The following is a 70,465-nucleotide window of genomic DNA, read 5'->3' on the forward strand; positions in this document are numbered from 1 at the left end:
AAAGAATTTAAAGCAGATGCTGTACCAAGCATGGAACCCTATGTGGGGCTTAATCCCACGACTCTGAGACCTGAGCCGAAAACAAGAGCCAGATGCTCTACGGCCTGAACCACCCAGGTGCCCCTTGGCTTTCTTTACTGAAAATGAAGCTGATAAATGTCTCCTCTTCCCAGGGCTGCTGGAGGAATTAAATAAGACAGACCACATCAAGGCCCTGGCATAAAGTGCTGGAAATATGTTAAGACTCTCATTGCTTGGTTAGCTCTGAATAACTCATTACACAACTGACTTCATCCCTGGGTCTTTATCTAGAAGACAAAATGCTGGGAGATTGAGAGACAGAGGTGACCGGCCTTGACCTAAGGCATTTCTGTTCTCATTCCCACTATGGGCAAGGTCAGAGGGATGGGCTAATGAATTCAGAAATAGTCCTGAATTCGACAAGAGACTCTGGGGCCAGGGGGTGGACTGCTATCCTCTCTGTTCTGTTTCTTTAGTGACGTCCTTCCAGCTTCGGTCTCCAGAGTCTCCAGGGTACAGAAAAATTCTTCAAGGCAAGACTGAGGGAGAAAAGCCCAGTTGGAGGACGGAGGCACTATTTAGAGACTTGGGGAGTAAACTGTTGCTTGTGTGTGTCTGTGGGCATATTTAAAAGTGGAAGATCTTAGGGGCACCCGTATGGCTCAGTTGGTTAAATATCGGACTCTTGGTTTCAGCTCAGGTCATGATCTCAGGGTCGTGAGATCGAGCACTGAGTCAGGCTCTGTGCTGATTATGAAGCTTGCTTAGGATTCTCTCTTGCAAAAAAAAAAAAAAAGGATTCTCTCTTGCTCCCTCTCTTTTTGCCCCTCCCCCACCCACCTACACCCCACTCCCAACATGTGCTTATGCACACTCACTGTCTGTCTCTAAAATAAAATAAAAATAAAAGTGGAAGCCCTTGTTAAAAAAAAAGCAAAACTGAATGATGGGATTAAGTGACAGAGTCACCCCCTGCTTTCAGGCAATCTGGCCCGACTCCCACCACCTCAATTTCCCTGGGGGAAGGGCTGCCATGAACCCATGCTTTTTGGCCTAGGTGATCTGGAAATACTCTGTGACATTTAACCTAAATCCCTCTCCCCCGGCTGCCCTTCAAAGCCCACTCTCCCTTCTCAGCAAAAATCTTTTCCAAGCCCATGTTTGCAGCCCATCCCAGTGGGAAGCCACTGAAGGCACAAGGTTCCATGGTTCCACCTCACAGATTGGTGTGGGTGGAGGGGGAGTGTAGGACTCGTCAGGACACCCTCCACAGGAACGAGTGAGACAGCTGTTCCAGACATCAAGGCGGCTGAGACATTAAAGACATAAAAGGTCAAAGGAGTCTGTGTCTGGACTCTCCTTTGGGCCACCCCCACCAGCAGGCACCCAAACACACTGTGTTCATGACCCATTACACCACCCGAGGTGGCAACGGCTATGAAATTGCAAAACCTTTTCCATCTCCAGCCCCTGCTCTGGTAACTTCACTGTTCATTGCTAATTCTTCCAATTTTTCCGTATTTGCCTAAGATGAATGAATGACTAGATTCAAGAGGTTTTTTTTTTTTTTTTTTCAGTGAAATGTTTGGAAAGTGGCTGCTAGCACTACAAAGACCCTCTTTCTCTCTCTCTTTCTCTCTCTAAGAGGCACTGGAATAATTTTTCCTTCCTTTAAAAAGTACCTAAATGGCTACATCTGTGGTGAGCATATATAAGGTATAAAGTTGAATCACTGTGTTTTACACCTGAAATTAATGTAACATTGTGTGTCAACCATCCTAAAGTTAAAAATATTTTTTTAGTCATCTAAAGATTCGGATTTATAGCACAGTGATCACTTGCCTTACATCTTCCCAGAAAGTCTCAGTTTTTTTAAAGGCAATTTGTTAATTGTATGTGAATATGCAAATATGTATGTAAATATGAAAAATCTGTATGTAAATATGATTTAAATTTTATGAATTTTTCATGAGGTCATGAGTGTGAGAAGTGTGACTCCCTTGTTTCCTTTAATTTCTATTTTGACTTTTCCTTCAGTTGGGCTAGCAGAATCCTTAGGAGCCGAATGCTTTCCCTGAATGGCAGCCAATGGAGTAGGCCATGTCCTTATTTGTAGAAGCCCCATGGGGACCCCACCACCCCAGCCAGTCTCGATTAGTGGATCTTTCAGATTATGGGTAGAAGCCCTTTTTCCCTGCTCTGTGATCCCTTCAGATTGATGACTCTTTCTGTTACTTCTCTGCCACTCGGTGATGACTCTGAAGCCCAACCCCATGTGGAACATAATAAAAATTTCATAAGGCCTTCCCCTGCCTAGATATCCCATGCAGCCTGTCTTCCCTGAGCTCTTTGCTGCCTGGAGCTATCCCAGTCTATAAGGTTCAGACCCTTGTTTATAGATCCCTTTTATCTCCCTGGTGTTGCCCCATCTCTGGGGCTTCATCCTGACTAAAGAAACAGGTGTCAGGCCATTTTCTCCAAAACTCATCCATGCCTATGCTCTGTCCCCCTCCCCCAACGCCGTACTGCTGAATTTTAGCAAGTGTCACACTAGACAAGGGGAGGGGAATAGTTATCTCCCAAATTTTTAAAATTTTATTTATTTATTCATAAGAGACACAGAGAAAGAGGCAGAGACATAGGCAGAGAGAAAAGCAGGCTCCCTGCAGGGAGCCTGATGCAGGACTTGATCCCAGGACCCCAGGATCAATACCTGAGCCAAAAGCCAACGCTCAACCACTGAGCCACCCAGGTGCCCCTCTCCTGAATTTTTAAATCTAATCTCTACCATCCAGTCCAGGGGACCAAGCCAGGCAGGGGGTGATTTTGCTCTGCTGATACAACCCTGCCCTGCGGCGATGAACAGGGAAAGGCTGTGACTTTGAAAGGAAAGACAAAAGAGAAGGAAACAATGTGGGGACATAAGTTAATATTTCCAAAAGTTTTCCTGCCCAGCCCAAAGCCCAAGCACAGCCGTTTAATATGGTGACCACATGGCCACTATTGTCTATTCCAGTCCCCAATTTGGGTAATTTTGTTCTTTAAAAGGAGATCCGTTAAGTCTGTAGCTAAATTTGTTTAAAGTTGCCTCCTTTGGCAGGGCATTTCCTATAGCTACATTGAAGGGTGCAAGTGGGGAGAGGGGGGGAGGACCCTGAGGTCAGCCTCAGTTCACTCATGTGTAGAATGTTTCATGGCAACGTGGGTGCCGCCAGCAAGTCCATGTGCCAACTGGATTAGAATGAGGCATTTTTCAGAAACCCCTCATGAGCAAGGAGGCAGTTGTCCCTACGCACTTGCAGCTCTTGTGGGACCATGAGTGTGCTCCCGGGTTACCAGAGCCTGCCAGGGGAGCTTCCCCCTCATCCAGAGAGCTGCAAGGACTCTAGCAAAATGACCGCACAAGCCTATCCCACCCAAACTTGAAGTACTGACAAGGACATCTGTCATTCCTCACTTCCTCATTTGTTTTGTCCTTACCTCTAAGGGTAGCATCCCTGACTTTTCTAGTATGCAAATAATCTACAATCAGGGTTTGCTGTACCTAGTGTGATGCTGTGAAAACAGTAAAGGTTATTCTTGTGTGTAAGTCCCACATGAGCCCAGCCTCTCCTGCTTTGCTTCCCCCACTCACTGCCTCTAGGTCACCCCAGCTACTCCTATGGCTTCAGCTAGCACCAGGTCGCAGATGACTCAAATCTCTGTCTCCAGCCTACCTCTTCTCACCTAAACCCCACACCTACCCACCTGCCTGCTAGACATTTCCATGTGGAGGTAATATCTGCAACACCTCAAGTCAACTTGTCCAAAAGTGAGCTCATTAATTCCTTTATATTCATTCCTTGGTATATTTGACTGTGGTTTTCAGCTGTGGATAGGCTTAGATGGGCGAGACTGCCCGTGAACCTCCAGAAATTGCACGCAGGATTTGGTGTGTATACATATTCTCTTTCTGCTTTTTCAGACTCTGCCTGAAGACTAAAGTGACCACTGAGCTACAGAGTTAAGCCCCTGCCTGTTTCTCTGGCTTCATCTCCCAGCAGTTCCCCCCTGATCCCAACCCTGCACCTCCTGAACCTGTGTTCCATGGTATTGACAGGCTCTTACAGTTCCCAGAAGATGCCATCAATGTAACGTATCCGATCCTTTTACCGGAAGAGAGTTAGTTGCCTACCCTCTTTGCCTGCAACCTTCAAGCAGCAGTTTTTCTAGGAAGCCTCCTCTGCCTGACCCCGGCAGAGCTGATCCACCCTTCCTAAGTGATTGTCTGCCTCCATATGACACCCATGGTGCTGCAGAGCAGCCTCTTGCATCTGTGCACCTTTAATAAAATGCAGATGCTCCAGCCCTGCCTTCTCCCCCAGGGAATCAGGGGACTCTGAGGCATACACAGCATGGAGAACCACAATTGTAGGACCCTTCTTTGTGTTCCTATTACTTGGATGCGCCAGACTGTGAACTTCCTGAGAGCCGGAATCGAGTCCTGATCACCTCTAATCACCAGGGCATGCAGAGCAGTGCCAGTACCTAATAGCATCAGCAAACCCAGACACGGTGTTTACTGTGTGCCAGGCACTGTTCTAGGGGCTTTACGTGTACTCGCCCATTCAGTACCTCATCATTTCTCCCATGAGATACTTCATTAATCCCATTCATAGATGACGAAATATTTAATGAATGAATGAATGAGTGAATCATACTTTCTAGAGAGCTGATTGGCCTCAAGAAATCTGAATATGAGTCATTTCATAAACATGACTTTGTCAGGGGCGAGAAGTGTCTCACTCTGTTCTGATCATGTCTAGGGGGGAGAGAAGGAGAGGATCCAGGAACAGATGTGATTGTTTTCTGGGAAAGAGAGCTTCTCATGTGGTGGCAGAACCAAAACGGGGCTTCCAGAAATCCACCCATGAAGCTCCAGGACAGTCCAGACTCAGCCAGTCTCCTCCCAAAGATGAGAAGGTTTGGCACTGGACATACCCAGAGAGTGACACCATGGGAGGGAGGATGTCATTCTAGTTTCCATTGCCTTATTTTCATGGCCACTGGCCCCAAGACCCAGCCTTTGGCTGCCACTTGCTCTCTTGGGTGGAAAGTGACCAGGAGAATAGTTTATATCATAAAGTCATGACAAAGCCCCTGCTTGCAGAGGAGGTAAACCACTGTGCCCATCCAGGGTTACCTGTAAAGTGAACAAAATCCTTGAGACCCCAGAATCCTGTCCCTTACCACAGAATGAATCATGGGACACTCCCAGCCCCAGATTTGTCTGGAAGGGCCAGAAGGAGTCAGAAAATAGTACAGAAAAGTCAGCGAGCAGGACTGCAAGTCACAACACAACCTTGGCACCTGAGTGGCTCCCATCCTCATTCTTCTCCCACTTTTCAAGCCAGCACCTCTTTCAGAAGCCTTCCTGGAAGTTGCATATGGGCCTCTTCTCTTGGGCATCCACCCACAGCTCACCACCGGGGCTCTTCCTCATGCTGGTCCTTCTCTCCCAGCAGGAGCTGGCACCCACACAGAGCTCAAGGTATTGATTAGACAGCCTGTCCATTCCATTTACAATTTCCTCCCAGTGAAGTAAGCCCAGTTGTCAGACTGAACAATTTGCCCTTACATTGCAATGTAAATATTAGGGTGGTCCTAGCACCATTTTCCAAAAAAGAGATACAGCAAGAGGTTAAAAAGGTCCTGAACTCTAGACCCAGACTTCTTGGGTTCAAATCCCACTCTGCCACTTACTAAGTGTAAATTCATAGGCGAGTTCCTTAACCATGCTGCATCTCGGTTTCTCCATCTCAGAAATGGGAATAGCACCTACGTCACAGTGTTTGTGCTGGGCGTGGTGAGTTAGCACGCACTGAGCGCATGGGACAGGGTCTGCCACACAGCAAGAGCTCACCTTGTGAATCTCTCCTTAATTAATTTGATGTGATTCTCACATAGTTTCATGTGATTGTCACGACTGGAAAGTAGGCATGGATACCTCCTCTTCACAGAGAAGGGAACCAGGCTCAAAGAAGTGAAATGATTTGCCTCAGGCGGCACAGCTAATAAGTGATCACATGGTTACTCTAAGCCCGGCTTCTGAGCCACACAGACGTGGCATACCAAAACTCTGAGCTCTGGCATCCCTACCCTCCCTTTATCTCCCCTCCTCTGGCATTCCTGTGGCTTCCCTACATGTTCTTGAAGTCTTCCAGTTAACAGGCAGTGTTCCCACCCCAAAGCCACCATGGTCCCTGGGAATGGTGTCCTCCTTCACCACACTCCTGCCTTTCTGGTCTCGGCTGGGAGCCCCGCAGGAACCACACTGGGCTCTGTGTGGCAGTGCTGGTGGGTGCTGTGGGTGGGCAGGAGCCGTGGCCCTCATATGGCTCTCCCAGGGCCCAGGCTGCACAGGATCCTATAGATTATCTCCTGGCATCAACTTGTCAGGCTTTGCTGGCTGGGCCACCCAGGGCCCAATACAGTGGAGCCTTGTCCAATGGGGACACCACAGACCCTAGGACTTGAGTACTGAGACTGCCTGGTAGACCAAATGTGCCAGGAGGGGGGCTGAATGAGGGTCTGTGGACAGGCTGAGCACCTGCTCTACATGGGAGCCAGATGTCATCTGAGGGGCAGAGGATGTATAGACTATGCGGGTGGGATCTTCAGATGGGAGCAGCCTGGACAGAGATGTGCCAGCTGCCCTGCTCCTTACAAAGTGTTAATGTGAATTGCCATGTTGGAAATGCAGGTCCCTTCAGAGTGTCCTAGGCTTAGCAACCCACACAGTCCATTCACAGATGTTGTCTCACAACGACCTTCTGAGTTGGTACTGATACTACCTCCATTTACAGATAAGGAATTGATTGAAACTCAGAGCTTCTGTCTCCAATTCAGAGGTCTTGCTACTAACCTCACTATCGGACAGCCACCAACCTAAGCCTGGAAGCCAGGAGGTCCTGGACTTGTGAGTGAATAAATCGGGTTAGGACTGTGTGGAGGTTCCTCAAAGAGTTAAAAATAGACCTGCCCTACGACCCAGCAATTGCACTGCTGGGGATTTACTCCAAAGATTCAGATGCAGTGAAACGCCGGGACACCTGCACCCCGATGTTCATAGCAGCAATGTCCACAATAGCCACACTGTGGAAGGAGCCTCGGTGTCCATCGAAAGATGAATGGATAAAGAAGATGTGGTCTGTGTATACAATGGAATATTCCTCAGCCATTAGAAACGACAAATACCCACCATTTGCTTCAACGTGGATGGACCTGGAGGGTATTATGCTGAGTGAAGTAAGTCAATCGGAAAAGGACAAACATTATATGGTCTCATTCATTTGGGGAATATAAATAATAGTGAAAGGGAATAGAGGGGAAGGGAGAAGAAATGAGTGGGAAATATCAGAAAGGGAGACAGAACATGAAAACTCCTAACTCTGGTTAACGATCTAGGGGTGGTGGAAGGGGAGGAGGGCGGGGGGTGGGGGTGACTGGGTGACGGGCACTGAGGGGGGCACTTGACGGGATGAGCACTGGGTGTTATTCTGTATGTTGGTAAATTGAACACCAATAAAAATAAATTTATTATTAAAAAAATAAAATAACTCGGGTTAGGAGCGGGGTGGGGACAGGGTAGGGACTGGGCAGTGTCCACGGATTGCTGCCAGGTGGGAATGTAGCCTCAGGATTTCGAGATCTTTGGATTTTTCCAGAGAAGCTGAAAATCTGGACTTTTTAAGATGTGAGATTTCCCATTTTTTAATGTTGGAAACTCATTTAATTTAGCTTAAAATATCTAGCGGGCTAAACAAAACACATTCTTGGGCTGGACTTGACTCCAGGCTGCCAGTTTGCAGACTCGGGCCCACGCATTTGCCTCCAAGATGCCAGTAAAGCTGGGATTAGCCCCCACCTTCCTCAACTGAATTAAAATATTCGCATGCCCTGGGGTGGGTCATATGTGAATGTCAGATTTCGTTTGGGGGTTATGGAATACAACTTGGCAAAAACACTCTCATGAAGCTTATACTATTCTAAGTGGAGACACATACCATGAAGATAAATTTGTAAAAAAAATTTAGTGTGTTAATAATAACTGCTAAGGAGAAAAAGCAGGAAAGACAGTTAAGAAGTGCCGGTATTGCAATTACAGACAGGGTGACCAGAGACAGCCTCACTGAGGAGAGGAAATGTGATAAAGACCTGAACAAGAGGAGAGGAGGGAGTCATGCACTTATCTGCTGGGGGAATGTCCAGAAAGAGGGAATAGCAAGTACAAAGGCCCTGAGTCCCAAGGGGAGTTCTGGAGTGGTTGAGAGACAGAAAGGGAACACGAATGGCTGGAAGAGGAGTGAGTAGTAGTATTAGAGGTCAGGGAGGTAAGAAGAGTGGGGAAGAGGAGGCTGAAGTGCCCAGGCCCTTGACTTTTACCTTGAATGAGATTGGAAGCCATTGGAGTAACAGGATTATTCTTGCTGCTGTGTTGAGTCTAGAACAAAGAGAAGCAAACAAAGAAGCAAGAAGAGTCTTTCTAAGGCTATTGCAATAATCTGGTGTTTGGAACCAGGATGGTAATATGAAGGTAATGAGAAGCGATTCAGCTCTGGACAGGCTTGCTAGGTAAACTCAGTGGTGTGCTGGTAGAGGCTGACCAACTTGGCTCTGGGAAGGGTGTGTGCAGCTGGTTTCCATGGTGTAAACATCCCTGGCTGATTTCAAGCTACCAACAGGATGTCAACTGGCTCATGGGATTCCTAGCAATTTTATAATTGGCCCTTGGAAACCAATACAGGCCAGCACCTGCATTTCACCCTCATTCTGGAAAAGTATTTTCACTGAAAAAAGAATTTTAGTTGGGCAGCTATTGTCTTTCAGCATACTGAGAAAAAATTTTAAGAGGGTGGTGTGTCTTTCATATTTTTCTTTATGTGTTGATTTACTAAAACTTCACGAGGATGTGTCCGGTTGTGGATATCTGTTTGTCATGCCTTAGACATTTCTCTTCTTAAATTTGTGATTTATTGTTGCTGTTCATCAATGCTGGAGCATTATCAGTTATTATCTATTTACCATGCTGCCTCTGAGACAGTTTAGCAAACTTGTATTTCTGGTACTCCAATTAAACATGTGTTGGTTCTACTCCCTCTGTCCCTCTGCAGCTCTTATTATTCTTTTCTTTTAAGATTTTATTTATTTATTTATTTATTTATTTATTTATTTATTTATTTATTTATGAGACAGGGGGAGAGCACAAGAAGAGCAGATGGAGCAGCAGAAAGAGATGGAGAAGTAGACTCCTCACTCTGCAGGGAACACGATGCGGGACTTGGTCCCAGGACCCTAGGATCAATACCTGAGCTGAAAGCAGTTATAGACAGACTGAGCCACCAGGTGCACCTTAACTTTAATAGTTTCTGTCTTTTTGTTCCTCTGAGCTAAATTTTGGATAATTTTTTCTATCTTCTAGTTTATTAGTTCTCTCCAATTGTATCTTTTGAACTTCTATTTTCATTAATTGAATTTATTATTTCTGGAAATTTGATTTGGTCTTTTTCCATTGTTATAGTTTCTTATTAACTGCAAATATTTTCAAGCATGTCTTTTGTTCATCTAAACACAATAATCATACTTGTTTTGTAATCTGCATCTAAAAAATATCAAATCTGATGCTTTTGCAGTTTGGTTTCTTGTCTGTTGTATCTGTACTTTCTTACTCATAGTGCCCATTCTTCAGTATATTTAATTATTTTGTGTTTACTGCTCACCGTACTCGAAAAATAATTTGGTGAAATAGTTTGATATAAAAGGGATAAGAGTACCTTCCTCCAGAGAAGTGTTATTGCTTAGTGTTATTCAGTTTGGTGTTTTGCTTTTGGCGAGCACCTGTGGGATCTGATTTAGAACCACCTTAAATCAAGTTCAAGTTATTGCAGTTCCCTGAACCAGACAGTAATGAGAACTCTCTGAAATTGCTACCACGTTGATTTAACTTTGGTTTGCCTTTACCCTCAGGGTGTAGTCCTTTGGGGTCCTTGCTTATAGAGGAGAATATCTTCCTATATTCAAAGCTTAAGCTTTGATTTGCATCCTCCTGACCCTTGAAGGAACCAAGACAAAGGTTCAAATGTACCGGGATAAGCGATAGTTTCAGAGTAAATCTTCAGTTTCTGTCTCTGGGGTTTCCTATATTTCCTCTTCAGTTTGTTCATTCTCTATTACTAACTTTCTTCTTGGCTCTTGTTTTTTAGAGAAAAAAAATTTAATATCTTACCAGTTTTACTTTTTTTCAATGATAAGTTTGCTTTAGATAACTTAAGTTCAGCATTACTGGAGATTGGAAATCTCACTGAATGGTTTGGAGGGTGGTGATGATATGACATGGAATTTTTCAGGGTAATGGAAACATTTTACATTTGACTGGGGTGATGGTTACCCCAATGTATATGTACATTTGTGAAAGTTCATCAAACTGTACATTGAAAATGGGTATATTTTACTCTATGCAAATTATAGCTTAAAAAAGAAAATTGATTTAAAAGGCAAGAAAAGGGACATCTGGTGGCTCAGTGGATTGAGTGTCTACCTTTGGCTCAGGTCATGATCCTGGGGTCCTGGGATTAAGTCCTGCATCAGGCTTCCTGTTCAGCAAGGAATCTGCTTCTCCCTCTACCTCTGCCTGCCACTCCCTCTGCTTATGCCCCCGCCCCTCAAATAAAGTCTTTTAAAAAAGTAAATCAAAAGTAAGAAAGAACATCTTTTTTTCCTGATGAAGAATGGATCATACAGTAGCAAGTACAGGATCCTTATGAGAAAATAAAGACTAGGCATGGTTCATCATCCCAGTCATCTGCAAGTCCAGAGTCTGGCTGTGGGTAGGGAGTAAAATTCCCTCATTTATAAATGCAACATTAATGAATTTGTATAGTTGTGAAGATGTAGTTAGCACATGGAGTTGAGAATAAATCCTTAGCTAAGTGGAAATGGTTCTGGAGCACCTGAGGAGCTAGAGATGGGTAGGATAGACCAAAGACAACTATTGAAGAACAAGAAGAGAAGAGTCTAGAATGCCTTATCCCTACTGCTCTTATGGACAGACCTTGATGGAAGGGAGGGTAGGCAGAGAGGCATAGAAGTGAAGATGGTGGAAGGCTCTGGGACATGTGTGGTGAGGTCTGGAGAACAGGGTGGGTTTTCCCAAGCTTCCATGGGTGAGGGCAGGTGCATGAAGACAATCAAGACAGAGCCCACCATCGAGGCAGAACCCTAGTAAGAAGGCTGCCTACTCCCTCTTGCTGGGTCCAGCAGGAGCCTGGGGCAGAGCTGTCCTTCCAGGTCTGTCCATCCCCATCAGCTTGGTTCCCCAGCAACTTTTATGGAATCCTAGGCACCCGTGCCCACGGAATGATAAAGAAATGTAAGACAGAGATCTACTGGAGCTATCTGTGTGACTCTTGACAAGTCATTTAATCTGAACCTTAGTTTTCTTATATTAAAAATGGGGATAAAAACGAAACTGAGGCAATATATTAAGGTTCTTAATGTATTGCCTGGCACACAGTAGCCATTTACCACATGGAAATGATGATTATTGTGATTAATGAGACAAGACTAATAGAAGGCAAACAACTGAGAGACTAATTTAGGACAAGATATTTTTAGGCAGTATAGACGAGACCAGCCTTCAGGCTTGGAAGCAAGTAGGGACAAGAAATAGTAGTTAATTGTAAAAAAAAAAAAATTGTAGTTAATTTGTCATTCATGGATTACATAAATGCGTTAGGCACGTCCTATGTGTTCTTTCCCAACCCTTCAAAGCAGTACCTATGACGTGGCCATTCGTGACATTATATTTATGTGTTTATTTTATTTTTTGCCAGCTCTATTGAAGTATGATTGATAAAAATTATATATATTTAGGTTTTACACTATGATCTTTTTAAAAGTGTTTTATTTTCTGCCTCTCCCACTAGACTAGCTCTCCAGGAGGACAGAAACCGTGTCTGTTTCAACATCTTCAGAGCTTCACATGGTGCCAGACGCACAGTAGGCATCCAGTAAACATCTGTGAATGGCCTGTGCAGGGTGTTGGGATGCACTGCAAGCCTCATAGAGCTGTGAGTCTAAAGGGGAAGCCCAACTGGTTTCAGTTAAATAAATCCTCTGAAGGCAGTTTCAAGGGGTTAGCAAAAGGTATCAGGCAAGAGGCTTCAAGTGAAGAGAGAAGGACCCAGCCAAGGAGGCAGACGGGATGGGGGCTGGCCCAGGAGCGCGGACAGGGAGGCGGCAGGGGCACCAGAAGATGGGTTTAAGACTGTCGGACCATGGGGTGGGAGACCAGAGAAAAGACCCAGCTGAGGGCTTAGAAAGCAGAGTAGGGCCAGGAGGGTGGGGGATGCCCCCAGGAGGGAGGCTGAAAAGTGAGCAGCTGGGGGCCCCCTGCGCCCCACTGTTGGGGGGCTGGTTCAGATGGGGAGGGGACGCAGGGACAGGTCCCAGGGCCCGGGGGCAGGGGGCGGCCACACTGGGCTGAGCCCCGGCAGTGCTGGCAGGCCCACAGGGTCCAGGGGCCGCGGGCCTGACAGAGGGGAGGAGGGAGAGCTCTGCGGAGAGCAGCAGCCCATGACTTCATCCCGCCGCAATGTGGCCACTAATGAATTTCATATCCCCTCCCAGGCGGGGCCGGGGCGCAGGAGGAGCCCCGAGGCAGGAGAGGGGAAAGCCAAAGGGAGCAGCTCCCTGGGCCCGGGAGGAGGACAGGAAGCAGAAGGAGAGGTGGAGGCGGCAGAGGGGGCAGGCGAAGGTGGAGGAGGAAGACGGGGGGGGGGGGGGGGGGGGGGGGGGGGGGGGGGGTGCGGGGTAGGAAGCCGTCTCCCAGCCCTGCGTCCAAGCATGACAGCCTGCATGGGGCCACCCAACCTCTCAGCCGCCCACCTCGGCCCTGACTCAGTGCCACCCCAAGTCAGGCTCCCTTCGGCCAGGCCATCCTCCTCCTCCCCAGGCCCCCTACACCCCCACCTCCAGAAAAGACAGGAGGAGCCTGGCCGCCTGCTTAGAGCTACTGCACTCACAAGGGCTGACAGATGAGTAATGCTAATGGTACACAGCACCCACGACAACAGCGCCTGTCTCCAAGGAGCCCTGAGCTCCCTCAAATCCCAGGCTGGTTAAGGCAGGAGGGGGCTTCCCTGTTCTCCAATGAGGTTCTAAATACAAGAAAGGAGCCTGAGTTCCAGCAGAAGGGAGGCAAGGTAGAGAGAAGGAAGAACTTCCCAACAGGAAGTGCCAGGCTATGGAGCATGAAGGAAGGAAGCATGGTGGGGTGAGTCCCCATCATTTCTGGGGGCCTAGGGGGAAGCAGAGCCACCACTGTCCCGGCCAGCTTCCCCCCGACCCCACCACCACTCTACCAACCCCACAGCCTCTTGTTGAGCCCTGGCCCGTGGAACAGACAGATAGAGTTGCCAACCACCTTCCAAAACATGTTTTGCCTTTTTGCCTTCATTCTGTGGCTTGGCTCCTCAGGGCCCGAAAATTCCCCACACCTGAGGTGGGCCAAGATGGGCCGGTCCATAGCTAGCATCACTGTTTCCAGCCTGAAAGCCCTGCTCTGTCCTCAGAGCTGCCTTACAGGGTGGGACAGCAGGCCTGGGGCCCTTAGATTAGCAAGGGGCAGCTTGCAGGGCCACATGGGGAGAGGGCCGTTAAGAGGCCAGGATTTGGAGCATCGGGGGTCTTGCTGTACTGTCCCTGGCCCCAGCCCCAGAGTGCCTCCCAAGGTAGGGCATCCAGGATGGTTGTCTAAGACCTGGCTGGAGTGGCCATGTTAGCTCACTGCAAGGGTGACTGCATCTATGCCCAGTAAATTACTTCCCTGCTCACAGCCTTCAGGCTGGAGCTCCCTTGGCTAAATCCTCTGTGGATGGATGCCAAGGCCAGTGCAAACATCACTAAAGAAACACAGTGTCTCTTGGCAAAGACACTTTCTAACAGTGCTCTGGATCCTTCCATAATACTGTTTCATGAGCCACAGCCATAAAAAAGTATTTATCCTTTACTGTGTATCTTTGGGGTCAGATGGTTGTTATGGGTCTTGGTGTCCCGATCATCCTGTCTATGTATGTATTTCCCATATTAGTCTGTGAGTCAGCTCTTAGAGTAGAAGAAAGAAAGATTTCCTTGCTTGCTCCATGAAGCACTTGGAATCTGCCCCAAGCCCCCTGCCGTCCTCACAGGGCACTGACTAGGGAGGGAGAACAGGAATGAAGCCAAGCATGCCTGCTCTTTCCCATATCATCACCTGGGAGGAAGCCCTTCTCACTCTGCTTTAGGGAAATGCTAGTCTAATGAGGAGATACAGCGTCTGTCTAGGGACACGTTCAACCTGATAGTCTAAGGGCAGAGCAACATCATCTGAAGAGTGGAATGGGAGATCCAAGTACACAGCATAGGCAAGTGAAGGGGGCAGAAGGCAGGTGAGGAGCAGAGGGGTTCCAGGACCTGCTCAGGGGGTGATGTTACCTGGAGGAGGTGTGTTTGCACACAAGCCGGATGGGGGCTCTGCTGTCTGGAGAGCCAAGCCTGGGATGGGGCAAGCCAGACAGCTACACAAAGGTATGCTCTCCCTCCTTCCTGCTTCAGTCGGCTGCCCTGTGTCACCAGCCCCAGGAGGCTACAGAAGCTCTAGGCTGTGGGCGGGATTAAATACACATATTGCTTGAGACAGCCCACAGGAGCACTTCTTACTCAGCAGGCCAAGAAAGCCAGAAATTGGAGGCAGAGAACATTCTGGCTTCCATATTTGCCTCTGGTAGAGTCCTTTCCCTTTGCAGGGGCTGGAGTCAGGAGGCTCCCAGACTTAGAAGGGAGCCAGGGGTGGGCAGCCCCTGAGCCCTGTCATCTGGCTCTCCTGAAGGCCAGGGCTACACATGAAAGGTACATAGGAGGGGGCCCATGAGGCCAAGAAGGAGATGGGCCACTACTCCTCAAACTGCAGACAGACCATTTTTTTCCAACTTCGCAAAACAGAAGAAAGGAGAAATAAGAAGAAAGGAGGCTGAGGCCTGTGGGGTAATGGCAGGGCTGGATGAACATCCGTGTCAGCTGCTAGAAGAGATGACAGCTCTGTTATTTTAGTAAAAGCCATAGACCAGGCCTCTGGAGATGAGGGCTCCAACCCAGCTTGACACCAGGAATGGTGTGGGCAGAAACAGAGTAATGTCGTGTCTTATTAACTAATACCCTCTCTACGCACACTCACACACACAGTGTGGATTCAGTCTATGAGCACTACCAGTCTGGTATAGACATCCTGGACCTTGAAACCAGGCTGCCTGGGTTCCAATCCTGGCTTCAGCATTTAGTGACTACAATACCCTGTAACATGGTAATGACAATAATAATGATAGTACCCACTCCCACACGAGCTAATGTGAAGTGCACACATGGCACATAAGCTCTGGGTAAATGTTGGTGACTCTGATCATTACAGATATGCCAGAAGTAGTTTTCTGCCTTGGAGACCCTCAGTCATCCAGAGGTGGGGAGGTAGGGAGACATGGAAATGAGCGGTCCCTGAACCTTGAAGTGTGGTCATTAATGCAGCTGGGGCTCAGGGGAGTACAGGCAAGAATACTGTGCCCGCAGAAATCAGGGAAAGCATCAGACAGAAGGTGATATAAGATGTGGGCCTTACACGGTGAACAGGAGCTCCCCAAATGGAGACTAAGGAAAGAAGGACATTTGGACCCAAGTTGGGCAAACACCTAGAGACATGAAAACCAGAGAAACCTGATCTCATGAATCTGGTTCTCAGGTTCTGGAAGCGGCATGGAAAGAAATATGAATGGTGAGAAAGTGGGGCCATGCTGCAGGGGCCACAGGTATGATGTTAAAATGTTTGATTATGGGGGCACCTGGGTGGGGGCACCAACTGAGGTTGGTTAAGTGTCTGCCTTCGGCTCAGGTCATGATCTCAGAGTCCTGGGATCCGGCTCCACGTTGGGCTCCCTGCTCAGCAGTGAGTCTGCTTCTCACTCTCCCTCTGTAATCGCTCTCTTCTCTCTCTCAAATAAATAAATCTTGAAAATCTTTTTTAAAAAATTAAAAAGTAAAACAAAAACATAGGACGTTTGATTCTGTTCTGTACACAGTTGAGAGACACTGCCAAATCCTAAGCAAGGGAAGTGCACGATCAGGTGTGTGTCTTGGGAAAGAACACACTTCATGGGTCCTGGAAAAGAGGTCGGAAAGTGAGCAGGTTGCAGACACACACACACACACACACACACAGAGGAGCATTTTGCCACAACTCGGCAAACACAAAGGAGGAGACACTATTCTAGTGCTTCTAGGCTTGCCGTCCCTGGGTCCTGGGGCTCCAAGGAGGATTCTGGTTTGGCCAGGCCCCTATGGAGCTGGCAAGCCAGGCCAAGAGAACAGAGGAAGGCAGGGATGTGACACAGGACCTGGGATGGACACACAGTAGGGGACAGTCACAGCACACGGACAGAGTGGTCATTCCTCCCTCCGGTTGAAGAAGAGAGCACTGTCAACGGAGCGTTCTAGAAGATGGAATACTTCCGGGAAGGAGTACTTTCTAGACAGAAGTAGCAGTGAGCAAAAATGTGTAGATATGAAATAGCTTGTGGTATCTGGTTGCGGTGAGACCATCTTCGAAGATGAGAAGTGAGGCTAGAGTGGTAAGCAGAAGTCGGAGTATGGAGTTTGGGCTGCATTCTGTATGCCTGTAGCTGTCAGCCAAGGGTGTGGGCCCAAATCACTCATGTTGACAGCCTTTAAAAGTCCAGATCTGCCTGAATTAGCATCTTGGAGGCTGGGCCTTTCAGCATTTTTAAAAGCTGTCAGGTGACTCTGACAGGCACTATGGGGTAAGAACCACAGTGGGGACAGGGAGACACCAAGGGGTGACCTGATCAGATCTGTGCCTTAGCAGGAGCCAGGGAGAACAGAGCGTGGGGCATAGCGGGGAGACCCAGAGGGCAACTCCAGTGGTGGCAGGAAAGGAGTAGCGGGCACCGAAGTCATTAAGGAAACAGACCTGACAGATCTTGGGGAACCCGTAGGAAGGGTCAGGAAGATAGGAACTGAGATGGAACTCAGGAACTCTCTATTTTAGGAATGAGAACCTGAGTCCTGGATCAGTGGTTCTCAACAATTTCACATGTGAGGATTTCTTTTCCACATTAGGAAAAAAAAATTTTGGAGGATTGTTAAACCTGCATGAGTTGAAAACACCGGACACCCAGCTACATGGATCTAGAGATGATCTGAAAGGATTTGCATTTTATCCATCACAACAGCACAGAGGTACACAAACATGAGCTTTGGAGGCAGAACAACCTGGGTTCAAATCCTACCTCCACCATTACCAGACATATGACCTTGGGCCCTACAGCCGTCTATGCCTCAGTGTCCCACCAGTAAAATGGGCATTATAGCAGCGCCTGCCTCATGGAGTTGAATAAGGACCAGAGTTGTACACATAGAAGAATGCCTGGCATCCGTATGTCCCAATAAGCTTTAGCCATTACTGTCACTATCGTTCAGTTTAAGGATGATGCTAGGTGGCCATGTGGATGTGAGGACCCCCAAGGTCATATGTGGTGGCTGCCTTGCTCCTGCCCTCCTAGACCTTGCAACATGGGACATAACTGACCACACACGTCGGCAGACTAGTCATTGTCCTGTGGCTGCCGCGTGTGTTCCTATGTGAGGCGGTGTCACTACTCAACACTCTATGGCATTGGAGCAGGGTGGCCCCGGTGGCTTCTCAGATTATCCCTGGGACCTGAAGTTAGACCCAGGTGTTGTGACTGGTGAAAAGTGATTTTTACAACATAAAAGTAAGTGAGGCCAGAGTTCCAGGATGGTATGATGGCAGGGCAACAGAGGCATCCCAGAACCCAGGAGATGTCACCTTGGAAGGCAGAATGCCATCATTACTCATTTGAGTCTGGCTTCTCCAGCACCTGAGGAGTTCCAGAAGCAATGCTGGATGGACATTCCCAGGTCGGTGTGATTGGGTTACAGCAGCTGACAGTGCAGCGGGACTGCTCGGCTGGCCCATGAGTTGACAACTCATGGACAGGATCTTGGATGATGAGTAGAAAGGGACTTCAGGGTCCTGCTGTTCCAGTGTATCCACCACTTGGCCAATAGATATTCCATTTCTTCTTTCCCTGTCTTTTCTTCTCCTTCCTTCTCATTGAAACAAGTGGACCAGCTCTGTGCTCCCTGCTTCAGGTGATGCAGAAGATGGAAGCAGCCTACAGGTGGCCTTGGCTTCGTATTCTGCAAGCCTTAGCCCTTGGGGTTTCGGAGCATAGATACGGTGTCTTGGCTAGAATTAAGGGGCACAAGGAGGCTTTCTCCATACAGAGAAGAAATGGCCCTGGTTGGGACCAGGTCATGGGGAGAATGTGGGGCCCTGTGGAACCTGAACCACTGCCAGAGAGCCACAGGAGGAAATGACAGGTCCGCAGAAGGTTTCTGTCCTCTATGCACAGCCTTAGAGAGAATCAGAGGGGGACACCTGGGTGGCTCAGTAGGTGGGCATCAGCCTTTGGCTTAGATCAGGGTTCCAGAGTCCTGGGATCAAGCCCACACTGGGCTCCCTGCTCAGCAAGGAGTCTGCTTCTCCCACTCCCTTTGTCCCTCCCCGTACTCATGTGCACATGTGCTCAAGTGACCTCTCTCTTGCTCACTCACTCTCAAATAAATAAATGAAATCTTAAAAAAAAAAAAAAACTGTCAGAGGGCTGCTCACTGAGGAGCTCCCAGGAGGAGGGCGTGCCCTGCAGCATCCCAGGTGGAACTTTATCTGGGAACCATGTGCACATCTCCACCTCAACACCCTCCCACCCAGGCCCTGGCATCTGAGAAACTCACCCTACCATCCGTACAGTCCCGGGGCAGGGATACCAAGAGGACGGAGAGGAAGTTTTCTGCTGTGTGTGAAATGAACGCTCAGATTCAGAAGTGAAACGGTAGAAGGAAGTCAAATGATAGAATAACTGAACTACTGAGCTGATGTCCTGCAGTGGATACCTGTCACACATAGCTGAGAAAGGGGGCTCAGAGAGGGCAAGCCAGAAGGTCAAGACCACCTAGATCACCTGGAAGCAGAGCCAGAACCGACCCAAGCTTGTGAGACTCCAAGCTCGGCATTGCCTACCTTAAAAATTGGGCAGGAGGACCAAATACCCGTTGAGAAGGACTGGTCTGATAAACGCTGGGCAGAGAGAGAGAAAGGGAGAGAGACTTATGGATCAATATGGAGGGATCGTCAAGATACGCCACTACGTAAAAGTAAAGGTGCACAGCTGCTTGTACACATCGCTGGAATGTGCATTAAATAAATCGAGCAAGACACAAGAAACTGCTACGCTGCTTGTCTTCTGGAGGAAACTGGGTAATGGGGAGACAGACGGGAAGAAGACTGTTCCTTATACAACCTTCTGTATCTTTTGGATTTTGAATCAAGAGAATCTATTACCTATTCAGATTCAAAAAATAACATTTTTTTATAAGGTGAGTGACAGAGAATCTCTTTGTTCAACCCTCTTAAATGTGATGAAACAGACTCCCACTGAGCACCCAGGTTGTGCCAAACCCCCAGTGGGTGCTGTGGGTTATACATAATGAGAGGGACGCTGCCTCCAACCACCAGGAGCCCACTTACCCCAGACAACCCCGACCCCCCAGGCTGGGTGGGGGAATAAGCGACCACAGGACTCCCACAGCCTCTCACCATCCCACACTTGCCAGGACCCCCAGTCACCCTATGCTCTGAGCCTCAGTTGGTGAGGGGTGAGGGTCCATCTTAGGGCCAGCCTCTGTGTGCCTGAGGACCACGGGGCAGTCTGAGCCAAAACTCCTCTGGGCCACAAGGCTCCTTCCTGGCAGAGGTTGAGGTAGGGCCGTGGGGAGGCAGGGAGGTAGGGAGTCTGATGGACTTCCTTCTGCATTTCGATGGAAAGGATCAGACACAGTTGTGCCTTTTCTTCTTGGACTGTGAGCATTCACTGCTTGTAATGAGATGGCAGTTACCACACGGGCCAAATAAGCACTGAGTTCTGAGACAGTTTCAACCTGGGTGGGAAGAGTGAGTGTGTCCAGGTCCTCTGTAAAGGTAGCTGTAGTCTGCCACACTGGACAGCTGCCTCCCTCTCCGTCTCTCCCAAATTTTCTGCTTCACACCTTCCCCTGACCAAGCTGCCCCAGCCCCTTCCCTAGGAGCAAGCAACAGCATGTCCCAAGCCAACATGTCCCAACTTTTCACCACTTCCCCCAGTGTTGTCCTCACATCATCCTTGACATGGAAAGAGATAAATGCCTCCCTTGGGGCGAAGCTATACTACTTGGGGTCCCCAAGACTCTAGGAGAGGAAGCTCTTTCTGGAGGAGTCCCAGGATCTGGCTATATGAAGCCAGTAAACCACAAAATGCTCTCCCAGCTGATGTTTCCAATAATCCTTGAGCTATCCTGGGTGTGTCCTGGGCAGGACACAGGTTATTGCCCTAAACCTGCTCACCAACCAGCTAGAGTAGCAGAACTGAGAGGTTAGCCCAGGGTCCTGACCCCAGATCTCAGGTTCTCTTCACACTATTGCTGAAGGAGAACTCAGAGGTCACTTCGGACAACCTCACATTTTCAAATGATGAACTGAGGCCGGAGAGGGAGAGGGACATCTGCAAGGTCACACATCGTGTGAGAGGCAAAGCTAGGTCTGAAGAACCCAGCCACCTGTCTCCCATCTAGAGGTGAACCCTTGTGTCAACAGAATGAAAAAGGCAGGTTGCTTGAGACAACCTGCCACCTTCTCCCCTATAGCATCCCTGATTTGTCCCAACTCACTTCATTTCTCAGTTGCCGCCCCTTAGACCAGTGCTTGTGACCTCAAATATCTTGGAGAACAGGCAGGTATGTAACTGAGTGAGGTTATCTAGGCCATCAACTGAGACAAGATAACACAGAAGGATGGTGATTGTGTCCAACTGGGAAGTACTTTCTCTGCTTCAAATCCAATTTTTAAAAAATATCAATACTTTGAGGCCACTGGGTGGCTCAGTTGGTTGAATGTCAAACTCTTGTTTCAGCTCAAGTCACCATCTCTGGATGTGGGATCAAGCCTGCCACTGCCCCCCTGCACTCATGCTCTCTCCCTCTCTTGAATAAATAAATAAAATCTTTAAAAAAATCAATGCTTAAAAATATTCCAGTGGGTTTTGTGGGAATGAGGGGAACCAATAAAATAAGACGAGCCATGAGTTGGTGATTGCAGAAGCCGGGTGTTGGGTATATTGGGTTATTAATACTATTCTGTGTAAATGTGTATATGTTTTAAATGTGCCATAATAAAAAGGGTTTTTTGTTAATGTGCTATCAAAACACATGTTGGGTCCTCAAGCCATATTAGATCCACAGGCCTACAATTAGCAAACTCTACTCTTGACATTCTAGAATATTCCCCTAGCCATTTGTATGCTTCATTCTGATTCTCTCTGCAGAGCCTAGGATAGAGCAAATGAGGGAGGGTGGAAAGGACAAAGAGACACATTGGCTTGGCAGGGCTTGGAGTTGGCCATCGTCAATGAGCATAGACTCAGGGATGTGGATGGAACCCCATGAAAATAGATACAAGTCACACACACACTCACCCTGCACGATCTAGTGCCTCCCCTCACTCCCTGCCCACCCTCCCTGTGCCTCATGCACCTTGCTCATCTTTCTTGAACTCTGCTTACTACCTGCTACACAAAGGCAAACAAGCAAGTTGAAGGATCCGATGGGCTCCGGCTGCAGGAGGGGACATTATCCCATCTGGATGAAAAATAAAATGTGCAAGTGACCTGGCACATGCAGGCTAATGGGAATCTAGAGTTGTGCTGGCTTCCAGCAAGACCTCCCCAGCAGGGTGTGGAAGGCATGAGTTTTAGGATGGAAAGGGGGTAGGAGAGAAGGAGCGGGTTTTATTTTTCCTTCTCCATTGCTTAGGCTGACTCGCAGGCACCATCATCTCTCTCCTAAACCCAGTCATCTTCCTGGTTTATAAAGTGCCCTCCCATTTATGACATCACTGAACCTTACCAACCCTGTGAGGTTGGTATCATCCCATATTATACATGAGGACATGGAGGTTCCACATTATCGACTGACTTGCCCAAGATAGCACAGCTTATAAGTGGTGGAACCCAGGGATGCTGACCCTAATGTCAGCACTGATTTTTCAAGTAATCACTTGGGGTGCCTGGGGTGACAGGAAGTTTTTCTGGGCACTACTTAATTGCAAATATGTTGCAGCTTTTTAATTAAGGAGGATTGTTGGAGGTGTCTTCTGAGATGACATGGACAAGGGGCATTTGGATTTCCTCATGTACCTTGTGTGAGGACCATATAGCCCCCAAATCTCTCCTGAGTGCAAGATGTTTGGAGAAGTTGAAAGAAGACACTGATTTTGTCCACATGAGCTAGAGACAGAGACTTTGGATCTTACGTCAAACCTGAATTCTGTCTGCCTCTGCTGTGTGACCCTCAGGCCAGACCTTTCCCTCTCTGGTCCTCAGAGCATCCCTCCAGCAACCAAACCAAAGCCATCTCCCTGACAGCTCACTGCACAGCAAGACTCCACTCCCTTGTCACCCTCCTAGAGAAGGCGAGGAAGGGCAGGATGGTCACTGCTCAGAGGAAACATCCCACACCCCTCACTGGCTTAGGAATGTAACACCAGGGAAGTGATGGGCATCAGAAGCCTGGCGACTGTGAGGAGGAGGAATGAAACAGGCTGGGGCTGGACCCAGCTTTGCAGCTCTGGCCTGTACAAAAGCTGCTTTTCACGCCTTTTTCCTCTGTTAATTTGGCTTGTTTTCCAAACAGGTCAAACAATCTCCCCCCAGAAACAGAAGCAGCAGAAGGAAATGTTATTAAAAAACGAGTCCGTTAGTGGGCATGGTGTGTGGACGAAGTCTTTGGGAGTTTTTGGCTGCCAAATAAAGACTTTATTGTTGTCATTCCTCCGTTCCCAAGCTCCCTCTCTCCCTCTCTCTCCCCCTCCTCCCTCCTCCCTCCCTCCCCTCTTCCCTCCTCCTTCCCCTCCCTCCCTACAATCTGCCTGTCCCTCCCCCTAACCTAACCTCCCCACCCTACTAGGATCTGGGAGAAGAAAAGCCAGGCAAATACAAGCACGCAGGCACCACTGGGAGGTTAGAACTTCTAGCCGGCTCTCTGCTGCCACAGCCCCACCGAAGGGTGGGGGAGGAAGAGGGGGAGCCTTGCCCGGGACTAAACCCACAGCTGAGAGGACAGGCAGGTGTGTGCAGGTAAGCCCAGGGGGAGATGGGGGAGACCCCTTCCCCAGAAGGCTTCCTCCTACTCTGTCCAACCAACCTTATTGATCTGGTCTCCATCTCCTTCCTTCCTTCCTTCCTTCCTTCCTTCCTTCCTTCCTTCCTTCCTTCCTTCCTTCCTTCCTTCCTTCCTCCCAGCCTTTCTCCTTTCAAGTGAGCCCCAATGAGCTCTTCCACATTTCTCCTGCACCCTCCTCCTCTACCTTCTCTCTCTCATTCTATGCCCATGTATTTGCTTGATGCAAAAATTAAACTTTCTTGGTTCAGTTGTTTGCTGTGGCACAGGAAGTTATACTGCGCACAGTATTCTACACAGCAGGTGTTTCTATGGAAACCTGACTCTAGAATCCACTTCTTTGCACCCTTCACGTATTGTCACACACCGCCACAAGGGCACCCACACGTCACAGAGGGGCTGCATTTTCGCAAGACATGCACACACACACACACACACACACACACACACACGATATGAGGATGTCCTGTCCGTTTACCTCCACTCTCTGACTGCATACGACAAGCAGAGCTAGAGCACACAGAGACTGGCTGCCAGCAGACAGACAGACAGACAGACACACGCGCGCGCGCGCGCGCGCACACACACACACGATCCATCTTGTCTCTCACACTTTCACATGCCTCCCCAGCTGGAAGAGCAAAAAGAAAGTGAGTCTTCCCACTGAGATGGGAGAGCCAAAAGAAAACCATGTGTCCTGATTTGAGGCTGAGAGGGAGGAGATGAACCCAGCAAGCGCTGGAAGGGTTTTTTCATTCTTTAGAACTTAATTGGGTAGGAGGGAGAAAAAAAGCGCCTTTCTAACCTGCACAGTATCTTCCCATTAGCTCTGAATGTCCCTCTCTGGTCCAAACCACTTGGCTTTTGGGAAGAAAGGGAAAAAAGCATCCCAGCTTCCAAGACTTGGAGGTCCTGATTCCCGGCACTGGGGGCAGCTCATTTATTTTTTTCTACAGGCAGCCAGAAAACTTCTCTTTTTAAACCAATTTCAAAATCATCCCAGGTTGATAAGGTGTCCTTGTGGCAAAAAGATAGTAATTCCTTAGTCAGGGAGGGGGAAGCCAAAGTGGATGATTGAATGGGGCTCCTTTCCAAGTAGCCCCATCATCCCCCCAACTTCTTAAATTCTGCAACAGCAGAGGGAGTGCTGTGCCAGGGCAGGTAGGGGTGGGCAGCTCTCGGTCGCCAAATGTGGTTGATCTTCAAAATCACCTGGGAGCAAGGTGGGGGATAAGGGAAGTTACTAAAAATATAGATTTCTGGACCCCTCACTCTGCTCCTTCCAGATGGAGCCCAGTAATCTATTGTTTAATGCTTGAGGGGCTCCTGATGGTCAGCCAGGGTTTGAGCACCTGAATCAGGGGCTTGAGAGACACCCATGTGGGGACTGAAGAGCCCAGGACTCAAGGCAGTATGAGCTAGGCAGAAGGACTGTATGGTTTCCTGGACAAGAATTGTCTGGTGGAGGAGTTCCAGAGTGTCCTTGGAGTAGGAACAAGCCACCTGAAGGAATAGAGAAGATGTCCAGTAGGCCCTCCTCTACCTTTTCCCCACAAGCACCAGCAACTGCATCATCAGGCATATCTCAGAAAATTCCCCCAAGATAGCTCCAAAGAGCTTCTGTTTCCTCTCACTTGCCAATCTGCCTTACGCTGGGCACTGGACTGGGCTCTTCCCCATTCCCTCTATATCCCCTCTCCCCCTGCCTGATAGCTGTCTGTCCTGATGTGCACAGAGAGAGGTCGGACTAAACTACCAAGCTCTGTGCTCCCCCTTCACCTCCCTGGTGGGCAGCCTCATTTATTGGGCCTGCGAGGGAAGCATGTCAAGACTAGAAGGGGGCAGAAAAGCCAGGTGCAAAAGGTTGGGAAGGGAAGTCATAGATCACAGGGGTCTCCAGAGCCAGCTGAGGAAGTGAGCAAGCATCCCCTTACCTGCTACAGAAAGGCTTCAGGTGGGGTTAGTGAATTGGAAAGACAAAGTGAGCCTTCTCCCAGGTAGCTGGAGGCTCCTATGGTCTCTCCAACTAGTTGGTTCTAAGACCCAAGTGTGGCCTCGCAGGCCCCACAGGGAGGAGGCTGCTTTGTGTGTGGAAGAGCTGGAGGAAATATGGGAGCCAGTACCCACCTACAAGAATCCCTACCTTTGAGTGGAGAGCAGGTCTGCCCTCTGGCCAAGTTAAAGGAAAAGAGACCCCCATTACTTTGAAAATATGTCACCAACAGCTTAACATTCACTAAGCACTCACTTTAACCACATCTACTCATTTAGCCCTCAAAACCATCGGATATGAAGGTGTTAATATGCCTGCTTTACAGATGAGGACACTAGAGCTGAGTAGAGGTAGGTTTGCCCAAGCTCTCCAGCTAAGCAGGGTTGGAACCCTGATCTATGAGTACTCAAGGCATCGGACAGATTCTTCCAGACTTTCTTCAGGGATTGGAGATACTGAGGGATGGAGGCAGAATGAAGGATATGGTGAGGAGACAGGCTGTCAGAGGAGGACAGCCATCTCACCCCATTTCGTCCCTGGGTCCTCAGAATGGAAAACGTGCTCTTCTGGACTAGTGGCCTCAGGCCAGAAAAACTTCATTCTGTTTACACTTTGCCTTGTGGTAGACACTGGGGAGACAGATGGTCTCTCCATAATAGTGTTATATTTATTTTTAGGATTTTTTAAATCTGTGGTTCATTTTAAAGTTGTTTATCACACTTGTTTCTGACAACAACTGAGTGAGGAATATAGGGATGGGGAAGATTTGTTATCCGTTTTACAGGTAAGGAAACTGATGCTGAAGACAGGCTGAGAAACCTCATCCCCTGTCTAGCATGTACCATAAAGCTCTCTTGCCACCACCCCTGTCAGGCTCACCCTTATACTGATTCACCCCACAGGAAAGGGACAGCTCCATCAACAGTGTGTTGAATTCACCATGCCTCCTTATCAGCCCTTTTGTTAGCTGAAGACATGAGGGGCCCCTTGAAAGGAGCTCAGGCAGCCTGGTCGGGGAGAGTGGCTGTCTCAACTCCTCGGCTAACAAATGACCACCTGATTCTCCTGGCTTCCAACCTCCTTCTGGGCTTTAGGAAGAGACAAAGGAAGCAGGACAGCTTTCAGAAGTCTGACTTTAGACAGAAAGAAGGGAACAAAGAAAGAGGGTCATCCTAATGTCCATGGATGTGCCTCTGGGGCCAGGGGCAGCCCCATTCCCCACGACAGGGTCACTGGCTGACTTAAGCTGTGAAGGCTTAGGGGTGACCAAGTAGGCAGGAAATATGACAAGAACAAGACTACCAGTGAGTACAGTTGACCTTTGGAAAAGCACAGGGCTTAGGGGTGCCAACCCTCACAACACAGTCAAAAATCTGCAATATAACTGTTGATTCCCCCAAACCTACTAATAGGCTGCCATTGGCCAGAAGCTTAACCAATAACATCAACAGTGAATTACCACATATTTTGTATGCTCTACATATTATACACCGTATTCTTACAAGAAGTAAGCTAGAGAAACGTGATTTTAAAAATCATAAGGAAAAGAAAACACATTTATAGGACTGTACATGTATTTATTGAAAAATATCTGCATATAAGTGGACCCATGATATTCAGACCCATGTTGTTCCAGGGTCAACTATAGAGTGAAATAATCTTTCTTCAACCCTGGGAGACACACCCAACCTTACTCCCAGCCCAACCCCAACCCCAGACTCTCCATGCCAAGTCAATTAGCCTTAAACTTGCTCATACTGACTTGACAAATCCATGCGAACTTCAGCACAGCCCTGCCCTGAGCCTCAACCTTGCATTAGTCCTGGTGTTCAAGCCTTAATGAGTGAATTCATGAACTAGGTAGGGATGAGGGCTGTCTCACTTTAAAAATCAGTCTCCCTAGAGGATCTGCTCTTTTATAAATACATAGGTGAATAAATGAAACCCCTGCCATTTGTAGAGATTTTATGCTCTACCACACGCCTTCGTGCGTGTGATCTCATTGCATCTTAATAAATGAGGAGCCTGGGATGGAGGGTGAGAGTCAGGATTTAAGCCCAGATCTCCAACACTTGGAACGGAAATTTGAACTGAGAACTCTCATAGGAAATGTTCTGAAGTAGTGAGTGAACATTGGGTTGGGCTTTGCCCTCATGGAGCAGCAGCTCTCAAGAGCCCATGCTGGGGCATGGAGCTGGGTGAGGTTTAGTGGTTGTTGCTGGTCTGCAGGAGCCTGAGGACTGCTAGTGAGCACCACCCAGCAGAAAGCTGGGAGTGGGGTGGGGAGGTATGCCTGCAAAGACATATGAAATGTAAAAATCACACACACTCATGACCCAACCTAAGGGAGTTTATGATTGGATGGAAGGCTCTGGAAGGCAGAAGCATAAGAAAATGTGACTTTGGGCTTTGTGGCGGGGGGTGGGGGGGAGCAGTTGTGACTCCCCTTGGAGTCCAGGGGCCTCCACTTGGTCACACAGATTCTGCTTTCAGGGACTTAGGGCATCGCTGAGTATTGCCAGAGCAATAGCTGTGCTGTCAGGACCTCCCCTCTGGACAGTCAGGCTCCAGCATGAAGAGGCGTTGCCCAGTGAAAAAAGCCTTAGAAATGAACTCTATTTTCTCAAGAAAGAAGCATGGGATCTGGCGTGTGCACACACATACACACACACATACATACCCACAGCAGAGAGTGGTTGAGCCCTGGGGCTCAGATAAGGGGAGCTGAACAGATGCAGTGTTTCTCCATGGACTGAGGGTAGAGAACTTTTCCTCCGAAACCTCCTAGTGGTTCTGAGCGGAGCTTGGCCAGTCTCAGAGGTTTGGAATGTAAAAGGGTCAGGAGGTCAGTGGGGGTTGGGTTTGGAGGGTGGCAGGGAAGATAAGAGGAGTTCCCAAAGGGTCCGGTGCAGGAGCTGGGGATGAGGAGGACTTGTGCTCACTGTGGACAGAAGGAGCAGGAGGCTAGCCTGTGAGCCTGCCCTCCTAACTGTGAGCACCAGGGCTGCCCAGTCCCCCAGCTACCCAGAAATACCGGGGAGCAAAGGCCAGCTGCCCCGTCAGTGAGCCACACAGAGCCACCCTTGCTGTAAGTGCTAGACACGTGTTACTTGCTTAACTCGAGGTCTAATATCTAGGCAGATGCTTTTGATGACAAAGGCAAGGAAGGGAAATGGGGGAGCTCACAGCCAGTGCTGGGGAGCCTCCCTGAAGCAGGGCTTCATATCCTGAGAGATTTTATGTTTACTTCTGGCTCTCAGGTGATCAGAAAATAAAGAAATGCCCAAATAAATAGGGTCGGAAAAATTGGGGCTCTTAAAAATGTTTGCATTCAGTATACTAATGCTTTAACAACCCCTTAAAGTGTATATGTCTGTGCTATTTTCGAGAAAATTACAGGACTTATGAAATACTAATTCATAGTTTCCCAATCCTGAGTGGTGTGGGGCCCGGTAACAAGATGGGAGTTTACAATGAATGTCCGCTCTTTTCAGCCCTTGTGGGACTGTTGGATCCTCAGCTGGAGGTAAAGCCAAGATTCTAACTGCACGGTTCTTCTTTCTGATGAGAGGCCCAAGAAAATGGACCTGGTGGACCCCCTCAGAGAGGCCTGCCTGGGGAGAGACCCCCTTAGAGGGAGGTAGGGAAGCAATAGAGGCTGCAGGGCAATCTCTTCCTTCCTTTCCTCCCATCTTCAGAGTACTATGTGGACATGGGTTTGCTTATGTGCACGCATGTGTGTGTGCATGAAAGAGAGAGCTGGCTAGGTGTCAAGGGTGTGTGTGTATGAAAGGTGCAGGGAGACCCCCTTCTTCCCCTTGGAGTTGAGCTCCGCCCTCTCTCCCGTTTCTTGTCACATTCAATGCCTCCGGAGCATCAGGCCTGGGACTAAGCAGCTGGTGAGAGGCCTCTATCCTCTTCCTTTGAGCAGAGCCAGAAAGAAGCATGCAAGGGAGGAGTGTAAGTGGATGTGGGCTCAAAGGAAAGACAGTGATAGTCCTGGCACAGAGGCAGGCAGGCAGGATCCCAGGGTCCAGAGGCAGCTGGGGACACACTGTGGCCTGCTCTAGGTCAGAGAATCTCAGGAAGCCTGCATCTCTGGGCCCCAGACCACCACCTCATGAGGAAGCAGTAAGGAGGCTAGGGGAAGTGTTGTGGGAACAGAGAACCTGGCTGTAGACCAGAGGGGAGAGTCATAGGACTGGCGAGCCCTGTGGAGGAGACGGTGTGAGGGGAGGAAGCTGGTGGGAGCTGCCACTCTGTCTGCAGCCCTGATCCTATTGCTATTTCTCCAGCTTAATTCAACTCAATCCACATGACCCTATCTGAAGAGTCACCAGAGCCACTGGGGAGCCTGACCCCAATATAGCCTTCAGTGACCTATTCCACTATGTCACAGAGGCAGGCAGGAAATTTTTCTTCATAGCCAGTCTCAACACCAACAACTGCCATGGATATGGGGGCAGTGATACCAAATCAGAAGAAATGAAAGTGATTTCCCCACAGCTTTTGATCCCTTCCCTGTTTATTTTCACAGGAGCCTTCACATCTGGGGAGAAATTCTTGGTATGCCTCTTGCTGGCAAAGACCAGCTTTCCCTGAGCTGAGCACAGAGCTGAGGAGTAAGCAGGGGCAGACACCAGACACAAGTGTGTCCACAGCTCTTTCCTTCCTTTCTAGGACCTCCACAAGCCCTGCTCTGGAAAGCAGGAGGCCTGGGTTTCTGTCCCAGGATTGGTGTTCAACAGCTTCCTGGCCTTGGCAAGCCATTCCACCCCTCCGGGACTCAATTTCTGTAAACAGTAGAATCTGGGCTTGATTGGTGAATTTCAAACCGTTTTTAGCAATGCAGCTCTTCTTTCAAATACATGCTTTGGTCAAACCTCTATATATAACAAATTTAAAAACAGAGCCAAAAAAATAAATTAAATAAAATAAAAATAAAAAAAAAGAAATAAAACAACAACAACAACAACAAAACACAGAGCCACTCAGGTTGGCTCAGGGGTGAGTTGGAGGTGCCCCAGGGCCACCCACTTGTTTTCCCTCCCTCAGGGGGCTCCACATATCAGGGCACAGTCTGAAAACCATTGAATCATAGGATCTCTTAGGATCCTTCCAGATGTACCACTTAGGACTCTATAGTTCACGTATCCTAACATCCCCCTTCTAGGAACAGGGGTGATTTGTTCATGCTGCAAGTTGGGAGACCAAGCACTAGAGAGGTTAATGGTCTTCTCCAGCAAGCCCCAGAGCTCCTGATTTTCAGTCAATGTGCCTTCTGCCAGGATGTCTCACCCTCCCAGAGCTGGCTAGGCATGTAGGCTGGGGGTCCAAACCCTCAAGTCCTTGTTATTTTTACCTCCTGGATATGGGCAGACAAAGAGAGGCTTCAACAGGTCTCTCTCACTGGAGCTCGTCCTGGCCAACACTAGTGCCAAGACAGAGCCTTTAATTATGGAGGCCCAGAAGGTTAATGACTTCGTGTGTCTCCTCCCTGCAGGTGTGTCACCTGGATCATGAGGTCATCCCTCTGCTGGCTCCTCCCACTTCTCCTCATCTTGGCCTCAGTGGCCCAAGGCCAGCTAACAAGACGACCAAGACCCAGACCCAGACCCAGGCCCAGACCCAGGCCTACACCCAGCTTTTCTCAGCCCTATGAGCCACCGGAGCCTACAGACCTGCCCCCTCCCCTCCCACCAGGTCCTCCCTCTATCTTCCCCGACTGCCCCCGGGAATGCTACTGCCCCTCTGATTTCCCGTCTGCCCTCTACTGTGACAGCCGCAACCTCCGAAAGGTCCCTATCATCCCACCCCGCATCCATTACCTCTATCTGCAGAACAACTTCATAACTGAGCTCCCAGTGGAGTCCTTCCAAAATGCCACAGGCCTGAGGTGGATCAACCTGGATAACAACCGAATTCGCAAGATAGACCAGAAGGTACTGGAGAAACTACCCAGTCTAGTATTCCTCTACATGGAGAAGAACCAGCTGGAAGAGGTGCCCTCGGCCTTGCCCCGGAACCTGGAGCAGCTGAGGCTGAGCCAGAACCAGATCTCCAGAATCCCACCCGGCGTCTTCAGCAAGCTGGACAGCCTGCTGCTCCTGGATCTCCAACACAACAAGCTGAGTGATGGTGTCTTCAAGCCTGACACCTTCCAAGGCCTCAAGAACCTCATGCAACTCAACCTGGCTCACAACATCCTGAGAAAGATGCCACCCAAGGTGCCTGCAGCCATTCACCAGCTCTACCTGGACAGCAACAAGATTGAGACCATCCCCAATGGATACTTCAAGGGCTTCCCCAACCTTGCCTTCATTCGCCTTAACTACAACAGGCTGTCAGACAGGGGGCTCCCCAAGAACTCCTTCAACATCTCCAACCTGCTGGTGCTCCATCTGTCCCACAACAAGATCAGCAGTGTGCCTGCCATCAACAACAAGCTGGAACACCTGTATCTCAACAACAACAGCATAGAGAGTGAGTGGGGGCAGGGCAGGGCCATGGCCAGAGAAGTGGAGGCTCTTATTGTCTCAATCCTTTCTAGGAGTTTGGGCCGGGGTGGGGGGTGTAGAACAAAATAGCACCCAGTCTGGCATTGGACTTCAAACCTTGACCTTGCCCCTTACTATCTGTGTGACCTTGAACAGATATTTTACCTCTGCCACATTTTCTCATCTGTAAAATGAGAACGGGAACAATGCCTTCTGTCACAAAGTTGATATGAGGATTTAACAGGGTAATACGGATAAAGTGCCCAGAATACCATGCTTGAAGGATAACGGCTTTTCCTCCTCTGTCCCTTCTTGTCAGCCCCAGCTTCTCTGCCCTCCAGATCTACAGGTAGACATGGAATGTAGTCCTGGACATTCTCACGAAAGCAGAACAGTAACGTGTTCTGACTATCACTACTCTGAGATGTCCTGGGTCTGTCCCTTGCACAAGCTGGCAGCTGTGAGAGGAAGGCTGAGCCTAGGTTTTGGAGAATCTCTAAAAGACGTACACAGAAAGGCAGCTCAGGATAGGCAGCTGGTACAAATGCAGCAGCCAGAGAAACACGCCAGTGTACAGGCGCTTTCTGAACCTAGCTGCAAGGCTGGAATATTCAATCATATAAGATAGTACATTTAAGGCAGAATTTGCCCAAACTACATTTATAGGATCCTGAGCTTGGGGGAAAAATTGCAGCCCAGAAGAAAGGGCTGGAAGTCCCAGTTTGGCTCTGAGCAAAGCATTAACAGAAAACTTGAAAAACAAGAGAGAATATTATCTGGTCCTCAAAAAAAAACCAGGTTCCATCCACAACAGGAATTTACAGCTCTAGGGTTGCAGGGAACCAAGGGGAAAGGGCAGCAACCCTAAGATAATATTAGGAATCCCCAGTTTCCAAACCAAAGAATGAGAAGATTGTTGAGTTTCTACAATCTTGAAACAAATGGATGGGAGAACAGGCTTATTCATTCATCTGGGATAATTACGTGAAGTACGGGAAGGCTTTTTTTTTAAGCTGGCAAAAAGCAAATTCTGGAAAAGGGGAAACTAATTTTATCCTGCAGGTAGTAAACTGATGGAAAGTATTACCCTAAAAGCTAGATGAGCCGAAAATCCAGGCAGAAAGAATACCTTACTCAGAGCACCTGGGTGACTCAGTTGGTTGGGTATCTGCCTTTGGGGTTGGATCCCTGCTCAGTGCAGAGCCTGCTTCTTCCTCACCCTCTGCCTGCCACTCCACCTGCTTGTGCTCTCTCTCTCACTGTCAAATAAATAAATTAAATCCTAAGAATCACGTTACTCAGTGGCCAGCAGGTCTCCATCAGTGTGTGGAAGGGTAGGCTGCTAGGGTACATCCAGCTTTTTAAGGCTGAAGTCAGAAAAATCCCCCCCCCCCCCGTGTATATCCCCTGCGCCCCACCTGTCTCCTGTGTCACCGATGGACAGAGTGGGCAGAGCTGGCCCTAGATCAGCTAACCGTGTTCTCAGCAATGACCTTAATGCTGCCAACTTCCCTGTCCTTTACAGCCTGTAAAATGCCTTTGCCAATATTCTCTCATCTGAAGTGAGGGACAGGTACCCCTCCCACCATTTCACAGATTTGAGAACTGAATGTCAAGGTGGTAAGGTGACAGTCCAAAAAGTCACAGTGGTCATAAGAACAAAATCCACCTAAGTCAGGGCTCTTTCTGCTACTCCAATGATGGACAGAGAGGAAGAAGACCAAGAAGGAGAAGAACATCACTAACAATGCTGATCCCCCAACGCTGATGAAAGAGGCAAGGTTGAGGGGGAATAAGAAATTCATTCAGAAGATGACATCATTTCACGTGACATCATCTCACCAGAGGTGAAGGAGAAAGTGGAATCTCGCTTTCCATTTGAAAGTCTACCACAAATTGGCTCCTGCTGAGCTGCCCGGCTTCTCTCTCCAGTACAGCTCACTGTGCTTTTACTACTCCTGGGTTCTGCCATGAGCTCTGCTGCCCCTACAACTTCCTTCAAATAGGAGGTCACTCTAGCAAACACCAACCCCCACGTCTCCACCCTGCTGTGGCCCCACCTGTCTTTGAAGGTCCAGCTCACAGTTTACTTCCTCTGTGACTCCACAGAGTGAATTTCCAATAGTAATGGTTGATTGGTTCTGACTTAATTCATTCTACAAACAAGTAAAGTAAACCTGGGGGTGGGCAGGCTTGACTCAACCTCGGTGGCACATTCCCAAGGTCAGCCAGTTCCAGAGAAGAGAACTCAAATGCTTATCATCAATTGTCCGCCCCCTTCTCCTTCCTCATCTTTGCCTCCAGCCCCATCTGTCCCAACCCCCACCCACCCTACCTGCTGACCTCTCCCTTCTTTCTCCACAGAAATCAATGGGACCCAGATCTGCCCCAACAACCTAGTTGCCTTCCATGACTTCTCCTCAGATCTGGAGAATGTGCCACACCTCCGCTACCTGCGGCTGGATGGGAACCACCTGAAGCCGCCCATCCCGCTGGACCTCATGATGTGCTTCCGCCTGCTGCAGTCCGTGGTCATTTAGGCCTTACTCTGCCACCCAGATCTCCTCTGACCACACTTGAATGCTGGTGGCCCGGGTGCCTGTGCCCACCATTCGTGTTCTTTATCTTCCTTTCTCATTGCCGGCTTTGTCTTTCTCATCCCATCTTCCCAAGGCAGGAACTAGCCACATACTCTGCTGCACCTGCAGCTTCTAGAGCAAGACGTCTAAGGGCTTGATTTGGTTCAGCCAGCTCAAAGACACCCACTGCACACCCACACTTCTGGCACCAGAAGCATAGATGTGTGTCTAAAGACAACTTCTTCTCTCTCCTCCTCTCACTCCTGGGGTAAGTCGGGGCCATGGGCTGATATCTGGAACTTGGTCCTGGCCAAAACAAGGAGAAGGTGGTCAGGAGCAGCCCAGAGGTGAGGTTTTGGAAAGTCCTGCTGCAGACTCCACCATCATAGGCAGCTATGGCCCAAACGGGCCCCTTAGCCACAGATCACACCTTCTAAAACTGCTGCTCCACCGACCTGTTCACTGGCACCAGACGTTGCACTGGCTCCCTACCAGCCCGGGTTCTCCAGCAAGGAAGTGTAAGAGAGTGGCTGAAGGATGGTGGAGGGTCAGGGTTCCTCACGAGGACCTGCATCTGGCAGTCTCTTCACAGGGATAGCTGAGCCTCTTCTACTCAAGAGTAAGAGCAGGAAGGAGCAGTCCAGGAGAAGAACAGCTCCAGGAACTAGGGATCAGCCAATGGAGGAGGCGTTGGCAGTCAGAGCCCTGGGGATGGGCCCCTGTGGGTGCAGAGAGATCTTGCAGCCCCCTTGCCAGTCTGGACAAGAGGCCTGATGCCCTGAGCAACACAGTGTCCATAGTGAGGGGTACAGAGCCACCAGCCCACCCCACCATCTGTTCTCTATCAATGTGGTGGCCCAATCCTGTCCAAAGCCCGGAAGCAGTTCCTGAGAAAGTGCTCTCAAAGGGGTGGAGCCCCCGGGGTAGAAGCCCGTTGCACCGTGCACAGCCGGGCTTCCCGGTCTAAGGCAGATGCATCAGTGACACCTGGTGGCTGGTACAGGCCACAGCTGGCTCCTGTCTTCTTGCCTGTCTTCAGGATGGTTTTACAAGGTTAAGGAGCTGGCCTCAGGTTCCAGCTTGAAGAGCCATGGGTCATGTGTGTGGTGTCTCCTCTGGGGTGTACAGGGTGCAAAGGTACTGGTGGCCTTGAGGCTGGGGGGTGGGAGGCTGGTTCCCATCACAAGTGAGCACAAATGGGAACCTTCAGGAACCCAGGTGAGGATGTAGTTTCTTCCTGTGTGCTGTCTGACCTTGTGGTCCCTCTAACTTCTGCCCCCACATCTGGATCCCAGATCTCTCCAGCATTCACAGTCTGGTCTGTGGCTCCACTCCTTAAACCACACTCGAATTATCTACTATCCCTGCTGCCACTTGCAGTAAGTTATTCCCTATATGGACCATCCCTCCCCTTGAAGATCCACCACCCCACCCCACCTGGGCCAGGTGAGTGGCTTGGCAGGCCTCCAAGCAGAGCCTGGGTCCCATGAGCCTGGGCTCATTCATCTTCATTCCTCTAGGGAATGTTGCCCCTCTATAGCTCCCTAGAGTATATGTTGGGGAGTGGGGGGGAGGTGGATGCTCTAGAAATAAGTAGGACACAGTGCCCACCCTCGTTAGGCTGAGAAACATTCCAGGGATTTTTAAGAAATTAGGTTAAGCTAGGACCCTAACCTCAAGAAATTCCCACAGAAGTCTCTCTCCTTTCTCTTTTGCTCATTTACAGAAAACAGGGTCCATTTCCCCTTAACGTCTTTCCCCATGCCCCACTCTAGCTGCCCATCCTTCCCAGCTACTGCTGGTTTCTCCAAGGCTCCTGTTGAAAGTCAATATATTATTGTGGCTGTAAGCAACCTGGTGCTAAAGCCTGGATAAGCCCCCACTTCTGCACCAAACTCGCACTTTGCAATCTCTGCCCCTCGGACGAGGCCCTCAGGGGAGCACAGCTCCTGGGGTCCCTTGAGGGCAGGGGGCATTTCTGCTCCTGCAAAATCTAAACTGTTTTGTTTCAGCAGCAAAACAAACACCATCATCCCATTGCCCCATCTAGATGCAGTCTGCTTCCGCGTTGCTCCCTGCGGCTGTAAGCCAGAGGGGATTCAGGGGAAGTTCACTTTACAGCAAATCCCCTGCTCCCCTCTGCCCAGTGCTGACGGAAGCCCCTCCTCCATAAGCAAGTTCATTCTTTCAGTGCCATTGGCATCTACATAGACAGGTGTGAGAGTAGATGTGTAGGTTACTCTACATGTATCTGTTCTTTCTTCAAAACCATGTTAACTTTGTGAAACGACTTTTACACTCCAACACGCTTTACAGCAGAAGAAATAAAGGAATATGAAAAATATCCTGCTTGAACTTGACAGTGTGAACAAGTTGAGAATACCTTGAAGTTATCTTGCTACCCCTCTCCCCCCCACACACCACCCCCCACCTCTTACCTGGCTCCAAGGAGGTGGATGGAGAAAGGCTCTGCTTCCTAAGAAACTCTTAAGAAAACAATTCCAAAGTCTTTCCTTGGCAAATTTACCCTGAATCACAACTGTCATGAAAAATTCTTCCTAAAGTCAGATCAGAGATCTGATAGCTACATTTGAAGCCCAGAGGCTCAGAGTCTTTCAAACCACAGATATCAAATTGTTGAGGGTCTCCAAAACGCTCATCTGGAGCCAGATTCAGAGAGACACAGAATAATTCTCCACCAAGTGGAGCTTACAATCCAGCTCCAGAGCCACAGCAGGAAAGACAAATTAGTGACAGAACCGCAACCAGGGCGAAGAGCAAAGTCCTACAGGCCATGCGGAAGCGCATGAACCAGGTGCCCGGAAGTCTGTCTTCAGGCAGAAGGTCGATTCCAGAAGTGGGTTTATGGGCCCCTCAGTCTACACCATTTTCTTTAGAATGAAAACTGCCCGATGCTGCCCTACTGCTCCCACTGTGCCTCCTTAATACCCTGCTTTAGTTCAACTCAGCAGATTTTCAGTGGACATCGACTGTGTGCAAGGTTGCCAGCTAAGAATTCAAAGAGAGGTAATATCCTTGTCTGTACCCTTGAGGAATTCTTAGCTTGGGAAAGGGGAAAGTCCGTGGAGTAATCCCGCATCCTGAGTGTGTAGTAACGCAGCATACAAAGAGCGTGGTGGAGAGGTCCTCTACCCCCGTGGAGGGACACCAGAATGATTCCTAACATTTGAGCTGGATCTTCAGGTGAGGGAAGGAGAGGGAAAAAAGCATATAACCAGGAGCTGAAACAGCATGAGCCAAAAGGGAGTATACCCTGCAATTGTGTGTGTGTGTGTGTGTGTGTGTGCACACGCCTGAGGAAGACAGAGGAATGTGTTTAGGTTACAGAGTTATGTGGCTACAAGCCCTCAGCAGGGAATATATCCCTGTCGTCCAAAAAGCAGGAGGGTTCCTGAAATTTCCAAGCCTGCCCAAGAAAGGGGCAGCAACAGGGTCAGCTGGCCAGACTCCTGTCCCCACAGCCTGCCACCTCCTTTCCATCAGCAGGCCTTGTGCTTCTCCTAATGAGACACAGGGATTAGAAGGGCACCTGCACCTCAGGCGCCCTTGTGTGTGCTCCCAGGATGCTGAGCTGCATGCCACAATGGCATGATGGTTAGTGGGTTCCCACACAGGTCACACACGCGTGCCATGGACAGTCCCCAGTCTCCATAGGAACTAGAGCATGTGACGGCCAAGCTTGTAAATGTGAGAGTAGAAGCTGGGAGAGGGTCTGAGAAGTGACTTCTGCTTCAAAGGGGCTCTTTCCTAGGGTGCAGGGGAGCCTGTGCATGCACCCTAGAGGAGACTGGCTGTGCCTGTGGCCTGCAGAGCTTGAAAAGGCGTTGGGGGAGGACCATTTGAAGTGCTTGTTGCTGAGAAAGTGGGGAAGAAGAGTGGGAACAGGCAGGGAGAATGAATGAACAGTCGCATTTGCTTTCCTCACAGGGAATAAATGTTGTGGGATGGGAAGGGGAGCTGAGCCCAGCCTGACTGGGGGATGGGGGAAGGCCTGCAAAGCCCAGGCTGTGGAAAGAAAGTCAGAGAGGACAGCGTGCCAAGTGTACCATCTGCTTCCTGGGCACCCTGCTGGCTCCAGGGCTATCTCTCTCTTCACCCAGCAGAGCCTCTGTTGCTGCCTCTCCCCAGATGGTGGGCTGCCAGGGGCACGGGAATGTATGTTCCTGTGGTGACCAGGTCCTTGGGTTGGGGGATGCCACCCCCTCACCAGCTGGTGCCCAGGGACGTTGCAGGCCAAGACTGCACCTCTGGGCTAGTGTGCCAGGGCAGAAAGGAGTCTTGCCAAAGCCATCTGTTCTGAGGGCATCTAGGCACATGATCTTGGAGCTGGGGTGGGTAGGGTTGGGGAGATAAGGGGGAAAGGGCCAGGGTCCTATGAACAAAGGACAACTCTCTCTAGACAAATCTAGGCCCCCGCACTGGCTTTGTGTGACCTTGGGACTCACTGCACTTAGCTGGACCCACATTTCCTGTCTGTTGGATAACACCCTGCTGGTTGGGACTAGATGATCTTCGGGGGCTTCATAGTCAGGATTCAGTATCTGGTCAGCGGGAGGGAATAGGGAGCAAGGGGCAGCATTGAGGAACACCTCTGGCAAACACACAGACCATTCCACTCCTGCCTTCACACAGCAGCCTGACAAACCAAGGAAAAGACAATGTCTCCTATACAGACATCTTTGACAGGGGATGGGGGTGAAGAAGATTCTTCTCAGCCCCCTGTGGACCTCCCCAGTGGCTCCTGGTGTGCATGACCGGAGTGCACCTCAGTGGATGGAGAACGTTTCTTGCATACTCCTTGCCATCATCATCATCATCATCATCATCATCATCATCGGAGAACTAGATGATCTTCGAGATCCACTTCATCCACGTTCACTTTCTCGTGGAAGAACTGCCCCAGTCTGCAGAGCCTCCCCCTGGTGATTCTTGTTGGGGCCCCAGGTGGTGGGTGGCAGTGTGCTCAAAGTGCCTTAAGTTGGCCTCTTGGAATTTTTGGATTCTGTCTGAAAAAAAGCTAGAAAGGTAAGCCCCATCCCTCTCAGTGCTCCATCACCTGCTGCTGCTCCCTTAGAGACAAGGAACTGTCAGCCCCTTGAAGAAATGCCTAGAGAAGAGAAGAGGAGCTGACAGAGAAAGAGAAGGAGAGAGGAGGGGGAGAGGGAGGGGGGACCTATGGAGAGGTGGCGGGGAGAGGGAGAGAGAGAATTCCTTCTCACCAGACACAAGAATAAGATGGGGGACCCCCGCTGAGCAAAGAGGAGGGGAAACAGCTGGACACCAGGCAGAAGAGAAGTCTGATTGGCCTTGGCCGCCTCAGCCCAGCTCCCTGGCCATACCCTGGCCCACTGCGCACAACCTGCACAACCTTTCCGCCAGAGTCCCCACTTCTCTAGAAGCTGCGAGGGGAGGCTCAGTTCTGGAACAGGAGGATGGAGTACCTGCAGGGTAAGATTCACAGTTTGAGGCTTTGGGCCCACCGGGATGCAAATGAAGGGCTAGGGTGCTGGGCTGGCAGATGCAGCTGAGGAAGAAGGGAGGGAGTTTAGGGCTCCTGGCAGGGAACTTGGAGGGAAGGGATGGGGGAAGGCTCTGATGGAGGGCTCCTTGTTGCTGCTGCAGAGGGCTTCCCCTAGCCCAGCTAAATGAATAGAGCGGGAGAATCCCGCTCATGAGGCACTGATGCAGCTGGCTTTGGGGAGGATTCCACTACCAGAGACACACCAGGTCCCTCACACCCACACCACACCCATTTCCTCCCCTGCCTGCCCATGTGTGCACACATGTACACATGCTCATCACATGCTCACGGGCCCATCACGCACATACATACTCACCTGTGCACACACCCAGAGACCCAGGGGACTCGGGACGTGTACGTACTACCACTACCACATTGCAAGAACACTTGGTTTCCTGTAATCATTTGCTACTAAAAAGCTGCATTTAGAAAGTATATTTTATAAACATTCTTTTTTAGATTATACATTAGTTTTTAAACACAGGTGCTCTGAATGCACTCTCATTAGATGTGCCCTATTTATTTCTGCATACCTCTGCCGCCCAGAGATAAGTCCAGTGCCTGGGAACATAACAGACATGCCATGAATGTTTGTTGAGTGAATGAATAATTCTTTAGGAGCTCCTGAACAATCCTTTAAAAAGCCACAAGACTTCTTGATGATGAAGTTTATCTAAATCTAGCTGAGTGACTAATGGTTGTACTCTGTGTGTGTGGCTGTATAAGAGAGAACATCCGTAGACGTGCACGAGAATGTGCCTAATCAGGAGGGAGGTGGGCAGCTAGGAAACAGGCATGCGAGGAGCGAACGAGCTTTTGCCAGGTGTCTACACACGCCTGTGTGAGTGAATAGAAGTGTGGGTGGGAGCATTTAGGCACTAACGTGGGGTGGTGGTGGGAGGGGCTGCCAGGAGATGCTCTCCCACCCCCAGACATAACCCCAGCCTTTAGGGGGTTTGCACATGCAATGAACACGCTGAGTGTACAAGGAATGGCCTGGGTTTACAAGTGTGGGAATGGGAAGCAGGGTGAGTCTGTGAACTGTTCCCACGACGCTCGAGAGAGAGCCCTGCCTCTTTGTTGCCCTTCCTCCTGCCCTGTCCCCAGGACTGGACGCTGAGGTGATTCGACCCCATTCTCGCTTCTGCTGCCACCTGCTCCCAGGGTCCCCATGAAGCTCCCAGCATTTCTGAGCCTGCTGGCCCTGGTGCTGCTGGAAGCGGGGACAGCTTCTCTCCCCAAGGAGAGGAAGCAGAGAGATGAGATGCACGGGGAAGGTGATTCTTATGTAGTCCTGGGGAACTATGTCCTGGGCCCGGACAACTATGATGAGGTCATTGACCTCAGCGACTACGAGGGGCTCATGGACTACGGGGACCAGCTCCCTGAGGTAAGGGCACGATAGCAGACTGGCGGTGTTCCCTATAAGACGCTGAGCACCGGAGGCCTGGCCCCTTGTAGGTGTTTCAAGCCTCCTCCTCTCTCCCCAGGAGGTGGAAATTCTGGTCCCTCCCTAAGAACTTGTCACTTAGATGACACTAAGAAACAGGACAACAAACGTTCAAGTTTTTTGTTGGTTTGTAGTAAACTCAGTGGGACACCTCGCCCTTAAAAGTCATGTATCTGTCCTGATGCCTTTAAGGAAGATCATAAGCCGTATCTCGCTGGGAAGGGGGTCAGCCTTGTCTTCATCCTCTCGTTAGAAAAAGAAGCTCTGCCACTCCATCTGCTCTTATGCTGTCTTCTGGTCTGAAGCTTTTTCCTGGCCCTTTCTTGCCTTCCAAGGGGCTGAACTGGAGCCTACACCCATTAGCTGCGTGAGCTTGGTCAGTGCTGGGCAAGGGGAAGCACGCTGGCCTGGGTGATCCAGAGATGAGGATTCTAGCTCTGGCACAGCAGGGCTGCCAGCTGCCTGCCTCCTTGATCCTCAGTGCTCCCTGGGTCCACTTCCTTCTCCATATAGGGAAGATGTTGGATCCCCTGGTCTTTAGAAAGTTCCCTTCTGGGGCACCTGGGTGGCTCAGTTGGTTAAGCCTCTTCGTTTGCTCAGGTCATGATCCTGGGGTCCTGGCACCAGAGCCGGGAACCTGCCTCTCCCTCTGTCCCTTCCCCTGCTTGTGTTCTCTTTCTCTCTCTCAAATAAATAAATAAAATCTTTTTAAAAATTTAAAAAAGAAGTTCCCTTCCTTCCTCCCTCTTTCTCCACAGTGACTCTTTGCAAATGTAAAACTAGTCACTGAGGTCCCCAGAGTTCAAAGTAAAGTCCTTTCTCAGGCAAAAACCTGGCCAAGTGTGTGCTGTGTGCTATGTCTCCAGGCTAAAGTGACCAACCTGGCTCCTCCCACCGGGATCAGTTCTGCTCAGAGCACAATGACTCCAAGGACCCTATCTTTGAAGCCCACGATGATCAGGCCTACGGAGCTGGGCGTCCTGGGCTCCCCAAACAGCCACGGTGAGTCCACGGTCACACGACTCAATATGCAAAGGCCAGAGGATCTGCAGTCATGACCCAGCCCCCAGGCCTCCCACAGTCAAGTGTGGTCAGGGTAGGAAGTAGAGGGTCAGTGCTAGCCCTCACTGTAAGGGAGAGGAGGAGAAATAGCCACAGTAAGAAACAGAAAGAAAACCTAAGGTTTTGGGCTGTATGTACAAATTGGATGGGATGGAGGAAAAAGGCAAGGACTCTGCTATGCCTAGCAGAGCCACCCTACCTTAATTAATAGCATCACTACGGGAGCAGGTTGAATGGTAATTAGATTAGAGACAATTAAAAGCCTGTCGAGAAGAATAAATAACATTGTGGCTGTCACTTGGCACGGAGGCAAATGAAGCAGTCATACTGCTTTTCAGTTCTAAATTCCCTCTTTAGTAGCATTTTCCCCTTCCTGACACCCTCCTGGAGGCTGGGACGCTGGCATAGCTGGCAATAAGGGGGTGGCACTCTGCTGGGGATCAGGCCTGAAGCAGAGGAGGGATGCAGTTAATTCCTGACCTGCTGGTCCCCGGTTCCTATTCTCTTGAGATATTTGCCTTGGGTGGACCTTGGGTATTGGGGCATCAATAGGAATCCATGACCTCTAGAGCTATAGAATCCCAGGCTTCCCAGGACTGCAAAGGGCCTCAGCTGGACCTGCCATTCAAGGCATTGGGATAAGAAGGACACTGAGCTCCTCTCTGCTCCACCTACACTAGTCACTGCCTGCAAAACAGAGCTGCCTCTTTATCTCGGGGATGTGTCACTGTTAACCAATTTCCCCTTCGAGCTGTACTGGCGGTGGTCTCCCATAATCTCTCTCCCTTGTAATGACACATGATGGAAACCACATGCGTTCTTCAGTGGTATGAGCCAGTGGTGCCTCCCAATTTTTTAAAGCCAGTTTGGGTTTGATGGCCTGGCCTGTGTCTAATGACCACTGGTCATGGAATGAGAACAGTAGAGAGCTGTTTCCCAATAGAATACTGGGATGCTGACAAGAAGGGAAAATGTATTCCACTCCATCAAAAGCCACTCCATCGTGGCTCTATTACATTTCTTGGAGCCATACAGAACATGTCTTACTCCTCACCCAAAAGGCAGCTGGCAGAGCCAGCAACCCTGGGCCATTCCACTTAATTCTGGCTTTATTTCATTGTCAGTGTGCCTTTGGGGACCAGAGAGGAGCCCCATGGAAAAGAAACCAACGGATGTCCTAGAAACGCCCACATAGGTCCAGGAAAACCTACATAGGACTGGAGCCTGATAAAAGCACCCGTGAGCCAGGACCGGGTAGTACCTGGGAACGGGTCTGAGTGCCAGGCTGGGAGCAGCCAGCAGCACTGCCCTAGTGCATCGTGACCCTCAGTTCTGGCCAGGGCTCAGACACTCCCTGGAGTGAGGGCCGTTGGTCCCAGAGGCTAAAGGAAGTCTAAGAAGGGTCTCCCTTTGTTCTGTCTTCCACCTGGGCCAGGCCTGCCCACCTGTCTCATCTGCGTGTGCCTTGGCTCCTCTGTGTACTGTGATGATGCTGACCTGGAGAACATCCCTCCTCTCCCCAAGACAACCACTTACCTGTATGCCCGCTTCAACCGCATCCGCCGGATTCGAGCTGGAGACTTCAAGGGGCTGAGTATGCAGTGCCCTGGCAGAAGAGGGAGGATGGGCCTGGCATGGGGGTGCCCCAGGGCCATCTGCCTTGCCACTCAGCCACACAAATAGTCACAGACACAGTGTCCCACCTGAGGTAGCCTTTCCCTGTTAGTTTTCATTCTCTCCAGCTACCAAATGGAAATAGCCCGAAGTCTCTCTAATTCCTTGCCTTGAAGATTTTGGATAATAAAAGTGTTCTGTTCCCTTCAAAGCTCTGGAAAGCTGGGAAGGGGGAGATATGATCAAGCCTACATTTTCAGGATTCCAAGCTGCTGTAGCTCTGTGCCCTCCTGGGTTCTGACTCCATAGCACTGACGCTGTTTACCTGCTTGTCGTTTGTTGTCTATTTTGCTCCTTATACCCCACCTCGAATAGGAGACCTGGGCTCTCACCTAGATTCCATCACTAATTCTCACAGCCCTCTGGGCTATAGCATCTTTTTGTGTAAACTAATGGTAAAGGGTGGGGGTGGAATGGGTCCAGGGGTTGGTGGGCCCGTTGAATCTCACTCTCTACCAAACCCATCCAAGGTAGGCAGCCACCACTCAGGGCAGAACTCCATGGGCAAGCACTGCAGAATCTGAGGGCTTTCCTACAGGGTCCTGGTTTATAACATTATTTCTTCCAGCTTGGACCTCATCCAGGTGGAGAACTGGCTGGCATTCCCTGTCTTAAAAGGGATGGAGTAGGGGACAGGTGGGTCCAGCAAGGGCAAGGAAAGGTGGCATGCGCTGTGTCTCTGTGTTCTCCCCGTGCCCCACAGCAAAGCTGAAGAGAATTGACCTTTCCAGCAATTCCATCTCCTCCATTGATGACGATGCCCTCCGCCTGCTGCCCGCCCTGCAGGACCTGATCCTCCCAGAGAACCAGCTGGCAGCCCTGCCTGCGCTGCCCCCTGCCATTGAGGTGCTGGATGCCCGCCACAACCAGCTCCAGAGTTCAGGGATACAGCCTGAAGCTCTCAGGGTGAGCCTATCCGCACACACCAGGCCCTCATGGGCTATCCCTGCTCTGACCCTGTTCAGGGTATGAAAATCAAACCCCATTTTCTTCATCTGTTCCCATTTGTTTTATTAACCTTTTGTTGTTGTTGTTGTTGTTGCAAGAGACTGACTCTGACTCAAAAAAAAGGTGTGTGGGGGGGTTGTTTAACAACATCCTAGCCCAAGGACCTCCAGGAGAAGGACATTCTGGCTTCGTGGGCCTGTTACAGGAGATGGGGTGTGGGTGCTGCCAGAAGCCAAGGTCAGCAGCTCTCACTGTCCCTCTTCTGGGCATGTGGCCTCTTGGCCTCTTTCTGCACGTCCATTCCATCCACCTGTCTGCACCCTCAGCTTCTGCTCCCCTAAAACACTGGCTAGCATGTGACCTGCAGTCCTGCCAGACCCGACTCTAACTCCACGGAAACTTTTCCTCCCCGCCACTAGCTGACTAATCACATCTTTCTGTGAGCAAGTGCTTAAGGAGACAGTCTGACTGTTGCTGGCGGCCGGTGCCCACGGGAAGGGCGAGCTAACACAGGGCCCGCGTCAGGCCCCTGCGGCTGCCCGCCTCACGGGCTGGGATGAGCTCCAGGAGCAGTCCCCTGAGGAAATGAGCAGGCGTGTGGACAAGCCTGCCCCCAGTTCTGCCACCCTCTCCGCCTGGCCTCCTGTGTGCCCGTGGCCATCATTCGGCTGCTCTGGGTGTCTCCTGAACACGCTCCTCACAGCCGTCCCTGGTTTAGCGTTTGGAGACTTTTCATTTGGGAAAAATGCCTTCTGCTAGCAGAAAAGTTGAGGCTGGAGTGAGGCTGGTCCCCTCGTCCTCCCTCCCACCCCGTCCCTGCCGGCCCTTGCCCTGCTCCTCATCAGCAGCTGACCAGCTCCCCCATGCTCCCTCGGCTGCCAGATCTCAGTGGCACCTGCAGTCCCTCTACCTCTGGTGGGAGTGAGTGCCTGGGAGCTCCGGAGAGACTGGGCATCCCCTGAGCACCCAGTACCGAGCCTGGCATGGGGCTGAGGCTCGGGAAACCCCTCAGTGAATGAATAGAGTCACACCAGGCGCCCCTCACTGCCTGGCCCAGCAGCACTGGCCAGCCTCCTGTGCCCTCTGCCTCCTCCCTAGGCACTCGAGAAGCTGCAGTTCCTCTACCTGGCTGACAACCTTCTGGACTCCATCCCTGGGCCTCTGCCCCCAAGCCTGCGTTCGCTGCATTTGCAGGTAAGCAGCCTCCCCAGGAGCAAGACCACTGAGTAGAGCTGGGGAGGGGAAGGGGGCAGATAACCAGGAGCATCTTTAGGCAGTAGGGGCAAGCACCTCCTTCACTGGGAGCTTCCTGGAAATAGGGATGGGAGATCTTGCCCAGACCATTGTCCATAGACTCAGTGGGTCCGCCTTCCTTTCCTTCTCCTAAAAACGCTTCCTGTCCCTCCATGTCCTATATCCCATCTCACCTGACTACTTGCTCCTTCCCTGCCTCCCTTCCCCTCTGTCTCCTTCTCCTCTCTTGTCTCTCTTACTCTCTCCCCTTGCTCTTGATCCAGCCTCCAGGGGCCACCTCTCCTCCCTCCTTTGCTGCATGGCCTTTCATGGCCCATAAGGGCCTCAGTTTCTCCACTCTCAAGAGGGGAATTGGTGGGGAGAGCTCACCGATCTGCCTTCAGTAATGCCTGAGGGCCCTCTCCAGGCATAGGTTTGGCAGCTGTCAGTGTGTTCTTTCCAGAATAACATGATAGAGACCATGCAGACAGACGCCTTCTGTGACCCCGAGGAGCACAAACACAGCCGGAGGTGGCTGGAAGACATCCGCCTGGATGGCAATCCCATCAACCTGGGCCTCTTCCCCAGCGCCTACTTCTGCCTGCCTCGGCTCCCCACGGGCCACTGCTGCTAGCTCACGGCTCCCAGCTCACGGCTCCCCACTCCCCAGCAAGGGGCCTCACCACCTGCCAAAGGCACAGACTGCCTCCACCTCCACAGAGTGTCCTTTGTTCACAGGGGAATCAGCCTCCCGAGCCAACTGCAAAACTCACCCCCACTCCCTTCCTCCAACTGCTACACCCGAGCACACACACACATGCACACACATATACACACAGATATACATCCACAGACATGTACATATACACAGACATATAGACATATACACAGAGACAGACATACACGCATAGACACACAGACACATGTACACAGACACACCGATGCACAGATATACACACACGTAGACATACACACGTGTGCATGTGCAGAATGTCCTTCAGTAACCAAATTCGCATTTCTCATCCTCTTTCCTGTTAAGGAAAACCTTACGGCTCCTGACTCAGAGAAAAGTAGCATCTGCAGCAAAGCTCATTCAAATATTCCCCATCCCTCCTACCCACACAGAATGTCAGGAAGTCATGGAAGAGGAAGAGGAGAAGAAAAGGAGGAAGCGGGAGAAGCAGTGGCATGCTTTAGCCAGCTCTTACTACAAGGCTTCCAGAACCAATTGTTACATCTTCCAGAATTTCATACGCCAGTCATTAAACACCGCTTTTATTAAAGATTAAATTATAGAGCTTGCATTTAAATATATGATGTTGAAAATAAATGTAATAAATACTCAGACTCATTACTTCCCAATTATTTTACTAGTAACCATGTTCTTGAACTTATTTATGTCTATGACATACTATACAATGACATCGCTCACGTGCTCATCGCTCCCCAATGACACTCTCGGTGACATCACCTTGGTAGTTTGAAACTGGCCGTGGTGGGAGTATTTGCAGCACGGTTATCAGTAAAGGCTACACATTGGGATCCTTCGAGAAGGGGGGGGGAGAGGGAGGGGGGAGAGAGGAGGGTGGAGAGAGAGAGAGAGAGAGAGAGAGAGGGAGAGCTGGTTGTCAAGTTTTGCCAGCGCACCACTGAGGAGCTATTTCACCCACTAGGGGTAGGTTGTGGTTTCCACGGGCCTTGCTTTATTTTCTTGCTCTTCTAAGTTAAGGGCTTCCTGTCAGATTTGGAGGGAGCCATTCGTCAGGATGGAGACAGACAGGAATCTTGACCTGGATGCCCTCTGTGTAGCCCTTACCCGTTCCTGGCTCCCTGGACCAACCAGAGGGTTTCTATCCTTTCCGCGCTCTCTTCCATGGTTAACCACCAGAGAGCAGCCGTGCGCAGACGAATAAAGAAAGCGATTACTCGCTTGCACCCTTGGCTTCTGGGCGAGGCCTGCTGCGATGGGAGATGGGAAGAAGGCCAACTATGATCTAGGTGACTTGTTCCTTGAATTATAAGGAGAGGAGAGATGTCACCCTTCTCCTTATAAGGAGATGTTGGGTAAGGGGGACGTAATGGATGGGAGCTTGGCATCTGGCGTTGGCTGAAGCATAGAAGAGGGTTGAGGCCGGCAATTTTGTTGAGCACCTGCTTGCCATGTGCCAGGCACTGTGTTATATGCTGGTGGTAAGATGATGTGGAGGCCGAGAAAATTAGGGCCATTCAAGTTCAACATTGGCACAAGTACAGCCATTGTAGCTTTGGCAGCCATCTCAGGCCACTGTGACCAGGCCACTGTGACCAGGTACTGAACTGCACCTTACCCCGGCTACAGGCAAAATCACAAAGCACGCCCTTATCAGAATAAGGAAGCAAGAGCTTGTGAGACCTCTTTACTGGAGATTCTCACCCCCCTACCCTTACTGAAAAACCCCACCTTACCCCAGACCAGCCCATAAAAACCCAGCTGTAACCCACCTCGGGGTCCAAGTCCCTGCTCTGCTATGTCGGGTATACTTGGACCCAAGCTTGTTAATAAACTCATGTACTTGCTTCAGTGTCGGCTCCTCGGTGGTTTTCTCGGATTCGCAATCTTGGGCACAACAATGACATACTTTTCCTCATGGAGCTTAGAGTCTGGCACAGGAAATACATGTGCAAAAAACAGTCACACAACCACTCTGTACAGCTCATGACACAGACAATAGGAGGAATCTACCAAACGCTATGAGAGCTTATAGCAGGGAGACCCAGTCTGATTTTCCAGCAGACCTTGAAGAAACAACAGCTAAGCTAAAACCTGAGGGAGAAATAAGAGTTAGTTAGCCAGGCACTCTGTGATTAGCCAAGGCAATCACTCAAGGTGGGGGAGGGGTTGGTTCCCCAAGTCTGGGACAGGGGGCAGGTATACGTCCTGAGGCCCACATGGAAGCTATTGCACTTGCCGGCATCCCCTGCATGTCTAGTACCTCTCCAAGGACTTCGGATACTCAAGATAGTGCTGGAAGCAGAAAAATCAGGGATTATTAGTCACATTCCTGAGATGAAGAAATCAAGAACCCCAGAAGATAAAAGCACTTACCAGAGCTCACATGGCTAGCTGAGGTTTGGATGGAGATGCAACCCACAGACCACAAATGGAGTGGGATGTCTTAAAGGTGAGGGGTGTCCCAGTTGGTCTCGCACTGCCTGTTCCCTCTCTCCTAGAGATCCAGGGATTCAGCACACCTGGGGCTGGGCAAAGAGTGAGCCAATAGCTTCTCACTTTTCCAAACAGCAGAGAACAGTAGAATTTCAGAACAGCAAAGTTCTGGCCCTTCCTCTTCCTGTCTTCCAAGGAGCTTGCTACACTAGGAGGGCTCTCTCTCTCTCTCTCTCTCTCTCTCTCTGTCTGTCTCTCACTTGCTCTCTCTCATCTGCAAGTCCTATCTTCCTCCACACCCTGGCTGTGTATTGGATTATGACAAGGCCTAGGCATGCAACCACTGCAAGCCTCAAGTTCCCCAACTGCAAGGAACCCCATGATGAAAAAAAACCCAGACAATTTTCTAGAACTAGAGCTCCTGGGTGCTAGAAAGCACATCATACCCACGTGCCCCTAGGTTAATCTGTGTTGACAGAGAAAGTCATCTGACCCCCCACTGTAGGGCAGAGAAGGGGCTGATAATTCCTGGACTCCTGGAATTTGCCTGATACCATAATAGAAGCTATTATGCACATCAACTCATTGGATCCCAAGAACAACCCTAGAAAGTAGGGATGTTTATCCCACGCTGGAGACGAGGCAAGAGGCAACGCTTACAGAAAGGCAGTGGCCCATATGAACAGAGCAGTTAAGTGGCAGAGCCAGGATTCAAAACCGGGTCCCTCTTGACACAGGGTCCCAAGTCCTCTCTTATACTTCACTCAGGCGGGCAGGCACAGGCGCTGTTTTCAAAGCCAGTGGCAGAAGGCAGCTCCTGATGGCTGTTTCCCTGAGGTTCCTACTCAGGGCAGGATCTCCCTGGGGACCTGCTGCCTGTGCAGCTGTCTCCTCGCTAATCTCCAGTGTGGGGCTAGGGAAACCCAAGGAATAGAAAGAATGTTGGCTGCCTCCCTGAAGTCTGTCCCCAGGCTCCTCCGGAATCTAGAGAGGGGATGGGCCAGGAGAGAAATCCAAGGCTGCTCCCAGCAGCTGTTGCATCCTAACAAGAAGGATCTAGGCCTCTGACTTCTCAGGGGCCTAAAGCAGTTAGGGTTAGGCTCCTGGCCAGAGAGAGGAGAGCACCTCTTTATCCAGAGCGAGGCTCCGCTGTCCTGCTGAATGGCAAAGAGTGAGAGTGGATGGGAGTCTGGGGAAGGGACCCTGGTGGGGAGAGACGGTACTTAGGCACGATGACTGCCTCACTGCCAGTGAGCAGTCTGAGGTTGGCTTAAAACCCAGCCCTTCCAACAGCAGGACTTTCCAAGCCTGAACTCACCTGGCTTGTGAGTGGCCATCGTACCTGTGCTCAACCTTGCTCTGGTGGCCATCCTGCCAGCCCTGTAGGGGGAAGCACCTCTTCCGTCTTCAGCACCCCAGGGCCTTCAGACTTCTGCCCTGCCCTTCTGTAAGGGTCCTGGGAGGAGGTAGGGGACACCTGCATCGGGACTGCCTCTGCCTGCCTGTCCTCAGCTCCACAGCAAGGCCAGGGCCAGAGGGGACTGATGGGGAATGGAGGACACCAGGGAGTGCTTGCTCCTCCCCTGACCCTACCCAGACATTCTTCCTCCAGCCTTTTCCCTCAGTCTCCTTCCTGAATAATAATCTCTTCTGCTTGTGCTGTGGATCTGCAGTCTACTGAGAGCTCTTTTACATATGGGATCTAATTTATAGTCCCACCAACTCGGTGAGGAAGGTATTATTATTATTCGTACTTTCCAGATGGAATATGGGAGGCTCAGTGATTTGTTCAAGAGAAAGATGACTTAACATATAGGAAAACAAGACTGGGGGCACCTGGCTGGCTCAGGAGCAAGAGCATGAGACTTTTGATCTCTGGGTGGTGTGTTCGAGCCCCACGTGGAGTAAAGAGATTACTTAAATAAATAGAATCTTAAAAAGAAAAAACAAGATTGAGGGTGGGGAGAGAACACCATCATTTCTTGGGAACTCCTGCATGAGAAACGGAAATCTCATCCCCAGCTGCTGGAGCAAAGGATGAGCCCCCTCCCTCCCCAGCCCCCAGGGGCTCCTAAACCAGCAAGGAGTGGGGAGAGCATCTGGGGGTTGAAAAGATGCGAGCGGTCCACAGACCTGGGTCCTCAGCCTGCCTCAAGGCCAGCAGAGCCTGGCTCTGACGGAGGGCATGAAGTACTGAGGCGGCAGTGGCTTCTGAGGATCTGAGCTCAGGAAAGCCCCAGGGCTCAAGGACGCGCTGCCCCCATCTCGCCCCCACCCCGCAGGCCCAGGCCACGGCGGCCCAGCACCCCATGGTCTGCGTCCCTGTGGCTCTGGCCAGAGGGAGGGAGGCAGACAGGGCGGACGGGAGGTAGACAGGGCTCTGCCCCACCCCCAACTGTCTGGAGCTCTCCTCCCTCCTCGCCTCCTCCCTCCCCCAGGCGACACTCAGTCCTGCCCCTGCTCTCTCTCAAGGTTGTCTCTGGGCTGGGCCAGCGTCACCTTCCTCGGTGGGCAGCCACCGTCTATTCTCACTTGACCCTTCCTCGTGGCTGCCAGCCTGAGCCAGGGGCTCTTTATAGAGGCAGGACGTGGCTTTTTCTCCACCTCTCCCGTGACTCCCTTCTCCTCCAGGGGTGACAAAGCAGCCAAGGGACCACCTCCAAACTCATGCCTCCTTGTCTTTACACCAACCATTCTGTGCATCCCTCCCAGATGGGGCCAAACCTGTGGCCCTGGACATGCAAGAGCACCGCCCCCCCCCCCCCCCAGCATACACCCAGAGCACACTTTCCCTTCTTTCCTCTCCCTGCAAGTCCTCTGTCTTCCTTCTTTGTCCCCTTCTGTACCCTAGGCACCGGAGGAAACAGCTTCTAGCCTTCTCCCGGCAGCAAGGTCCAAGCCCTGTCTCCCAGAATCCTGGTCTTTAGTGTATGTCTAACACATGGTTCATACACGGGAGGAAGTGCACCTGCAGAGGGACTGCGACGCAAAGGAGAGAGTACTAGGATGAGAGTCTGCAGCCCCAGGCCCATATGTGCTGTGTAGCATGTGGCAGGTCATACCAGCACCTTACTCTGTCCAACTTCCCTTGGAGCTTCTTGGGTCCCAGTTCCCCTGACCAAAGCACGGCTAAGCCTGAGGGTGTTGTATCTGTCCCCACCCCCCACCATGTGTACTCTGAAAAAAAGAGCAGACTCCCCCGCTACTGTTCCCTGCAACATAGAACAACAGTGCCAAAGAGATGCCAGAGGTAAGAGAAAAGGAAGGGAAGCAAGGCCAGAGAGTACAGACAGCACAGGACATGTCCTGTCTCTCCAAGTCAAGGTGTCTCATCCCAAATCAACTGCACTCTGACCCTAAAAGCCGGCTTAGCTGCAAGCCTGCCTGTGACCGTCTCTGGTCCCTGCAACAGAAGGAACAATCCAAACTTTCCACTTGGGCCCAGGAACCTTTGATGAGGATACCTATCCTGACCCACCTTGACACAAGAGGCAACAGATCTTGAACCATACTTTACATGTAATCCACATACCCCACCAAAGGATCACAAGATACGTGCTCAGGAGGGGTGTTCCCTGCGCAGAGGGGCCCCTTCATCCCAGGACCAGCCTCCTGGAGCCTGGCGCTTCTTTTGGGGAATCTAAGAAATCCTCAGGGGACTGTGTCCTGGAGACAGACAGGATGGCAGGTTTGAACTTTAGGGACAAGCAATGACAGGTGGGTCTTGGCCTTCAGAGGAGAGCACGGGATGTAGTGGGAAACGGGGGGAATGGGGCGGACGTAGGAGAGGTGGGACCACTGGCTGTGCCTGCCGGAGCTCCATGGCTCTGGGTAATCTTGAAAACTACCAGGCGGAAAGCTGCAAAGAGCCCCCAAGCTGAAACGTTCTGCCGAGTAGGAAGGTATTAAGCAGTTACTCAGATGTTTCAAGCTAAAGAACTCTGCAGAGGAAGAAAAAAAATGTAGTCTTTAGGGATTCAGGTCTCTCAGATCATCTATATACTTGGGTTAAAATCACCTTGCCAATGTAGATGCTACTCCTTTGAACAAGTTGGACTGAAAATAGGGTCTTCCTTAAAGTCAACATATCATCATCCCTGCAGAGGTTCTGGGAGGTAGAGAAAGATGGAAAGCCGGGGAAAATTCAATATACCAAAGGCCTTGAGTGTCCTCAGAGTCCTTTGATCTAAGCCCCTGTGTCCAGGCAGGACCTCACTTCGTGAGGAAGGAATCAAGTCTCCCCTGATTTTACGTAACATCCAGAGGTCCTTGGAAAGCTACCCAGCCACCACCTCCAGGACAGGGTGCCACAGGCCTGCACTGCATGGATTACCGTATCCAGGTCTCCATAGTACTTCTAGAAAGTACTGCCCATTTTGTAGAAGAGCCCAGAGGGGTTAAATGCTTTGTCCAAGGTCACATAAGTAAGAAGCAGAGTAGAAAAACTGCAAAGCCCTCGGCCCTCTTGGACTGGTGCTGGGTGTCTGGCATAGCTGCTAAAACACTAGCACCTCACATTTCCTCCAGGAGCCTTGCACACACAACACGCCCAATAAACACAGTGGTGGGCCAGCTCCGAGGCATGGGAGAGGCAGGCCCACTAGAGTGGACTGTAAACGTCTCATTTTCTGCCCCCTCCTTCTCCTAACATCCCCAAAATAGGGGCACAGGCACACCTGGATTTCTCTTCCAAGCCTTTCCAGGGTAGATCTTCCCACACCCCCTCCCTTCCTATCTATTGTCTCTGAGCCTAGTTTTTGGCTTCTGAGCTCCTATTCACTGATTTCTTTCCGTTCCTTCTACCCTAAGCACAATAGGCTCCTTCCCGCTTGTTGGTAAACAGAATCCCAACAAGCCCCAGGAGGTATGTTCCTGCTGGGGTTTGAGCTCCCCAGGAGCTTTGGTATTTTCCCTCTGTAACTAGGACCCCCAGGAGCAGTGGCCCCTCCCTGTCTCTCTGCTACCTTCCACATTCCTGCACACTGTAGCTTGGGAGACAAGGGGCTCCCTTTTGGAGCTGAGGAACTGCTCACTCATTCCTGGAATTCTGGAAGAGGAATGGGAAGGGGAAAGTGTGTGTGTGTGTGTGTGTGTGTGTGTGTGTGTGTGTGTGTTGTTTTGTTTGTTTCTTTGAGCTGCTGCCAAACCAAGCCCCACCATCCCATTCCCAGGTCCCAGGGTAAGGCCTGTACCATCAGTACCATCTAGGACAGCCTGCAGAGAAGCAGAATCATCAACGCTGGAGAACACCCCACCTCCCCCCAAAAAAAGAACCAGCAGCCACAGCTCCTCCATCACGGAAGCTGACTGGTGGGGATCCCTTACTTCTCCATCCAGGCTCACATGGGTCTTTAGCCTCAACTGAGCAGAGTGGAAGAGGAAACCCTGAGTCTTCAAGGTCCAATGACAGAGATTTACATAGATCCAGGCCCTGCCTCAATGTTGACAGTGTTCTAGTGTCTCTAGAATCCTTCATTGGCTCTTTGAACAGCAACCTTTTATTAAATGCCAAGCACCAGAGACATCATAATAAAGATAAACAAGGTCCCTGTTCTCAGTGGGGGAGACAGGCAGTAATGGAATAAACAAACAATAACATAAACGATATGATCCGAGCACAGACAGGTGCTATAAGACAACAGAACCAAGGTGATGTGGAGAGACTGGTGGTAGAGGCCAGCGATATTAGAAAAGGTAGTCAAGGAGGGCCTCTCAGAGGTGGTGACCAGTGAGCCCTGGCCTCCACAACCAGCGGGCAGCAGCCATGCAAAAAGTGAGAAGACCACTTTCCAGGCAGAGGGAAGAGGGGGAGTGAGGCCCTGCGCAGAAAGAAACAAGCAGGGCAAGCGTGAGGACAGAGGAGAGCTAGTGGAACAGCCAGTGCAGAGTGGGAGGTGTGGCAGAAGGCAGTGCAGCCCCAAATGTGAGGTTCTATGGGATCTGACTGGAAGCACCATGTCCTCTCCAAGGAGAACACCTTCCCCCCTAGTGTCTCTCTATTCGTGAGGCTACAATCAGGGAAGGAGAGAAAGGAAGTGTGATTCACAAATGGGAAGGTGACAGTGACCAGAGCCAGTGTAACCCTTTAAGGAGGAAGAAGCCACTGCTTGGTTCTGAGGCCTGGGTAGGGTGATGGGTGGAGATGCGGAACTGAAGTGGAGGAGGAAGGGAGACACTCAGGCGGAGCAAGGAATGACCGCAGGAAAGCCTGCCAGCCTAGAGCATAGAGGGCAGGGACTGAGTAGCTCCCAGGGGGTGGTGGCATTGTCAGGACCACGATCCATGGGCCCCTGAAGTATCATCTCCCCTTGCTCCTTGGCTCAAGAGGACTTTACACCAAGAGTTCCACTATGTCTCAGACCTGTCAGGGTCAGACGTCGGTTCCTTTTGGGTTTGTCTGTAGCTTGAGGTGTGCTCAGGAGAAGCAGAGGCCCCTGGGCTGGTGCCATGGAGACAGGAACCCCGGTGAGAAGCCTCCCTGCTGCTACTTTCACCTGCTGCGTAGCCTCAGGCAAGTGGCCTCTCTATGCACCCCCTCTGGCCATGACAGAATTGGTTTAGATGATCCCCAAGGTACAATCTGGGACTCCGAGATGCCACGTGTCCTTTTGTTTTCTTGACAGAGATGTGAAAAGGTGGGGCTTAGGGCTGAGGCCCCCTAGTGAGTCTCAGCATCAACCAGTGTGCAGCGCCCCCAAGACACCCCAGGAACAGCTACCTCCCCCTCTGCCCAGGCCACTCTGCTTCCCTTTAGGGTGGGGGGGCACACCCACTCGCTCCCCACCGTGTCTGCACACTGCTCAGACCCAGCCACCTCCACCGAACTGCTCCTTTCTCAGGCACAGGAACTCCCAGAAGCTTCCATAAGTGGCCAATCTGTCCATGCTGGGACTGGGCTGGATGCACACACACCCCCCCGCCCCACAAGGCAGAGGAGAGGCCCCAGTGACCATGTAAACACCAGCCCCGCAAGGAGGTCACACTTGTGACTTCAGTGGGGGAACTGGTCCCAGGGAGAGGGACAGCAGAGCCCTGACCCCTGGTGAGAGGGCCTGGAGTGGCCGGCCCTCTGTCCTTCCACCTTGCTGCCTCAGGGCCAGTCTCCAAACCCCTCCACCCTCTCTTTCCTGGCCCCTTCCCTCTTGCTCCTGCACTAGCCGGGGGGAGCGTGTAGCACAGGCCTGCCCTCTCCCGCGCGGGGCAAGCTTCCCTCCAGAGCCGGCTCCACCACCTTAGCAGTCCGGGCACAGAACAGGAGCTTCCTCCTCCGCTCCTCCCCCGCTCCTCTCTCTCCTTCCTTCTCCCCCCCCCTTCCCCTCCGGCCTCCTCCCAGGGGCTCGCAGGGACCGCTGGGGAGAGGGTGTCCTGCACACTCAAAGCATTATTACCCCGGACGCCGAACGGGTCCCATTTCCTCTCTTCCCTCCTGCAGCCGCCCGTCTCCCCTGCGCCGGGCGCCGGGTCCCCTGCCCCCTCACCGTGAGCCCTGCCCACGGGCCTACCCGCGGGGCTACCCACGCGGCCACTCCCTCAGGCAGGAATCTGGAGTCTCCCCTTTCAGGTGCGGACTCCGGGCGCTGGGGGCGCGTGGATGGGAACAAACCATTAAAATACAAAGGGGCTGGCGGCGGCGGGGGCCTGGGCTCCGGTGGCGAGACCCGAGGCGCTGAAGTCGGGCGGTGGGGAAGGTGCGGGAGGCGAGACCTGGGGCGAGGGAGGGTGCTGGGGGGATGGAGGGCGGGGGGGCGACAGGCACAGCCGGGGCGCGGGGCGCGGGGCGCGGGGCGCGGGGCGTGCGGGTGCGCAGGGCTGAGCCGGCGCAGGGGATGGGCTGGGAGAGGCCGGCTTCGCCCCGGGGATGGGGATCCGGGATGGGGATCGCGGAAAGGGCCGCCCGGTATTTGGGAAGCCCCGTGCCAGGCAGTTTTGGGCGGGGAGCCGGCTTGGGGGGCCGATGCGGGGGAAGTGGGAGACAGGTGTGGGTGGTGAGCCCGCCGGCCCCGCGACAGATGGTGGGATGCGGCTCTGCGCAGAGGGGCGAGCCGCCTCCAGGAGGGGCCCCTGGACAGGCACAGGCCCGGGATGGCCCCGGGGTGCGAGCAGAAGCCACACCGGGGCGCCGAGCAGAGCCGCAGGGGCCTGTGACCCTATAGGGAAGGGAGGGGCCGGCGGGACGAGGAAGGAGCCAGGCCAGGCCCCCAGGGAGAGCCAGGGCGGCGGCGCCTGCGGTGGGCTCGGCGGGGCCCTGGACGCCAGGCCAGCGGGCGGCTCACGATGGAAGCATCGCCACCCCTCACCGATCCCAGTGGCGGCTCCACACTGAGCGCTGGTTGGCGGTCCAGGCTTCTAGGCAGACTCCAGTGGATGCAAAGGCAGGACCCTCCCTCTCAGAGAGCTGGGGTGGGGGTGGGGGGCGAAGGAGGGACGGCACAAAATCGCCACCCATTAAGAAAGCAGCCAAGTAATGTTAATAAGAAATGCACCAACTGGCAGATAGGTGCATGCTAAAGCAATGCCAGGGAGAAGGGGCCCACCCAGGGAAAGAAGGAGGCAGGGACACCCCTCCTTGGGCTCTGGAGCCCGGGGACCCAGTAGGACAGACATCCATAATTCATAGCCTATCAATCCTGCAGGGCCCCGCACTCTGACTGACCCTTCGGAAACACCTCTCTTCTCTGACAGCTGAGCCCATCTCCTTGGAGGCCTAGGGCAGGAAGGTTTCTCCCCGGGATGTACTTGGCGCCCAGCAGCCAGGATGATGGATGAGCAGGCAGAGGCTGCTCCAGGCAGCCGAGGCCGGTGGCATTGAGCAGAGAGAAATACGATGGCAGAGCAGCCAACTCGGAAACAGGAGAGATGCCTGGGGCGGGGGTGGGGGGACCTGGATGGAGGCAGTGGGGAGCTGAGCCCTTCTCTCAGCCATCTCCCCTTGCCTGTTTGTCTCTCTAACCAGGTCCTAAATTCCATGACACCAGTGAGAGATTGGGGACAGCTGAGAGGGGAAGGTGAGAGAGATCAAGGCCCCAAAGATCATCTCTTTCCTCTTTTCTAGGACACGGATTTGGATGCGTTGGATGCGTTGAGCTGAGCCCTGCTCCCTGCTCCAGTGCCCTAGAAATGGGCCCAGCCTCCAATTCACCTGGCACAGATTCAGGCTCCATTCAACCCCACGCCTTCAGGCATAAAAGACACTGGGGCCAGCAGCTAGCTAGCAGAGGGAGAGACACATCCCCTGGAAGTTGGTCCAATCAGGACTCCATTCCAGGGCCCCAGTGTCTCTCTGAAAGCAGAAAATAGAATGCAGTGATCTCTCTGAAAGCTGAAATCTGTTGTGTAAGCTGCCAGGGAGGCCTGAGTAGTCCATAGGTGTGATGGGTAAGGCCTCAGCTACTCTTCCCACAGCCCTCGAGTGCCATTTCAGGCCTCAGGGCTGCGCTGTATCCCATCTGTATACACACAGGCCAGCAAGGATGCCAGCAGGTTATCACCGTGCCCCTGCTCCCACTCCCCATCAGCTGCTGGGTGAGGGGGAACAAAGAAACAGTCATGAGAGCCACCCCTGCCAGCCAGCAGCTAATTGATAGGAGGCAGGGCCTTATGGGAGGGGGTCCTGGGGCCAGAGGCAGCTGGCATCACTGGCTGGCCTGCCCAACAGACAGAAAAGGACTATATTATTGGTTGGGTCGTTGAGCTCTCTTTTCTGAAGCTGAGCACAGGGCGGTAGGGATTACAGAGCATCTCTCCATTGAGCACTCCACGCCCTGTGGCTCCCTTATTCCCTGGTATGAGGGTTATATTAATGAATCAAACAGGTACCCCTTCCTAGGGAGTTTACATTCTGGAGGCCATAGACAGAGGCATATTAGTAATGCTAATGGCATGAGAACAGAAGCTCAGGAGGGCTGGGCTATGGTCAGCTGGAGGACTACCTGGAGGAGGCAGCTCATGAACTGGCATGGCCCCCTGCTCCCTCCTTATACAGAAAGCCAGCTCTCATGGGCCAGGCAGCCCACAGAGAGTAGCATCTGTGATGACAGCAGGGACAGGCCTTGCAGTCAGAATGTAAAACAGAAAGAGTGATTGTTGGCAGCAAGTGTTTCTGCAGGTGAGACACATGTAGGTGCTCGTCCTGGGTGGGTTTGCCTTTGCTGCTCCCTCTTTCCCCTTCCTCCTTCCTGCAGATGTCCATCTTCTCTCCAACTCCTCCTCTCTTTACCTGGCTCCCCTCTCTATACAGGTAGGCCTCTGTTCTTCCCCTCAGGGACCCTCTCCTCGGGCTAGAGCATCCAGGACAGCAAGTGAAGCCTGCTGCCCTGGATACCAGCCAAACCACACCGTCTGCTTCCCTAGCCCACCCCTTTCTTGGAACATCAAGCAGTATACGTTTCTCAGAAAGTTCCAAAAGTTCCCAGCACTGATTAGTCTCCCTCACTCCCTCCACCACACCCTCTGACTCTCTCCCCTGCTCTGTGCCCAGTGCCTGGAAGACTGATCACTAAGGTGGCAGCAGCCAGGCTCGCTGGACCTCCAGCCTCTGTGGGGTCGGCTGATGGAGACTGGCTGGACACAGATGGCACAGACCTTATCCACTCTGCTCTCTGTGCCTCCTGCTGGGCCTGAGGGTTATGGTGACACTCCTCTAGTGAGGCCACAGCTCTCCCCAGGCCCCGGGATGGCTCTTCTCCATGCCCCTTCAGGGGAGTTTAGACCGTCCCTGCCAGTTTCCATCAGCCCCCCTGCCCCGGTTGTGTCAGCCCTCTCTCCCTGACCAGACCCCAACTCACACATACTTTGCCCTGCTCTCTCACCGGTGGCAGCAAAGACCATAGTTCCGGGTGGATGACTCACGGAGAGGAAGCTGGGCTTGAATCTTAGTTCAGGCGCACAGTAGGTTATCTTTCTTGTGTTTTACTTTTGCGGTCTGTAAAATAGGGAGAGCACTCAGGCACAGCCAGGGCTGCTGGGAGGATTAAGACAAATAATGTATGCACACATCGAGCTTGCCATTGGCACATAGAGCTTGACCACCGGAAGCAATTGTTAATTGTGCTGTAGGAGAAACAGGAGGTTTCTTCCTCTTCCTCTGGGCACCCCCATTTGGAACCGAGCCAGCAGTCCTGGTGACCAAGGGGCTGCTCTGGGGACAGTTCCTGGAATGTGGGGCCAGGTCCTCTTCCCCAGAAAGGCTCCTTTCCCAGGAGACCTCCCTCTGGTGCCACTAGAAGAGCTCAGGAGCAGCAGGTGTGTGGAAACTGAGGGAAAATTAACAAAGACCCTTTGTATTGGGATCCCAACTGTTGAGAGCAGGGCCTGGGGGCAGCTCTCTGATGCATTTCCAAGTTTCCCCAGAGCAGCTCCTAATGCTCACAGTCATACCAAGATCACAGTGCCGGCTCCTCTCACCTCTGTGAGTATCAGCTTGCTGGGACTCTTTGGCCAGGTCTCAGGATGCATCAAGAGCCACAGAGGCTGTGTAGATCCAGAAACATCATTTCTTAGGAGCAGGAACTGAGGCCTAATGCCTCAGGTAACACAGGTGAGGCTGAGGTGACAGCAGCTCCGGCCAGGATCAGACCTCCCTGGGGCTGGATGGCTCACAGGCCCATCACATCCCTGCCCCAACCAGAAGCGAAGAACACAAATTAGCCAGAAGGAGGAAGAAGTGGAGAAGTAGGATGGAGGCAGGCCCACTGTGTGCCAAGTGCCGGTTTAGGCAGCGTACAACTCACTCTCTCATTTAGTCTACACCTTTGACCAGGTGCTATCTCCATTTTACAGATGCAAAAAATATAAGGCTCAGAAGGATGTGCTTTACCACGTGACCCACAGCTAATCAGCAGGATTCCAGGCCTACACCCACCTCTTCCCAGGCTATGTCCTCCCAGGGAGGAGTGGACCCTCACCACAATCATGCTGGGTGGCTACCCCACTGCATCTGGAAGTTCAGGCCGGGGAGCGATGGAGGTCAGGGGGCAGGAGCAGGGTGAAGCTTGGTGGGCCAGTTGAGCTGGTGGGATTTGGGCCTGAGTGGCAGAGGCCTGGAGCAGCACCCCTGGAGGAAGGGAGGGGAAACCAAGGGACATTCAGTACTACAGGCCCCTTGAGTGGGGAGTTGGGCCCAGGGTCCCTGCAGTTTTCTGAGACATGGTGGGGGGGGGGGGGGTGGCAGAGAAAGAGGCACAAACCAATCAAAATAATAATAGCAATAAGAACAGGGCTAGCTCCAGTGACAAAAGAGACCCAGTCTTGGGGTCTAGGGCTGAGGAGGCTGGCCAAGGCTGTGCCCCTCCTCCCAACCTCCCACCCACTGGAGCAGGAGCCCAGCTCTAGCTTTGGATTAGATCCTGTGGGAGATCCTGTCTGAGGTGCAGAAGTCACCTGCAGGTCTCCCAGCGTGAGCTCAGAGATGACGACTTGGCCTACCAGTGCACCAGGCCCTGAGGCAGCTCTCAGAGAAGATACTGAATTGAGGGGGGGCGGTGAGGAAAGGGAGCAGGGAAAGCGGGAGCTCTGTGCACAGCATGAGAAGGCATGGGACCCCTCTCATGGGGCTGGAGGGCAGGCCTTGGAGACATTTCACTTGATCTTAGCCAAAAGGCCGAGAAGCGATAGGCCTTGGAGACATTTATGTTCCCTCCCGCTTCCAGTCTTCTCAGAACATAGAGGGGCCACATGTCACAAGAGCACTAAGGCATAGCTCTGTGCAGAGACAAATCCTCACTATGAGACTTCCGTGACATTCCCAGTACAAGCATTCAGCAACACTGTGCCTCGGGTATTGCCCATCCTGACTGCTTGGACACAAGCCAGCCATTGAGCAGGCCCCCAGAAGGACCCAGGATTCACAGGCGCCAACCACGAAGGCCTGCAATCGTTTTTTGTAACTGTTAACACTTAATTCACTTAATATTTTCAGTTGAACTGAAAAATGCTCACATTATGCATCCATTTGTTTGTGGGTGTATGAAATCCATTTTCATAATATTTAATACTTTTGATTTATTGAATTTTCACTTGACTTTTATTGGCCACTCTCCCCTTCTGCACTTGCTTCAAGAGCTTCTCATGACCATGGCTTGCATAAGGCCAGCCAGGAGACAGGATGGCAACACGAGTGGTGGGGGAGTGCCAGGCACCAGCCAGCAGCAGGACCCTGGGACCACCAGAGCGCCTGCCCCCCCCCCCTCCGGCCCTGCCCAGGCAGAAAGGGATGAGGGCTTCAGCCACAGCACATCAGTACAGAAGGGGGCTGGGGAGCACACCGGGAGCCAGAGCTGAAGCCCAGAGCAGGGGGGCCAGGAACTTTTCTCTGTAGCCCACGACTATTGCCCACCCAAGAGCCCAGGCCAGTGGCTCTCACCCAAGGCAGGTTCCAGTCTCCTGGGCTCAAGTGCATGGGAAGCCTTTAGCTCATCAAGGATCCTCAATGCCTGCACAGAACTAGGTTGGAACATGCAGGCCTGACATCTGCAAAGATCTAGAAGACTCTGCCACCACCAATCTACAAAATGGGGTTTTTCTCACCTACAATATACAAGACCTGAGTTCAAACCCAGCTCTGCCCCCTTCCTAGCTGAGTGACCTTGAGCCAGTCACTTTGTTTGTTTTATAAAGATTTTATTTATTTATTCATTTATTCATTCATTCATTCATTCATTCATTCATGAGAGACACAGGCAGAGGGAGAAGCAGGCTCCCTGCAGGGAGCCCAATGTGGGACTCCATCCCAGGACCCCAGCATCATGACCTGAGCCAAAGGCAGACGCTCAACTGCTGAGCCACCCAGGCATCCTGAGCCAGTCACTGTGATTCTCTGAGCTTCAGTTTCTTCTGTAAAATGGGTTAAATGATGTGCTGTTGGAAAGGCTGATGGGAAGATTGAAGAAAATAACACAGGCCGAGCTCCTAACATGCTACTTAACCATGGTCGGGTTTCGACAAATGTTCATTCACTCAACCTCACCCCTGACCCCAGACACCCAGGCAGGGTCATGGCCACACCTACCTCACCTGGACTGATGGGGGAACAGAGGAACAGCTGAGGACAAAGTACTCTGACAAGCCCTGGAAACAGGCAAAGGGACCTTCCTTTAGGGACTCAACTGCCTCAATGTTCACACTTTGCTAAGGGCAGAAGGCAATCCTAGCCTGACCCCCAGGAGCCTGTAAGTCAACTTTACATATAAAAATTCCTTTAGAAATTTCTTTTATCTGTACCCTCCAAGATATGTGTTGGTGACCTTCCCCCAGCACATGGCCCACCGATAGACATCTGAAGGGTCTCATGACTAAGGTTTTATTAGACGGTGATAAGTGACCTATCCCAACAATAGGCAGCCCCTCAAGGTCCTGGAAACCTTGCTCCCAAATTCCTTAGAGAGTACGCTCTCCTCAAACCCCTCCCAACCCCCAGGTATATAATCAGCCACCACTTATGGGCCCGGGGCAGCAGCTCTTCCTGCCCACGGGTCCTGTCCCTGGGCTTTAATAAAACCACCATTTTCCACCAAAGGCATCTCAAGAATTCTTTCTTAGTCGCCGGCTCTGGACCTCACCCCGCCAAACCTCACTTATATTCCAAAACTTCATCATTGACCACAGCTCCTTACTGGCTCTGCAGTCACCCAAGCTCTACTGGGCTGGCTTAGCCCTCTGCACCACCTGGGAGGGATGTGGGTAAGCCAGCTGGGGGGCCAAGGAGAGATGCAGGAAGATTAGGCACTTTGGTCAGGGGAGGGGGCAGTGGTCCAGCCAGCAGAGCGAGTGCCAGCCATGCCCCTGCTGGAAAAAACCGCTGCTGGGCCTCTGTAGAGAGAAGCCCAGGGTGGGGCCACTGCCCTTTCCATCCCCCACTCTGCTGCCAGCACACTGAGGCCGGATGTTTCTGAGTTAAATGCTCTGGATAACTCGGGAATCCTGGGGACCTCGCCTGCTGCCTGAAAAGGTCCCAGGGCCCAGCTCTGCACCTGTCCTGGGTTCCTCGGAGGCTTGTGTTACCAACAATAGCTACAAGTCTCAGCTTAATATGCTGCAGTGGGGAGAATGGATAGCCATTGGCAGCTGAGCCTCTAATAATCTAATCATCACAATTAAGGGAAAGAGTGGGGAGTGAGTAGGGCTGCCAATATAGGGATTATATTAATCTGCCTCCCTCCCGATCTGCATCTGCCTGCTCTTGGCAGGTGCTATTGGCGTGCCCTCCCCTGGAACCCACCACTAGGGGCAGGGGCGGCCAGCCAAAACAGGCAGCCTGGCTTCACCTGCTGCCCACCTCTGCGGGCTCCGCAGCCCCCAACACCCACTTCTTTCACTGCTGACAGGTCCGAGTCCAGGGGTTAAGGTTTGGGCTTCAAATATTAGAGCTCCTTCTCTGTGAGCTCTGTGAAGCCAATAACTTATTGAATTGCATGTCACAAAAACTTGCATAGTGCTTGCCACGTGCCAAGCACTGCTTTAAACATTTTGCAAATGCAAACTCATTTCATCCTTATAACAGCCCATAAGCTAGATGTGATTCTCAGCCCCACTTTGCAGATGTGGAAACTGAGTCACGGAACTAGTTAAATATAATTTGCCTGAGGTGACCAGATGTTAAATGGCAGATCAAGGACTTGAACTAGACCCAAGTTTACTGTCTGTGCACTTAACCCTCTTCTCTGTGCAGCTTCTGCAGCCCCTGTACCTGGCACATGTCCTTGGCGATCTGGAGCCATAAGCTTCCGCGGACTCCTATTTCCACAAGCTCTCCCGGTCCCTCCCAGCTATGACATTCAGCACTACTTTTATTGCATTTAACCCCCTATCCCAGAGTCTAGGATGTTCTAAAGCGTTTTCCTAGTAAGCACTGGTGAGTGTGAGGCTCTGGCCAGTGGGAGAGCACCCCCCACCCCAGCTAGGTCATAAACACTGACCATGTCCTCCCATGGCTATAGGGCTGGCTGGGACACCAACATGGAAGGCCCCCAGAGTGTTTCTCTGATGATTACATGCCTGCCTATTCCATGTGTCTCACCTGCTCTCAATAACCTAAACCTAAGCAAGCCAGAAGATGCCATCTCCCACAGGAGGAGTTTTCTTTGGGGGTGGGCCAATATAGAAGGGTTCACTGGAAATGGCCCGGCCTACTTTATCTACCCGGGACCTAACTGCCTGGCCAGCAGAGCAACCCAGCCTCAAACTGCAAAATCAGGGCACTCGAGACCTAGTTGGTACTTTATCTCAGCTTAACTGGTTCCTTAGAACTTCAGTTCGCCCAGTTCAGATTTATTTGGAGGAGCATATGGGTCTAGATCTGTCTGGTCTCACTGTGCACTCTATGCCCAGCACACTGCCTGGTGCATACATATTAGTCCCATTATACAAGTGAACTAATCAATGAAGAATGTTTTCCTTTGTCTCATTCATTAGCTCATATTCCAGACTCCAGTCAAGTTCTATTTGGCTTTCAGAATTTTTAATGTCTTTCTAGTTTCCTTCAATGCATATTTTTTATTGTGAAAAATATACATAACATAAAATGTACAGTTATAATCATTTTTAAGGGTACAGTTCAGTGGCATTAAGTACATCCACATTGTTGGACCATCCTCACCACCACCCATCTCCAGAACTTTTCATCCTCCCAAACTGAAACCCTGTCCCCATTACATAGTAACTCCCCATCCCCACCTTCCCCACAGCCCCTGGCAACCACCAGGCTACTCTGTGTCTCTATGAATCTGACTACTCTAAGTAGCTCCTCATGGCGTAGGTTTGGGTAGATGGCTCTATCATAATTTAGTTCACTGTTCTCCTAGGATTGAGCATATAGATTTTCTCCAATGTTTTTCTATCAGTTATGCAGCCACAAATATCTTTGTGCAACAAGCTTTTTAAAAACGTGTCTTTAGGATTATTACCTTGGGTTTGATTATCAAAGTCAAGAATTACTGGGGAAAAAAAAGACATTTTTAGGGTTTTGTTACATATTGTCAGTTACCTGTCCTAAAGGATTTTAGCAGCTTATGTATTACATCTAAAACGACACCAGGGATACCTGGGTGGCTCAGTGGTTGGGCATCTGCCTTTGGCTCAGGGCATGATCCCAGAGTGCTGGGATCGAGTCCCCCATCGGGTTCCCTGCATGGAGCCTGCTTCTCCATCTGCCTATGTCTCTGCCTCTCTCTGTCTGTCATGAATAAATAAATAAAATTTAAAAAATAAAAAATAAGACATGACACCATCAGTGTATAAATGTGCCCATTTCTCTGTATTCTTACCCACCACTGGATTTTTCTTTAAACACATTGCTAATTTGTTAGGCAAAAATCTATACGTCATTGTTAGACTAAAAATATGTTGTGGCAACTGGGCTTTAGTGGGAAGCAGGCTGAACTTGGAGTGAGATCTATTCTTGGAAGGTGAGTATAGAGCAAAATGTACCCTGACCAGAAAGGAAAATAAACAGCTGCTACCGATTTTCAAGTATTTCAGCCCGAGGTGGGGCTGCTAGAATGAAAAGCAAGGGAAAGGAAGGAGACCAACACTTACATCCTGCTATAGGAGCCCAGAGGTCAAAGTCCCTAAGGCAGTCTCTGATCTGCTCACAACTGGCTAGACTTTTTTTTAAAAAAATCCATTTTACAGATGAGAAAACTGAGGATAAGAGCTGTTAAAGTAACAAGATCATTCCACGCATGGGTATTAGCATCAGCAAACATGCGTAGACTGCCTGCTGCATGCTAGGCACTGTGTGAAGCACTTCATCCTGATGATCTCATTTACTCCTTATCTCCCCACATCTCCTAAGGCTGCTCCCAGTTGGCCCCATTTTGTGGACTTTTCAAGACCACAAAGGATGGATACGTGTTCAGGCAGTCTGCCTCCATGGTCTCCTAGCTGCATGCCCCTATCATCTCTCACGGCCCTGGCTTCCCCATTCCAGACAACATATAGCAAGCAATTCCCCATCTTTGCTCCATGCGGTTTCCTCTTTCTGGAACACCCAGCCTTGTCCCCCAACCTTTTTTGGCTTGGCTAGCCCATTTGTTTTTGTTTTTTTTTTTCTTTTAAAGATTTTATTTATTTATTTATTTATTTATTTATTTATTTATTTATTCATTCATTCATTTTTTTAATTGACAGCGAACGAGCGAGCACAAGCAGATAGAGTGGCAGGCAGAGGGAGGAGGAGAAGCAGACTCCCCCCTGAGCAGGTCCCCCAATCCCAGGACCCCAAGATCATGACCTGAGCCGAAGGCAGAGGCTTGACTGAGCTACCCAGGCACCTTTGGCTAACGCGTTCTTAACAATCAGCTCAAAACCAGCCCTGATGTGATTCTGGAGACCCTGGATCGAGTCCCACATCAGGCTCCCTGCATGGAGCTTGCTTCTCCCTCGGCTTGTGTCTCTGCCTCTCTCTCTGTCCCTCATGAATAAATAAATAAAATCTTAAAAAAAAAAAAAAAACCCACCCTACCCCAGGCCACACTGGGTTTGGGTGGCCGTCCTATGTGCTTTAGTGGACATCCCTGCCAAAGCACTTAGCACACAGTATTGTAATTGCTTATGTGTCTGTCTCCCCAGCCAGGTATCTTTAAGATCACAGGCTGTATTTTTGTGTCTCCATATTCCTTTGGTTAAGCCTCCTGCACACAGTAGGTCTCAACAAGCGTTTAGTGGGTGAATGCATCCTCTGCCATTCAAACCCAGATTTGGCCCATTCCTGGGTCTGAGGAATCTCTAGCTATGAAGCAGGGCAGGGCCAGAGGAAGCACACAGGGCTGGATTCTCCCCCTGAGATAACTGAAATCTCCGGGGCCAGTCACCATCCTTCCAGTCTCCACTCCTTTACCTTGAGACCCACAGACCATGTCATAAAGAACTATGGGGTGCTCGGAAGAGAGTGCTACAGAAACAGAACCTCAGCCTGGTGGCAGGGAGGTAATTAAATTTGTCCACTAACAAGCTCATCCTGGAACAGCAGCCTCTCCAGACAGGACCTCTGGGAATAGGGACCTGGCTGTTTTCTCTTTTGGCTGCCAGAGCCAGTAGCTGACTGGAAGGCCAGAGGCCCTGGATGCTGCTGGGATGGGGGTAGGGGGTGGAATGGCAGGGTCTGGGCTTGGGGAAGCTCTCCGTGCTGCCTGCAGCCTGGGACTGATAGGTTCTCCCAGGAGGTCAGGGGCCCCCCAGGACCAAAGACCACCAGGCCAAGGGTACCAGGATTGCAGCCTCCCCTCAGACGTGGGCCTGGCCTGCCCTGCCACTGCACCCAGCCCTCTGGTACCTCCAGGAATCCCAGCAAAGCAGAGTCACCAGGATAATATCCAGGTGACTTCCTGCTTGGTATCCTCATCATCATTTGGAAAATCAGAACTCTTTTGGGTTTTTTTGCTCTTCATTTATTTTGTATTTCATGTTCTATGGGGATGCAGGGATAGTTGAGAAATGACCATAATCTTTTTAGGGCTTAGTGCTTCCTGAATATCTTCCTCTGGTGCCAGTCGGCCCATATCTGGGAAGGAGAGCCCTTATTGTAGGAGAGGCAGATCAAAGACTTCCCGAAGCAGGGTGTGAAGCAAGTAGCCTAGTGGATGCCGGAGAAAGCGAACCCCTGTAAAGTCTTATCTGTACCTCTCACCTGGCCTGCGACAAAGCCTTGCCCTTCCTCCTGGAATGAGCCATCCACATCAGGGGATGCTGGGCATGGGGGCGGCTGCCCTTTGCCCAAGCCATAGCCTTGTGGGCCGATGGTACAGCATGCTCTATGAGCCACATCTCCCACCTCTCGACATTCCATTTTTGCAGAGGAAAGTTACCAGTGGGGAGGGGAGGAGGATCGGGAGGAGGGTGAGGAGGGGGAGGGGAGGACAGAGCTCTGCCTGGCAGGATTATTAGTCTTCCAGCACTACAGTGTTTAAAGATCAGGATGAAAAATTAAAAAGTAAGAAACAGGGATCCCTGGGTGGCGCAGCGGTTTAGCGCCTGCCTTTGGCCCAGGGCGCGATCCTGGAGACCCGGGATCGAATCCCACGTCAGGCTCCCGGTGCATGGAGCCTGCTTCTCCCTCTGCCTGTGTCTCTGCCTCTCTCTCTCTCTCTCTCTCTCTCATGAATAAATAAATTAAAAATCTTTTAAAAAAAAAAAAAAAAAAAAAAAAAAAAAAAAAAAAAAAAAAAAAAAAGTAAGAAACAAAACCAGCAAGCCAATTACTCTAAAGAAGCTTCCCTGAAAGAAAAGGGGGAAAATCAATATTTAATTCAGTTTTCATTGATTTGCAGTTTGGGTCCCACACTCGGCACTTGGTTTTGTTCAGGATTCTTGGTGAGAAATCATGTGGAGTTGGTGGCAGTGGGTACCGAGGGCCTCAGGAGAGGCTGTGACAGAAGGCAGAGTACCAGGGGCCCTACCCTGGAGCCACCTTCTCCATCTGCTCCCTTAGCCACCTCGTTGAGGGCTTGGGGACGCCCTGACTGAGCTTGAGATGGTGACCTCCAAAATCCAGGGGGGATGTGAGGAGAATGTCTGTGGTGCATCCTCCTGCCTCTGAGTAGAGCGGTATCCAAATCCTCCCTCAAAGAGCTGCCCGCGCTTCCACACACAGATACACACACACACCCCACTGCCACCATCATCACTGCCATCATCCAAAATGCCCTAGCTTTTTACACATGCTAACTGAAATATCTAGGAATGAAAAATCACAAGTATCTGTCATCTACTCTAAAATACTTCAGGACAAAAAACCAAAAGACAAAAACATCTTCAGAGAATCCTCAAAACTCCACACGGCCTCTCCATTTGCATTCCTCAAGCCTTCCAGCTGCCTTAACTCTTTGTAAAGTGTAGCCTGAATCCATACCCTTGAGTGAAGCAGATGCTATGCTATTTTATCATTGGCTGGCATGGAGATGGGCTGCTCACCTGCCGCCCTACCCCCACGGGGCCCCCAAACAGACAAGGAGGCA

General features: G+C 51.0%; 2 protein-coding genes across 3 annotated transcripts; both read left to right on the forward strand.

Moving 5' to 3' along the window:
- Positions 1-23,161: 23,161 nt before the first annotated feature.
- On the forward strand, positions 23,162-36,807 carry LOC112643264 (proline and arginine rich end leucine rich repeat protein). 2 transcript variants are annotated; one of them, XM_025421214.3, is made up of 3 exons: positions 23,162-23,341; positions 30,891-31,870; positions 34,249-36,807. In XM_025421214.3, exons 2-3 carry the CDS (start codon positions 30,907-30,909, stop codon positions 34,422-34,424), a joined length of 1,140 nt encoding a protein of 379 aa, XP_025276999.1. In that variant the 5' UTR covers positions 23,162-23,341; positions 30,891-30,906; the 3' UTR covers positions 34,425-36,807. The 2 variants fall into 2 exon arrangements, with proteins under 2 accessions (XP_025276999.1, XP_025276998.1); XM_025421213.3 differs by having other exon boundaries at positions 23,164-23,351.
- A 2,841-nt stretch (positions 36,808-39,648) lies between these two features.
- Positions 39,649-47,876, forward strand: OPTC (opticin). The gene is made up of 6 exons (XM_049106926.1): positions 39,649-41,395; positions 42,322-42,457; positions 43,953-44,111; positions 44,895-45,097; positions 46,238-46,333; positions 46,836-47,876. The coding sequence occupies exons 1-6, from the start codon at positions 41,177-41,179 to the stop codon at positions 47,004-47,006; spliced, it is 984 nt and encodes a 327-aa protein (XP_048962883.1). The 5' UTR covers positions 39,649-41,176; the 3' UTR covers positions 47,007-47,876.
- Positions 47,877-70,465: the final 22,589 nt, after the last annotated feature.

Source organism: Canis lupus, chromosome 38 (assembly GCF_003254725.2).
Source record: "Canis lupus dingo isolate Sandy chromosome 38, ASM325472v2, whole genome shotgun sequence".
Classification (NCBI taxonomy): domain Eukaryota; kingdom Metazoa; phylum Chordata; class Mammalia; order Carnivora; family Canidae; genus Canis; species Canis lupus.

Excerpts from the sequence above, each read along its gene's own strand:
- LOC112643264 (XM_025421214.3), top strand. The coding sequence starts at position 30,907 with ATGAGGTCATCCCTCTGCTGGCTCCTCCCACTTCTCCTCATCTTGGCC. Across the intron at positions 31,871-34,248 it reads CAACAACAACAGCATAGAGA|AAATCAATGGGACCCAGATC; the intron begins GTGAGTGGGGGC and ends CTTTCTCCACAG.
- OPTC (XM_049106926.1), top strand. The coding sequence starts at position 41,177 with ATGAAGCTCCCAGCATTTCTGAGCCTGCTGGCCCTGGTGCTGCTGGAA. Across the intron at positions 41,396-42,321 it reads ACGGGGACCAGCTCCCTGAG|GCTAAAGTGACCAACCTGGC; the intron begins GTAAGGGCACGA and ends CTATGTCTCCAG. Across the intron at positions 45,098-46,237 it reads TACAGCCTGAAGCTCTCAGG|GCACTCGAGAAGCTGCAGTT; the intron begins GTGAGCCTATCC and ends CCTCCTCCCTAG.